The sequence below is a fragment of the Amblyomma americanum genome, chromosome 1 (assembly GCF_052857255.1).
Source record: "Amblyomma americanum isolate KBUSLIRL-KWMA chromosome 1, ASM5285725v1, whole genome shotgun sequence".
Lineage (NCBI taxonomy): Eukaryota > Metazoa > Arthropoda > Arachnida > Ixodida > Ixodidae > Amblyomma > Amblyomma americanum.
The window spans coordinates 376,447,884-376,518,625 of NC_135497.1; the positions used below are offsets into that span (position 1 = coordinate 376,447,884).

General features: G+C 46.6%; 4 protein-coding genes and 3 non-coding genes across 7 annotated transcripts; 3 read left to right on the top strand and 4 right to left on the bottom strand.

Annotated features, from left to right (window-relative positions):
• Positions 1-8,386: 8,386 nt before the first annotated feature.
• LOC144115677 (uncharacterized) lies at positions 8,387-25,052 on the bottom strand. The gene is made up of 4 exons (XM_077650143.1): positions 24,599-25,052; positions 21,320-21,610; positions 18,005-18,156; positions 8,387-8,613 (listed from the first exon to the last, which is right to left on the bottom strand). The coding sequence occupies exons 1-4, from the start codon at positions 24,958-24,960 to the stop codon at positions 8,468-8,470; spliced, it is 951 nt and encodes a 316-aa protein (XP_077506269.1). The 5' UTR covers positions 24,961-25,052; the 3' UTR covers positions 8,387-8,467.
• Positions 15,751-15,823, top strand: TRNAL-CAA (transfer RNA leucine (anticodon CAA)). Its single transcript has one exon. It is a non-coding gene; the product is annotated as a tRNA-Leu (tRNA).
• A 10,498-nt stretch (positions 25,053-35,550) lies between the features above and the next one.
• LOC144115682 (uncharacterized) lies at positions 35,551-39,025 on the top strand. The gene is made up of 3 exons (XM_077650150.1): positions 35,551-36,341; positions 37,094-37,223; positions 37,297-39,025. The coding sequence occupies exons 1-3, from the start codon at positions 35,914-35,916 to the stop codon at positions 37,447-37,449; spliced, it is 711 nt and encodes a 236-aa protein (XP_077506276.1). The 5' UTR covers positions 35,551-35,913; the 3' UTR covers positions 37,450-39,025.
• A 5-nt stretch (positions 39,026-39,030) lies between these two features.
• LOC144115681 (uncharacterized) lies at positions 39,031-41,018 on the bottom strand. Its single transcript, XM_077650149.1, has one exon. The coding sequence runs from the start codon at positions 40,803-40,805 to the stop codon at positions 39,729-39,731; it is 1,077 nt and encodes a 358-aa protein (XP_077506275.1). The 5' UTR covers positions 40,806-41,018; the 3' UTR covers positions 39,031-39,728.
• Positions 41,019-44,179: 3,161 nt separating this feature from the next.
• LOC144101318 (uncharacterized) lies at positions 44,180-48,618 on the bottom strand. Its single transcript, XM_077634424.1, has 4 exons — positions 48,014-48,618; positions 47,218-47,394; positions 46,848-47,037; positions 44,180-46,605 (listed from the first exon to the last, which is right to left on the bottom strand). The coding sequence occupies exons 3-4, from the start codon at positions 46,875-46,877 to the stop codon at positions 45,553-45,555; spliced, it is 1,083 nt and encodes a 360-aa protein (XP_077490550.1). The 5' UTR covers positions 46,878-47,037; positions 47,218-47,394; positions 48,014-48,618; the 3' UTR covers positions 44,180-45,552.
• Positions 48,619-56,726: 8,108 nt separating this feature from the next.
• TRNAA-UGC (transfer RNA alanine (anticodon UGC)) lies at positions 56,727-56,798 on the top strand. Its single transcript has one exon. It is a non-coding gene; the product is annotated as a tRNA-Ala (tRNA).
• Positions 56,799-65,543: 8,745 nt separating this feature from the next.
• Positions 65,544-65,615, bottom strand: TRNAA-UGC (transfer RNA alanine (anticodon UGC)). The gene has a single exon. It is a non-coding gene; the product is annotated as a tRNA-Ala (tRNA).
• Positions 65,616-70,742: the final 5,127 nt, after the last annotated feature.

The following is a 70,742-nucleotide window of genomic DNA, read 5'->3' on the forward strand; positions in this document are numbered from 1 at the left end:
GAGTCATCTAATCTACACCATACGTCATCCTCACAGTAAGAGAAAGAGACGACCTGGATGCTCTAATCAGACAATCCTACAAAATTGCGCTCAACCTCCCCCACCATACTCCAAATGGAAAACTACTACAGATAGGAATTCATAACACCTTAGCGGAAATGATGGAAGCGCACCTCACCTCACAATACAAAAGACTATCAATCACCGAAACGGGACGTTTCGTAATAAAAAGGCAGGAATACAATATGAGGGAATCCGTGCACACGCCTTGCCAATTCCAAGGCACGTGCACGAACAATTAATAGTCCATCCTCTGCCCTAGGCGCTTCTCCGCCGGTAGGTTACCGCCGCCTCCGAGCGTTGAGGAGAGGATGAAGCCAAGTGCGCGTCTCAACGCGTTAAGAGGGGAGACTTCTCAAAAATTCTCGAACAACGTATGCTGCATGCGGCGCGCGCGCGCGCGCTTCCTTCGCGCCGCACTGTCTCAACAAAAATGGGCGCCGATTTTCGTGACACACGAGCCTCCCAGTGCGTTTGAGTATTACGCAATGCTGCCGACTGGAGGGCACCAAATTTTGCCTTTTTTTCAGATTTTAAAAGTGTATAGCGTCGAACGCGGAGTGACCTCTAAAATGATTCGCCGTTTTAAGTACCCTAAATATGGGTATGATAGTGATAGTGTGTGACGATCTGGCATAGCTGATATTGCCTAACGTATGAAAGATGGCGCCTGGTGGTAGCTAGTTACGCTGGAGAAATGGATAGGGTGATTTCACGCAAGATCGAAGAAAGCGTGGCTGCTCGATCACTTAAATTTATTTCAATTTTTTATACATTGTTGCCTGATGACTGGAAAGAAGACATCTGCAATTGGTTTTACCCAAATTTCTTTCTAAGCACCCGAAATTAACAATGGCGAAGTTGTGTAGTGCCGCGCTCCCGTGCTCTGTTGTTTTAGCCAACTTTCGATTTTATTTATTTTTTCTGTACCCCCCGTCGTCGAAGCAATATTGGGGGGAACGGGCTTACATAAATCGTAAAAAACAAACAGCGCGAATTTTAGCGAAAAAACACAATACGATACAAAATTCACGAGCAGTGAACCAGCTCACACTACAAACATTAGCAAAGCTGATCAAAGCGCAATGGAAGTAGTGCACATTTTCGGCCAATAAACTAGGACAACATGAAAGCATCAGCAAAAGGTATCATGGCAAAAAAATAAGAATAAAAAGTTCTACTTTTGAAGAAAACTAAATCAAATCACGAGACAAAAATGCAGACAGTGACTGCCAAAAAAAAAACAAAAAACAAAATCGCTTATTTACACAGTGTCTACGGGAAGGTGGTTCTATAGTCATTTAACCTAGGTGGCATGATCGAATAAAAGGTGTGTTTGTGCGACAGTGAATTGCGTGAACTTTGTGTTCGTGTTCAAAAGTGACAAGAGATACGTTGGCGCTGATATAAAGTGGCTGGCGGGGCGAATTTGCTTAGTTTACTTTGCTGCGCGCTTTTTTTCGCTCCAGTGTACTTCGCCGTTCCTGTCGTGAAGCGTGCGGCTGCAAACAGCGACATCGCTCTCGGCGACTCGCAGTCGCCCGTGTGAATGCGCCAGTCCGTAGCAGAGGATATGCTGCTGCCTGTCCCCATCGCTCAGCCTATGGTGAGGGGGGGGCTTCAGTTGTCGCCTATGACCTCGGCGCTGTGGCCCCACAAATTTTGGCTATTTCGATTAGTAAAGTTAACTGGAGAGGTTGCTTTGCCTGCAAGCTTTATTTTGCGCGATATAGCCAGAATTTGTTTGGCAATAGCGCGGAGGTTAACCGTGTTTTCTAAATTATAAAGACTGATATGGATATTACTTGTGGTGGGCTTTACACCTCTCAATAATCAAAGCACCTAAGAGTAATAGTTAAAAAGTTAACTACTCAATATTAGTTCACCAGCCTGCTAGTTAACACAGCTGTGTTCTGATGTACTACACAGCTGACTATGCTATGCCGAAAAAGCGCTCTTCTAACTCAAAAAGCCTATCTTTAAAAATTGTGTAAAGTCTTAGGTGAAACACCCTGTATAGATATAAGGATTGGGGGCAACGGGCAGCAACCGCTGTAGTTCATTTGATAGAGGTCATTTGATAGAGGTCATGAGCTGGGATCTTTCAAACGGCATGGTGGTTGTCTTTAATGTTACTTTGTGCTATTAATCTTTCATTTTAAAAAATAATTACAATCAATAATATTCCAGTGTGTCAGTGATGAAAAAAAAGCATATCCTTAAGCCTTCCTTGGTTTCATACATGTATAATCTGCGCCAAACTCTCAATTTTCTGCGCCAAACGCCCTTTTGGCTGCTCCAACGTGACTTCGGCTAATCACGTTCAGAGTAGGGCCAGGGTAGGCGTGCATTCGCGTGCGACCGTGCATGCGTCACGTACTCACTCAACGTTTATAAGTACATATGCATCGCTCATCCATCCGTATAAAGCGCGCGCCCTGCGTGACAGGTACAGTGAAAGAAACGGCCGAGAACCAACCGGCGCGGTGCTCTGCACCTGTGTTTTTACCTCTTCATAGTGGAAAATTTTCTGTGTTCTCAATTTTCTGTCTTGTTCTCACCCCTTCCCTTTAATCATCGAGCTCTACGGTGCTGCGCGACTATGAAACGTGGCCTTGCCAGCTCTCCCTGCAAAAAAAAAAGAAACGTATTTGCATTCATTTGAGACTTGCAGCATAGCGCGGTCCGCTTCCGCGCGCCATCACCGCGTAAGCGCTGATAGGGCCCAACGCAATGGGCGTGCACGCATAAATGATTACTAGCCTCCCCTTTGTATTGGGGTTGCGACAGGTGTAACTTGGCGTGCTCAGTATCTACTGATTAACTGCCAGTTTTCTTCCCATTTCTAAACTACTCTCCTGACCTTCTCCACCAATCCTATCGTCGTCTCCTACATGCATATGTTTCTACTTTTTGAAAATTGAGCATGTCCTGGCTATTCTGAAACCCTAGTGCTTCGCGGATTCCTGTGGCGGCATCATGCGCTGAGGGTTGGAGGGCCTTGCACTGGATAAGAATATGTTCTATTGTTTCCCTGTCTTGCATGCAGCAACAGCAAACGTCATACGTGGTGTCAAATTTTTGCTGGTAACACTTCGTCCTCAAGTACTCAACCCTGGCCTCGAGAGGTAGATCCCTCCCTTTGTAATGGATAAAAAAAGTTTTCCCTTTTAATCAGCGGTTTCTTTTTGTCAGTGAGTATTTTCTGAGGATAGTACTTTATGTTTAAGGCTGTCTTACTATTGGTTTCTTCTGTTTGAACAATGTATTAGCAAGTATGATGCGGACCACCTCAATCGCGAGAGAAGCCTATGGGAGATGGTACAGGGTGGGTATGTCTCCACACCAGTGACATGTATCGGTGTATGCGGTTGGGTGGATTTTGTGACAAAGGAAATATTGGAGGAAGTGTTGCTCTGCGATTGCCTCCAGGAAACAGCCTGCTCCCTGTGAGGGACCTTATGTGGTGGTGGTTATCTTTGCATGTACCCCTGAGGTGGTCGAGTAGTGCTCCGAAGTTGCGTGGCTCCGTCGCCGTCCCGTCGACCGACGTGGATGCTCAGTGTGTGTAGCCTCGAGCTATTTGGCCGGTCTTCAGATTACTGGCGATGGCTGCGTGATCCGGGGCCCAGATGATGTAATGTAGTTACTCGCTGTGGCCACCTGTCTGCAGAATGTGGGCTGTGGCGTGGCCACAACTCTGCCGCTGGTGCTGGTGCAGCGGCGGCAGGCCTCTTGGGAGTGTGATGATTCTTAGATAGAGACCGGTTCTGTCTCTAGACTACGGCAGCTTCTTCAGCGTCCGTTACCGAGCAGCTCCGGAGCGATGCACTGGCGTGCTCCGGTAAGGTGGATTTAAAGCAGACAGCTGGGCTAGTTGGTGATCTTTAGATTCAATGCACATGGTAACTGCGCTAGACACGGACAAAGATAGAAGGACACCACGAACGCTAACATCAACTGGCTTTATTCCAGACAGGCACATGAATATATAGGCAAACGTGTACAACAGATCACACCCTAAAGCGCATGTGCAACGGCACCTTCTTGTTCAGGAAATGTATTTCTTTAGATGACAGTGATACCGATTGGTTGCTTACGCAAGGCTGTCGTTCTATGTGAATGAGGAATGCTTCCAGTATTTCGCGTTGTTTTTGATCTGAGCTTGCAAAAATGACCCTGGTCTGATTAAATATCTGAGAACATTTATCCTTACATCGTTCGCAATGTGCCGCCAAGTGTCCCGGACCTGATAATGCCTCGAGAGCCAGCTTGTGCTCCATAAGCCGAACATTGATACAACGGCCAGTTTGGCCGATGTAGCAATTCCCGCATGACAGGGGAATTCTGTATACCACATTAGTCCTGCAGGCCACAATTGGCCTTTGATGTTTTATCGGGCAACGGGGCTTCTTCAGAATTGAGGCAACATTAACAGCTTTACACAATTTTCCGAGTTTATCGGGTGCAGTCAGCACAACTCGGACCTTGCCTTTCTGCGCCACCTTCTTTAGGCGGTGTGTCAGCTGATGGATGTAGGGCAGTGCCACGTATCTAACCCGCTCATGAGCTTGTAGCTCAGTTGTCGTTGCCGGTTTCTGTTAATGTTGCCTCAATTGAAAGCTGTTAATGTTGCCTCAATTCTGAAGAAGCCCCGTGGCCCGATAAAACATCAAAAGCCATATGTGGCCTGCAGGACTAATGTGGTATACAGAATTCCCCTGTCATGCGGGAATTGCTACATCGGCCAAACAGGCCGCTGTATCAATGTTCGGCTTATGGAGCACAAGCTGGCTGTCGAGGCATTATCAGGTCCGGGACACTTGGCGGCACATTGCAAACGATGTAAGGATAAATGTTCTCCGATATTTAATCAGACCAGGGTCATTTTTGCAAGCTCAGATCAAAAACAACGCGAAATACTGGAAGCATTCCTCATTCACATAGAACGACAGCCTTGCGTAAGCAACCAATCGGTATCACTGTCATCTAAAGAAATACATTTCCTGAACAAGGTGCCGTTGCACATGCGCTTTAGGGTGTGATCTGTTGTACACGTTTGCCTATATATTCATGTGCCTGTCTGGAATAAAGCCAGTTGATGTTAGCGTTCGTGGCGTCCTTCTTTCTTTGTCCGTGTCTCTAGCGCAGTTACCATGTGCATTGAATCTAAAGGTAAGGTGGAATTGGCCATGGTGATGACCGCATCGCTCCTGTTTGTGCAGGTAGCGGCGCCTACGTATACGACGGTGTCTTCATGAGCATATGTATCTTGCTGATGGTATTTGCTCTGGCTCGGTGCGTCCTTGGTGAAGAGTGGGGTCCATACGCCGGGGGATTGCGCTACCATGAATGTCGTGCGGAGCTCGTCCGGTAAGGGGACCGTTCGGGAGAGCTCGCATAGACTGTTTTGGTAGCATAGACTGTTTGAGTAGGGCTCGCCCAGTGCAAGGTGGTCAGCTGGAGACTTAATTTTTGAGCTACTAGCTGGACCTCCTCAGCTAAGAGTATGTGTTCTGTTGGCCGAGTGCTATGAGCCTGGCTGTGGCCGTGCTTTGCGGAAGCCCCAGCGCTGCTTTGTAGGCTTTCTTGAGAAGAGAATCGGTTTGTGCCCTTTCTTGTTTGTTGAGTGAGTGATATGAGACTGGCTCGGCTGACCACAAGCGCTTGCACCAGTTTGAAAGTGTCTTCTTCTTGCATACTGTGACGCCTGTTGGTGATGCGGGTGCTCATGCGTGCCGCTTGGGGCTGTGGAAGTGGAGGATAGCGTTGAGAATAAAAGTGGAGGATAGCTGCCATATACGCGTGCGCTTCTGCTGCCGCAGCGACCACATCCACCCTGAACAGTTTTCGTCAAATAGAGTCTAGAGAATGACTATTTAAAGCCACACGGGGCAAGGAAAAGTGGATGAGGAAGCAAAAGCGTCAGAGCTAGCTCGCACAGCGCTTGCAACACTCGCTCTCTCCCGCGGCTTAGTTTTGTTTTCGCGCCATCAGTTGCGCGCGCTCCTCACTGCGACGCTGAAGCTGCACAAACAGCCGTAAGAAAATTCTCGTCATCCATGTGCACATGAAGCATCATTAGGCAAATTTCCTGAAAGTTTCTCAAACTGCAGCTTGCTTGCACTGTTGTGAAACCACCCTTGGAACTTCATCGGATATATGACTGCCACTTTTGTGAACCATTTAAAGCAGCGAGAAAATTTTATGCGGTGTTTCAGCGAAATGCCATAGCAAAGGTCTGAAATCAGACAAACGTTTTTCGTGTACTGAGAAGAAAAAATGTGGCCAGAGCAGTTATGATGATTATCTTACGGCTGTGACAGAATTTATGAGCCCATCGCAGAGATTATGTATACTTACAGCAGCGGCACCGATATGTGAGCGCTAAGCAGGCTAGGTTTCTTCGAGAATGTTGCATTTTGGGAGGTGTTCCACTGCTGTATAGTGTTTCTCCAGGCTCTTTGCGTTCTAGCCCGAGATGCTCTTCTTCGTCTGTATGGCCAGCCGTGTTGTTGCGTTTCGCCAGGTGTATACATGGTGATCAAAATTAAGCTTTACAGATCTCTTAAAATTAAGCGCTGAGAGCTGCGTGAAATGCAATTCTCTATATAAGTTATGTTGCCAGGGGGACACAACGTGAAATGGTAAAATGTCACTGTCTGGAACCTAATTAACTAGAGTACATGAATGAACTTTCTAGCTACTGCGGCTGGCGTGCATGCTTATATTGCACACAAAGAGATGGTGGCACTTGTAGACTACTCCGTTTTGTAGAATTCCTCTAGAGTCCGTGTATTCCAAAATATTTGCCCCCCCCCCCCCCCTCGAAAAAAAAAGCGTTTCCACTGATTTCGCGTTAATAACGCATGCAAGGCGGTGAAAGTCGACGCAAAACTCCTCTCTAGTGTGACGCAGATGTTCCGTTGGGTGTTTCAGATATTTAGATAGACGAAAGGGAAAGGTCTACGCTATTGGCAGCCGAAACGCTGTGTCACGAGGGGAGAAGTTTCGGTCCGATGGGCACCGCTTTGTATGCGCAATTACGCCGATCGAGTTGAAAATCTCGGAGCGAATATCTCGGAAAACACGCGTGCTAGGATAATTCTACCAAATGGAATTGTGGTAAAGCATGACTGCCTCTCTAAGTTTTCAGAAACTTGGAGGGACGCTTAAGTTTATCTCAAGAGTGTAACGCGGTATAGGTTTCATTGGTGGCGTAAAGGTAGCGTGCCCGGTTAGCGACACACCATGTCACAGTGGTTCGGTTTTGGCCCACTGACCACCTAGTTTTCCTTTTAGGCGAATTGCTCGGCTTTGTCGTCGCGACCCTCTCGCGGAATCAGGATATTCCTGTCACAGTTCCTGTCACAACGCCGACAAACGTTTGGTTTTCCGCCGAACGGGATCCTTAAAGCTACCCCGTAAATAAAAACATGCCCGCTTACTGCAGTCACTAAAAAGGTTAATTAATTGATTTTAGTTAATTAGATTCCTGACGGTGACAGTTATTATCCCACTTTGTTCCTCCCTGGCCGCATGACTTACGTACATGCGAAGCGGTATTACACGTGCCTATCAGCGCTTAATTTTAAGAAAAATGGAGAGCTTAATTTTCACCACATTGTGTACGCCACTTCGTGCCCCTCCGACAGCGCTGTTGAATGTGAATATGTCAGTTACATTGCTCGCATTTCTGAGCTGAAGCCATCGGAGACAGGCAGGAAATAATGCATGCTGCTATTAGCTTTAAGGATATTATCATTTTTGCACTGTGTGCGGTAGTAGTACTAGTAGTAGTAGTGGTAGTAGTAGTAGTAGCAGTTGTAGCAGTAGTAGTAGTAGTAGTAGTAGTAGTAAGAAACTATTCCCCAAAGAGAAGGGGGTGAGGGGAAGTATTATCGATGCTGGTTGGGTGGCTCCTCCAGTCCAAGGGTTCACTGGCTTTCGCTGGCTCGCGTACCGTCCGGGCTATCCGCAGCTGTGTGTGGGGATCTCCGCTGGTTAGTGCTGCCTCCCACTGCAAGTATGTGCGACGCCTTAGTGAGGTGATTTGGTTTGCTTGTACATTCCCAAGGGATGTGGAAGAGGGTATACGGAGAGCGCTACACCATGGGCATGACTCATTGTATTTTGTGTAGTTTGTTATACTCCTTTGCTTGTTCATGCTGAATAAATTTGCACATTTCCGGGCTTTCTTGAGAAAGTAACGGCGCTGTAAGGACCGAATTTGTGTTCATGGTTTTTACGTTTTTAGGGCAATTTCTTCGGCTACGAAAGCTGCTACAAGAAGCCTTTTTCGCCGCGAAGGAAAACGCAGTGCCGCTAATCGCAACACAGATTTATTCTTGCGAAGGCTCGGTTCACAAGGAAATGTCGTTGATTCGCCGCGCTGGCAGGGCGTCTGCTAGCGCGGGCAGCCGAGTTCGGCGTCCGTGAGGCTCTGCACGCTGCGTCCGCGCAGCTCGTCGGGCGAGTGGCACCGGGCCCGCAGTCGACGATCCGAGTGGCGTCGAAGGTGCGCCAGCGTACAGTCACAGTGAAGGCGGTTGTCTGCGTGGCGAGAGTTCCGCTTCTGCACAGCTTTCTCAACTGTCAACACAATTGGGCTGGGGCAAGTCGCGTGCCTGACGCAGCGCGGCCACGAGCTTAGAACAGTGCAGCAAATAATGCGAGAAGCTCGGCTGCTGACAGTGGTAACAAAATGCTATAGCGACTTCCATTTCTGCTCACTGCGCCCCACGAGTTTAACGAAACAGGAGACCGTAGGCCTCGCAACGCATGTGGCAACACAGTGGCGCTTGTGCACGTCACCAGCCAGGACCAAGTACGGTTCATCACCGCGTGCAGTTGGACCGCCGCGTGGACAAGAGAGGAATTGCGAGGGGAACGAAGACACTTGATGGGCTGAAACAGCAGAGCGTCGTTTTTGCCTGGCATGTCTTACTGAGCACACGCTGCCCCCTTCGCTTTTCAAAAAGACGTGGGAACGTGGAGTCACAAACCGTTCATAGAAGATTGGTATTTGCTACACGCTTTCTTTTTGAGGAACGGTATGCGATTGCCCTCTCTTAGCTGTATTTGCGAGTTTACACAATAAGGGCATACAAAATCGCCAAACGTATACGCTGAACGTGTATTCGTCTCCAACTGACGTGCTGCGTTCTATAGATTATGTGCTCAGCGAAGCGAAGAGCGCTAGCGCTGCTCACCGGAGCGTTCCGTGACTGCTGCGTTGGTCTGAAAGTGGAAGGGCTCCCTTACACAGGCAGTTGCCCGCAGAAAGAGCAAATTACGGCGAGGTACTTTCCGCAAAGGAGAGCGGCGTCGCAGCTGGCTTCCAAGCGCTCTTCTTTTCGAGGTGACTACGGGCTTTAGTCGCGTATCCTTCATTTCAGTCTTTGTTTATTTTTTTAATACAGCAGCACTTGTAAGCATCTTCAGGCACATTTCGTGCATATGTAAGTATGCCTGCGCACCGCAAGCAAAGAAAAATACAACCCCACCCAAGGACCGAGTCCATCTAGGCCTTCATGATTATGGTTCGGAGCCGAGCGTTGAACCAACTGTACCCGGCCCATATATATATATATATATTTTTTTTTTTCAGGAAGAAAGACTTCTTGGCACGGTCAGTTGTAGTGACTAAACAGAGACCAACGTGTAATATATATATATATATATATATATATATATATATATATATATATATATATATATGTGTGTGTGTGTGTGTGTGTGTGTGTGTGTGTGTGTGTGTGTGTTTGTCTCTGTTGGTCTCGGTTAAATCACTACACCTAACGTTTAAAACACACACACACACACACACACACACACACACACACACACACACACACACACACACACACACACACACACACACACACACACACATATATATATATATATATATATATATATATATATATATATATATATATATATATATATATATATATATATATATATATATATATATATATATATATATATATATATATATACTTATGAAGGGAGCCAACAGTCACCGAAACCAAGGTGCATAGGGGAACGTTATTCTTGTTTTTAATGTGTTGTGCTTATCAGTGGGACAATATTACTTAGATTAATAAATCGCTTAAAGAAAATTACTTATAAAGCACCAGCAGTTGTTTTTTCTGCTGCTTTATAAGTAATTTTCTTTAAGCGATTTATTAATTTAAGTAATATTATCCCACTGATAAGCACAACACATTAAAAAAAAATAACGTTCCCCTATGCACCTTGGTTTCGGTGACTGTTGGCTCCCTTCATAAGTTTGTCAAATGGGCCCCTCATTTACTTTAACTTGTCTGCTAATAGCTTAACGAGGGTCTCGGTTCTGACAGTCTTGATGTCAAAGGTTGCTTAAGAGGGCTCTCGCACAGTTTCCGCCCTCGCCGTTAGATGACGTTCCACGTCACACTCGCGGTATTACAGGACGTGCTACGTCCGCCGCTATGGTCGAGGGTGGCGCTGGTGAACACTCTCAAGGTTCGCTTACACCCAGTAAACATAAATACCCACGAGAGCAGCAGATTGAACAGCCGTCGCCGTAGCTCAGTTGGTAAGAGCACCGGACGCGATATTCGGAGGTCGTGAGTTCGGATCTCACCGGCGGCATGGTTGTTTTTTCTGCTGCTTTATAAGTAATTTTCTTTAAGCGATTTATTAATTTAAGTAATATTATCCCACTGATAAGCACAACACATTAAAAAAAGTAACGTTCCCCTGTGCACCTTGGTTTCGGTGACTGTTGGCTCCCTTCATAAAATTGTCAAATGGGCCCCTCATTTACTTTAACTTGTCTGCTAATAGCTTAACGAGGGTTTCGGTTCTGACAGTCTTGATGCCAAAGGTTGCTTAAGAGGGCTCTCGCACAGTTTCCGCCCTCGCCGTTAGATGACGTTCCACGTCACACTCGCGGTATTACAGGACGTGCTACGTCCGCCGCTATGGTCGAGGGTGGCGCTGGTGAACACTCTCAAGGTTCGCTTACACCCAGTAAACATAAATACCCACGAGAGCAGCAGATTGAACAGCCGTCGCCGTAGCTCAGTTGGTAAGAGCACCGGACGCGATATTCGGAGGTTGTGGGTTCGGATCTCACCGGCGGCATGGTTGTTTTTTCTGCTGCTTTATAAGTAATTTTCTTTAATCGATTTATTAATTTAAGTAATATTATCCCACTGATAAGCACAACACATTAAAAAAAATAACGTTCCCCTGTGCACCTTGGTTTCGGTGACTGTTGGCTCCCTTCATAAAATTGTCAAATGGGCCCCTCATTTACTTTAACTTGTCTGCTAATAGCTTAACGAGGGTCTCGGTTCTGACAATCTTGATGCCAAAGGTTGCTTAAGAGGGCTCTCGCACAGTTTCCGCCCTCGCCGTTAGATGACGTTCCACGTCACACTCGCGGTATTACAGGACGTGCTACGTCCGCCGCTATGGTCGAGGGTGGCGCTGGTGAACACTCTCAAGGTTCGCTTACACCCAGTAAACATAAATACCCACGAGAGCAGCAGATTGAACAGCCGTCGCCGTAGCTCAGTTGGTAAGAGCACCGGACGCGATATTCGGAGGTCGTGGGTTCGGATCTCACCGGCGGCATGGTTGTTTTTTCTGCTGCTTTATAAGTAATTTTCTTTAAGTGATTTCTTAATCTAAGTAATATTATCCCACTGATAAGCACAACCCATTAAAAAAAATAACGTTCCCCTATGCACCTTGGTTTCGGTGACTGTTGGCGCCCTTCATATGTTTGTCAAATGGGCCCCTCATTTACTTTACCTTGTCTGCTAATATATATATATATATATATATATATATATATATATATATATATATATATATATATATATATATATTATATATATATATAGATTTAAGAGAAGTGCCCACTTCTCTTAAATCTTTATTCTGCGGAGCCAACGCAACCTACGTTCGTAACATATATATATTTGAAATGAAAAGACGTTGGTGTTTCCGGTGCATGTAGCTTGTAAGAAGAGGGCACTGGCGAAAAGCACTTTATTACTAACGTTTCGGCGGGGTCCGGCTTTCGCCAGAGTGAACAATATCGTTGTTCACAATATCGTATGAACAATATCGAGGCTTTTAAGCCAGCAACTATCAAGAACTTATCAAGACTGGGAACAAAACACAGAAAGCGCCTGGCTTCGTGGATACAGCCAGGATGGACAATGAAAGATACAGGAAAAAAGCGACAATTTAGAACTTGGCACACACATGTGATAAGCAAAATTGTTAGCGGGGCAGACAAGATAGTACACCAGGACTTTCGTTTAAACCAGCAGAAACAGTATCAAATTTGCAAATGAGATGTGACTCCCCGGTTTCTCTGTCATGATGTGTCCTAAATCCTGATTGTAAAATGGTAACCATTATTTTGTCGAATGAGCGACCGGGAATTCTGACGTATTAGGTAGCGGAAGGTTGTGGAGAGAGGTGCAGTGAGCCCTGTGGTTATTGAAGCGTAAACGGAATGCAGTTTCGGTTTGCCCTCTGTACTGCTTGTTGCACACAGAGCACTCCAACAGTTAGACTACGTTTGAAGTGTCGCAGCAAAAAGTGCCCTTCATTCTTTTGTGATAGAAGCGGTGCTGGTATCTGTTACTGAGGCAGTCATATGTGCGCAGATTCTGCATCTTGGCTTATTACACGGGCGGGAGCCTTCCCAGACATGGTGTGAAATTCTTGAAGAAGTTAACAAGTCACGTAGATTTTTTTATCGCCTATAGACTGCTATGGGCGGGTCTAGGATTGAGGCGTTGGCATTGTCCGATGATTTTATTATGCTTGCTAAAAATGCCGGTGACGTAAGGAATAGAAGCTGAATGAGTCAGTATCAAGTTGGTTTGCTGAACTAAGTCAGGACGATGGGATGTGTCCAAGAGCGCTCTTCGGTCATGCTGGTCCGCACGTGCAAACGCGTCGTCGATTAGTGAAGCGGGGTACTTTTGTTGTGTAAATGCCTATTTCAGGGCCATGCAGTTACGGTTGAAATCAGACTGGTCAGGTCAGAGCAGATCCGTTTGTAGCGGAGTGCTTGGTCGTAGGAAATGTTAATCTTGCAGTGCTTTACGTGGCTACTATGGAAGTGAAGGTACCGGTGTCTGTCAGTGGGTTTCTTGTAGAGCGTCGTAACTAGTTTGCCATCACGTATACTGTCACGTCCATAAAGTTAATACGGTCAGTTTAGTAAGCGTGTAAAAATGATATCGAATTATGTACGTCATTAAAAGCAGCGATGAAAGAAAGTAGTTCAAGCTCGCCATGCTCCCAAATTAGGAATATGTCGTCTTTGCAGCGTTTATAATAAAAAGGCTTGAGTGAGCGACCGGACAAGAAGTTTTTTTCTAATACGTGCACCGATGAATGTATTCGCATAATTAGAACCGATTTTTGTACCCATCGACGTACCGCTGATTTGAACATAATGATCGTTATAAAATTCAAAATTGTTAAGCTCAAGGATTAATTTCAGCAAAGCATCAAAGGTTCAGCCATCGACACGAATGTTAATGCATAAAGTCTCATAGACTTGTTTTACGGATTGAATACCGTCATCGTGGGGTATGTTTGTGTGCAACGAACATACATCTAAGGTAACGAGAAGAGAGTAGCAAGAGATATGAAGGTCAGCAATGTCGTGTAAAAAGTGGTTGCTGTCTTTTATATAAGACGAAAATGTAGAGGGGATATGGCTTATCAGAGAATTAGCAAAACGAGAAAGATTTTCTGTTACAGTCTCTATGCCTGAAACAATTGGTCGTCCAGGGACGTCAGGCTTGTGTACCTTCGGCAACAGATAGAATCTGCCTGAAATCGGGCTTAGTGGATGAATGGAGCGCTTGTCGTTATCAGGGATTCTTTTTTCTTTGCACAGTTTTTCAATAGCTTCATTAATTATGGAACAGAACTGTTCAGTGGGATACATTTCCACTTTCATATGGAACATCGAATCAGCCATTTGCCCGTGAGCCTCCGCAACGTAGTCGTTCATGTTCATAATGACGATCGAATCGCCTTTGTCGGCGGGCTTGATGACTGTGTCGTTGTTGTTCGCCAATTTTTTAATCGCATTCCTTTCCTGAGCTGAATCATTGTATTTAAATCGACGCTGCCTGTTGTAGGCATCCAGTATGTCGTTTTGAACTGCCTTTATGTAAAGATCAAGGCATCTATCGCGCTGGCTGGGAGGTTTCCACCGTTTGTTTTAACCCGAGTGGCTAGTCGCGTTGTTTGAGGCGGGTCGATCGTCTTCTAGTCGCAGATTTCTAGCGAAATTATTTAAGTCTTTCAAAAGTTGAAATTCATCAGAACCAGCGGTGCTGGGGCAGAAATTCATTCCTCGTGACAAAACACTAACCTCTTCGCTGGATAAGATATAATTGGAAAGATTGATTATATTATGCAAATCTGCTGAGTTATTTCATGTCCTTACGGTTGTTTCATTGCTTGTCAGAGCTTGCGAGGACTCAGGCATGGGCACGTCATCACGACGGAGTTTTTTGCTTTTACCGCGCCGATTTCACCTTCTTTCTTTCGATTTCACCTTCTTTCGTTTAACAACGAGATATCTTGGTCCAACAATCTAGACTCAGAAAGAAGCTGGTTCTCAGTTTTTAGCAGTGACTTAGCATAATGCGTATAGTGGCACGCGACAATGCGGGTAAGTTCTAAGTAGGCTTTCTTCAGCGTTTGATCCCATTTAGCATGGTTGACAGAAGACAGATCTACGGCAGGCTTCTTCAAAATAGTGAGGCCTTTAGGATAGTTGCTGGCTTAAAAGGCTGCTACCAACAACGATATTGTTCACTCTGAAAAAGGCCGGACCCCCGGCCGAAACGCTAGTAATAAAGTGGTTTTCGCTAGTGCCCTCTTTTTACAAGCTACATACCCCGGAAACCAACGTCATTTCTTTTAGGATATATATATTACACTGAAGAAGACATATATATATATATATATATAAGGTAAATCAAATGAGGAAGCCAACAACAGTCACCGAAACCAAGCTGCATAGAGGAGTGTTTGTATTTTTTTTAATTTGTAGTGCCAATCAATTGGTTTAAAGAAATTACGTATAAAGCAGCAGAAAAAACAACCATGCCGCCGGCGGCGGCATGGTTACACGCAAAAAAAACCCCATAAATACCCACGAAAGCAGCAGATCGGAGGCGTCGCCATTGCTCAGTTGGTAGAGCACCGGGCGCGATATTCAGAGGTCGTGGGGTCAGATCCCACCGGCGGCATGATTGTTTTTCTACTGCTTTATAAGTAATTTTCATTAAACCAATTGATTCGCACCGCAAATTAAAAAGAGAGAAAAAACAAATTAGAAACATTCCCCTATGCACCTTGGTTTCGGTGGCTGTTGGCTTCTTTAATATGTATGTCAAACGAGCCCCTCAATTCATTTGCATTGTCCGCTAATAGCTTAACGAGGGTCTCGGTTCTGGCAGTTTTGATGTCATAGGTTACATAGATGACCTCGCCGTTAGATGACGTTCTACGTCACACTCGCGGTATTACAGGACGTGCTACGTCCACCGCTATGGACGAGGGTGACGCTGGTGAACACTCTCAAGGTTCGCGTACACCCAGTAAACATAAATACCCACGAAAGCAGAAGATTGGACAGTCGTCGCTGTAGCTCAGTTGGTAGAGCAACGGACGCAATATTCGGAGGTCGTGGGTTCGGATCCCACCGGCGGCATGGTTGTTTCTTCTGCTGCTTTATAAGTAATTTTCTTTAAACCAATTGATTGGCACTACACATTAAAGAGAGAGAGAAAAAACAACAAATTACAAACACTCCCCTATGCACCTTGGTTTCGGTGACTGTTGGCTTCATTAATATGTTTGTCAAACGAGCCCCTCAATTCATTTGCCTTATATATATATATATATATGCCTTATATATATATATATATATATATATATATATATATATATATATATATATATATATATATATATATATATATATATATATATATATATATATATATATATATATATATATATATATATATATGAAGGGAGCCAACAGTCACCGAAACCAAGGTGCATAGGGGAACGTTAATTTTTTAATTTTTTTAATGTGTTATGCTTATCAGTGGGATAATAATGCTTTTAGATTAATAAATCGCTTAAAGAAAATTACTTATAAAGCAGCAGAAAAAACAACCATGCCGCCGGTGGGATCCGAACCCACGACCTCCGAATATCGTGTCCGGTGCTCTTACCAACTGAGCTACGGCGACGGCTGTCCGATCTGCTGCTCTCGTGGGTATTTATGTTTACTGGGTGTAAGCGAGCCTTGAGAGTGTTCACCAGCGCCTCCCTCGACCATAGCGGTGGACGTAGCACGTCCGCCGCTATGGTCGGCCCCCTATGGCGCTATGGTCGGGCCCCTCATTTTCTTTAACTTGTCTGCTAATACCTTAACGAGGGTCTCGGTTCTGGCAGTCTTGATGCCATAGGTAGCATAAGAGGGCTCTCGCACAGTTTGCGCCCTCTCCGTTAGATGACGTTCTACGTCACGCTCGCGGTATTACAGGACATGCTATATATATATATATATATATATATATATATATATATATATATATATATATATATATATATATATATATATATATATATATATATATATATATATATATATATATATGCACGCCGCCTCAGTTGCAGTTATGGCGCTCTACTGACCATAGAGATGTGGGTTTGATCTCGGCCGCGGCGGTCGCAGTTAAAGAACCACAGGTGCCTGAAATTATCCGGAGCCCTTCACTACGGCGTCTCTCATGCATAGCCTGAGTTGCTTTGGACGCTAGACCCCGTAAAACCTAAACCCTAAAACTAAAGCCCATATATACACACAAACCAACTGATAAGTCGGCCATGCAGACTCACGCACATACCACGCTGTCAAGTCTGGTGGTTGTTTTTACATTACATATTCACTATGAGTACATGAGGTGCCGTTTCTCGCAAAAAAATGACACTGGCCGGCGCTTCTAATAAAAGGTCCGGTTTCAATCCCACCTGACGTTCAACACCATCATCTCGCACTAAAATGCTGCTTGTGTCCGTGAAACCTTCAGTAGCGTAGTAAGCGAGCAAGCTGTCTGGGCGAGCTGCGCACCACGCCGGCGGCGCTGTGCGGCTGTGGGCAGAACTTTTTTTTTGTATTCCAGTTCTCGCTTCTACTATGCAGCAATCCGGTATAGGTGGACGCTCCTCCAAAACGATTCATTTTCGTCTCTTTAATTTGAGCATTGCTTCGTCGTTATGTAAGAGACAGCGAGGACAAATAAAGTTGGCCTGCACTGAATATATGCTACCACGTTCTGATCACGAACACTACTCTAAACCTAAAACTGAGTTTTTATAAGCTAGAAAAGACAAAAAGAAACAAAGTACACCATATCGGCCATTTTAGCATGATAACTGTGATGACGCGTGCATAGCTAAGGCCGCCGTCTAAGGCCATCGCACGGCACATTCATTTTACCTTAAGCTGGACTGCGTTCATTTCAATACGATAGAATTAGAAGGCCCATCGAAAGAAAAAAAAAAAAGCGGCGTCCGTCTGTCACATAGTTCCCATAGGCTGGAGGGAAGTGACGTCACCAGACCGGACGAGACGTCACTTCCGGTAAAGGCATCAACAGCTTCTATCCTTTGCAAGTGCGCTGCTTTAAGCTCCACCATAATCTGAAACAGCAGCCATTATTGCAGTATACTTGTCAACTAGTAAACAGCCTCAGCTCTACGGTATATGGTGCGCGCCACGTCGACGCTTCGCATTGTGTTGTAACCTGCCCTGGAGACTTGCGTTGCCTGAGGCGTTTTCTCCCATAAAATACACTTAGAGGCACATGCAACTTACGTCCGAGCAGCACGACCGTGCCGGTGTTGTTGAGCACAGCGCCGAGCTCCTCCTCCGCAATAGTGGTAATCTTGTTGCCCTCCAGGTCCAGGAAAGCAAGCGCCGGAAAGCCCTCGCTAAACTTCGCAGGAATAGCGCTCAGGTCGTTGTAGCTGGACACGTGAAAAAGAAAGTGCTGCAAAATCAATCTAAGTCACCATCAACAGCTAGGCCAAGTGAACTTCATAACACGCCATGATAGCAGCCCGGCCCGCTCGTCCATTCTCGCACCTTCTCGTTCACCAAGAAGGCCAGAAAGTCTTTTAAATTTTACGCTTTGTTTTATTCCTACATGCATTCTCCCCATTAAAAGAGCTAATCGACTGCAAGCTCTCGGAGGGAATACTGTACTATGAGCTCTGCAAAGAGGAAAATGAACCTAGTGCCATAGGCGTGCACAATTCTTTTCGTAAAGGGGCTGGGCAGATTTCACCATAGCACCTACTCATGTCTTCTTGCTAGCAGGAAACAATATGGGCCAAATTTTCCCTCGCCCCTCCCTCGCTCTCTCCTTCGTGCCTACTAGAGGTGCATGAAGTGACATGGCGCCCTTGGCCGTCACTATCCTTCGTAGATTCATCTCCTATCCAACCTCTACTATCTATCTTATTCCCCTCCACTTCCATCCCCAGCGAAGCAGTTAAGGTGACCCTGCGCCACATACAGGAAATCGCATCTGTGAAACTGTTACTGCGTCTTTCAGCTTTACAATAAACTCTTCTACCTCTCGCTAGTCCAGTTGATTTTGCTCCTATCCGGCACAGTTCCTATAGTGGTAGGAAAATTGTTCAGGAGACAAGGGAATGGAAAGAGGTGCCTGTGATGACATACAAGACGGAAGCCAACAGTGTCTGGTCGTCTGCAAGGCGGGCCGCCAACCTAACTGATCCCATACGAGAAAAGAAAAAGAGAGAACGATTAGAAACGTGCACACAAAAACCGTATACTAAAAACAGAAGCGAAAAACAGTGCGCCCCATTAAACGTCATACTAGAAGGCTTGAAAGAGCGACTCAGCAGCACAGCGCGAGCATGTAATCATTTTAGTCACACATCTTCATTAAAAAAAGGAAAAGGAATCATCTACCACATCAGCATACATTCATTATAGTTTTGCATTTTTTCGCCGCTGTAACACCGCTATGCTGGCGCGTTCGCCTCATGTTGCGGTGTTTCGGTATAATAAGCGAATTTCTGAGAAGGAACAAGGAACCGGAGACCAAAAGAGAGGCTATTCGGAAGGATAAAAAAGTGAAATTATATCTGCATCTGCTTGAATTACGGAACGGGAATATACAGAATTAATGTGAGATTCGAAAGTGGAAGTCACCGATCAAAAGCTCCGGCGGTGTTATACAGGTTTTCCTGGCCTCGTGCTTTTTTAATCAGATCAGCAGGTGTCTTTATTAGGAACCGCCTGAATCGTATTCTGTCGCCTGCGCCGACTACTCCAGTTTCTGTTCAGTCAGCTTGTAATGTACAGCAGGATCCCCTTTACTCGGGCAAGAGCCGTGGCGTCTGCGCCGGCAACGAGCGTGAACAGAAGCAATCTTGCTTGTGGCAATCCACGCTGCGGCGAATTTATTGCGTGCTTTTCGGACTGAACTTATTTGCTTGTGGCCCCAGACAAAGCTACCGCGGGTCAACGCGAATTACGTGCTTTGCGCGCTCTCGGGAGTTTGAGCCGACCGGCAGGCAGCTAAGGCCGCTACTCCAGAGGGATAAGGGGGAGGGAAAGCGGCATGCCGAGACAGCAGCACTCATTCCAGGAAAGCCAGAAGGGTAGGTCCTCCTGCAGGCTCGGGCTCAACGGACATTACGGCGCAGCAGCAAAACCTAAGACCGGACTGCGGCGTCCGGTTGCCTGGACACGGGAAACCGAACACCAAGCGTCATTGCATGAACATTGCGGTGGTGCGCTCCAACTCTGCTTCGGAGCGGCACTGGTCGCAGTTAGTCGCGGCAACTGCAAAAAGTGTCGACCTCAAAATTTCGACCTCACTGAATAACGACCTCAATCAACCTCAAACTCACGCGTGAGTTGAGGTTTGATTTGCTGACCTCACTCACAAAATTTCGAGCTGTCGCCGACCTCAGCTCAACCTCACCTCATGATGTGAGGTTGAGGTCATTTTGAAATTGAGGTGGACCTCATCGGATTGCTCACCTCTGGTCTGAACCATATGGTAATGATATGAAAGGAAGATGAAAAAACCATGCATATATTAAAAGCGCAGGAATTTTGATATATTTTCCCGTATCATACACACTTCGTATTCCGATAATTTCATATGCACCGTTCATATGGAACGTCTCAGCAGGGCTGAAACTTTACAATTTTGTCGCAGGTGGCAGGTTGGGAGCCCCATTCACGGGACTGCATGCGCTGCCATGTTCCAGCGCTCGGTTTTTCGTCTGTATAGGCTGATAAATGAACGCTATATTCTTTCTGCGTGTTTTCCGCGAGCCAGGATCGCCTGATAACGTGTGACTGTTTCGTTGTCGCGCTTCTTCTCTCCCAGGGAAATGGTTTCGTAAACGCCGTTCCACCAGAGTGGCCCCAGCTCCAGCAGTCTCCTGCTTTTGTATTTCTTGGCACAGGCGTTCCTCTGGCTTAGCCTAACCTTAGCTGCGGGAACGTTTACAACGCCGTACAAAACTTCACGTAGGAATATCATAGGCTGCCGTTCCCTGTGTCTCTGCTTTTATTCAAGCCTTCGCCTCCTTTTTTATTTTAGTACCCGCTAGAGTGTTCGACTGTGCGCTTTCTCTCTTATTTTTTCACCCAATAACTTGCTGATTAAGAACCATTCAATCTTCGATGGGCGTGGGCGTGCACCTCTTGGCACGAGGGAAACAACAGCTGTGCTTGCTGTTGTGGAGCATGTGTGTGCAAATAGATCTTCGCGCCACTCAAAAAAAAAAATTGGGCTAACCAGCTCGGCGCTTCGCATAGTTATATTGAGTATACCGGAAGCTCCCGTATACGCTTGCGACACATAAACAACACGTGGGTAACCAGGAAACATAGTCACGGACGCAGCGCAACAGCTGCTTTATTGGAATTCACCTATTGTTAAGCGAATGGGCATTTCGCTCGCGAATTGGCTCTCTTCGATGATAGAACGTTTCCCACATCCCTCTTGTTCCTGTTGGTGTCTCTGTCTTGTCTGACCGCCACAAAGGCTCGAAGCGTATCAAATTGAGCTGGCCCATCTGCCTCCCTTGCTTCAGCGGTGATTAGCGTTTGACCCTCTGCCGCGGCGGACGCACTCACTCGAGGTCGATGCTCCTCAGCTTGAGGGCCGGCCGCGGCAGCATGTCCCTGGAGAAGGCGGCCAGCCGCGAGTCCCGTACGACCACGTACTCCAGGTCGGGGAGCTCGGCGAGCCAGCCACCCTCGACGCTGGCGACGCTCGAGTGGAGCACGCTGACACCCCGCACTGAGCGCGGCAGGCCGCCGAACTCAGGCCCCAGCCGCAGGCCGCTCATCTTGACCAGGCCCAGGGTCTTAAGTCGGGGCAGCTGACGCAGGGCCTCCCAGCTGGCCGGAAGCGTGCTGTCGTAGCTGCGCACGGGTATATATATGCCTTGACCTGTGAGAATGAGGCACATTTCACGCAGCGCCGAATTCCCCACCCCGTCCTGCGTTGCCGCGAGGTGCGTAGACTGCCTTTACCAAAAGTATGCAGCCCACCGGGCATATCTGTCGTCCCCACTTCTCCAGAACACTTCCAGGAGTGCCGCAAGAGCCCAACGACAAGGCTTAGAGGCCAAGCAGATCGGCTGTAAATTTTTTATAAAGGCTGTACATGAAGTACAGCGCAACCGATGCAGGACGAGAACGAAAGGTGTCGTCGTCATTTCGGTCTCGCCTTTTCTCAGTATCGCTGAACTCATCCTAAGACATTCACAGACCACGCCGCGTTATGCTTTGGTGCTTGATTCATTAATCTTGCGAACATTTGTCTTTATTTGAAATTTATCTTAAATCCCCAAGCCAAGGCGATTCTCCGCAGACATCGCCAACGACGCAGTAGAACGCTCGCCATGGAGCGCGGTTGATCTCAGAAATGTACACGCCCACGATAAGCACGTCCTTGTCCGCTGTGCTCGTTATCCAAGGAATACATAAATACAGGTTAGATCGCACTGACGTCTCATCGCCGAAGATTTACACGAGGAAAGGAAATTCACTTCAGGGTCATTCCATGCCACACGAACCAGAGTTTGCGCTGGACCCCCTCCGATCTTTTCCATAAAATTTGTGGCTCGTTATTGAACCGTCTATAGTAATTACCCTCAATAACTGTAGGAAAAAAAGTTTTCCTGGTCACGTGACGGCCCTTTGAATTTCTCAGATGAGTCCAAAGTTGGTCTCACTAAAAGATAAAGAAACGAATGTTTTACTTGTTTGATCGAAAAGTTTTTATAGGTAATGCATATGCATTTCGGTTTTTTTTATCGCAGAGCAAAAACATTTTCAGCACAGTTTTTTTGCATTGTTCCAATTCATTACTTTGCCCCAAGAAGCATCGTTCTTGCTAGCTTTGAAAAACTCTATCGCGACATTTGGGAGCAGTATCATATTTTGCGACGGCTCTGCATAATATGCACTATGCAATTAAACGCTTTAAACAACATTAAAACACAATATATTTCAGAAAAAAAATGTCGAACTTGAAAAAACGTGTGTTGTGCCGCGTTTTCAGCCATAAATTTCGTGCAGAGGCGTTCCTAGTAAATATATGAAATGTGGTTAGATTGATAGCTTGCTGCGTCGCCTGTGGCTTGGTGCAGCGTTCACCAACTATTACACCTTTTTAATCGGTATGACTGATAGCCCTGAATGGGTCATCTGCGGGTGTGACGAGACTACAGCCCGCATTCTTTGTGAATGCCCTGCATACAGTGCCAAAAGGCAGTATCTCTGCCGTGCTCTGGAACCTCTAGATCCTCGCCCACTGACGGAAACGATGATAATCGGCCACTGGCCGTGGTGATTGTCGGCGCTGAAAGCCTCCCGTGCTCTGCTCCGCTTTTTTAGAACTTCTGGCCTGCACGATAGGCTGTGACTTACCGAACGCTTGCTGACATTGCATATTGACTTCATTTTCCTGCTACTTTCTTTTTTCTTTCATCTTTATATCCCCTGATCCCTTTTCCCCCGTGCAGGGTACCAAAGGAGTTAATTCTTCTGGTTAACCCCCTGCCTTTCCCTCTCCTCCTCCTCCTTACGCAGCCATTTTTATCGCAGCCTTTTTGTTTTCAGAGAGAAAGAAATTTCTGAAGTTAAGCGCCGCACCTCGAGCCATGGTTGCCCCGTACTGCCAACGCACTGCTTGCCATGCTTTTGCCGGTTCCTCGCAGTTATACGCTGGCCGGGAAGCGCGCTGCAGCAAACATTAGAGAGTGCTCCAGGGGCTTTTTGTCAACATCGAAGGCTGTGTGTGGGCTGGCTGAAAAAACTAAAAGTGGTCCACAGCGCCTTGTCGTCGCGACGGCACTGGAGTAATATAAAAGCGCCGTGTATCAAGGGCAAGCCTTCAAAGGTCTTACGAAAGCCACATGTTACCCCATCAGCTGTTTACATGCTCAAAAACTAACATAATGGGTATAGACGTCCTTTGGGTACCAGAAAACGCTGTTGAGGTTTGCTGGGTTGGGCTATGCTTGTACAAGTTCATTACACCAATTCAAACCGTAATCCCTCACTGCTGTTCTCTCTTCAACCAAATGTTACTCAGCCAGAGAGGAATTTCCAGTAACAAAGCAAGTGTAACCGCCGAAGCTCTCTTCCCATCATTAAAGAAACCGACACCACCGGCTATGAGAACCGCGAAAGCACTGAGACAGTTGCTCTTCCGGCCTTGGTTCGGTTTAAATCATACTGTGGCACGAAGCACGGCAAAGAGCACCGGGGGGGAAAGAAAGCACGACGACATTCTTTACCTTTATTAGTTCTTGCAAAAGAAGAACGCTCAGAATAAATATTCTGGAAAATTTTATATCGACTCATGTGATTGGAAGCATTTCCTGCTCCATATTTACTGGGGCAACACTGGAATAAAACACCTGACTGGCTGCTTGCTCCGCTGATAAGTAAAAATGCATTCATTCTGTATTTGGAATAAGAGCCGTATTACGTCTTCTTTATTAGTGGAGCAACTGCCGTCACAAAATTTGGGAGCAAAGCAAATTGCGTCAGCTCCGGCTGAATGGTGACCGGGAGCTCTTTGTGCTGAAAATTCCTTGCAGTGCAGTAAAAACCACAATGCATTATCCGTAAAAACTTCTTGAACGCAAAAAAAAAACTTGATTTCTGGTACATTTTTTAGCGAGACCAACTTTGGCACTCGTCTGAGAAATACAGAGGGCTGTCTAAACATCGCTCGTTCTGTATGCCAACTTGGACAGGCGCATTCACCACGGAAGAAGTGGAAGGACGCACGCACAACGGCTGCTGCGGCCACAGTCATTGTGCTTCTCCTGCCTCCGTTTCGTGTCACACGTTCAGTCTACGAGCTGGGGCTGAGCGAAACGCAGTGTTGTATACCTGAACACGAGGCGCTCGACGGTGGCCGGCGGCTCCCCGCCCCCGGCGAGTCTAGCCAGCGCAGTCTCCGGGGACGAGAAGGTGACGTTCTGGAACTCGAGCAGCGTGGCGTTAACCCCCTGCAGCCAGCCGTCTGGGAAGTCGACGGGCCGCGAGTCGCGCAGGATGAAGCTCAGCCCTCGCGACGAGCGGGGCACGCGGCCGCGGTCCAGGTGGCGCTCGAAGTCGCGTGGCTCCACGAATCCCGAGCACGTGTAGCACGTCTCGTAGGTTCCGCTGGTGTCCTTGCAGCCGGCCTCGTCGGCCGCGCGGGCAGCCAGTGCGACGGCCAGCAGAACGACGACGACCACGGGATGGCGCATGGTGGAGAGCCGAGTCGCGAGTGCGGGCGGGCCTCTCCGGATCCGCGCTTGTTGAGCACTCGGGTGTGCGTCGCTTGATTCCCTTTTGCCGGTTTGTTTTTGTCCCAATGAAACCCGCTTCCGGGTCGCGTTGGAAGAACTAAACTCGAAAGGGTGAGGGGTTTCGGATGACGCTGAAGGAAGAGCGGGGTTCGCACTTTGCAGCGGGTTGGGGACAAGAGAGGGCACATTTTACAGCGGTCCTAGCTGCCTGGATGCGGTCTGATCTGACTAACCAATTTCTGTGGCTTGGTTAACGCGGCATTTGCCTTTAAAAGCATCTCTTCGGTTCACAAAACCATAACGAACTCTTCGTTTGCTTTTCATTCATTCATTCATTCATTCATTCATTCATTCATTCATTCATTCATTCATTCATTCATTCATTCATTCATTCATTTTAAAATTGCTGCTGGTTTCCCCTTGGCAGCGAAAGCAAAAGTGCTGTGTAACGCGAAAACGTACTTTGCTGTATGAATGTAGAAAAGGCCAAGTGTGGGCGTACGTCTGCGGAAATACATAAGTAAAGGCATCACTCGATAATGGCACCTCTCTCTTTGTGTTAGGAAAAATAAGAAAATTAAAATAAAGGGTATACATGTGTGCAGGCTATTCACCACAGCTTGACTAGGCTCTGACTGCCTTTCATCATCATGGCCAGCGTAACTGCGTCCACTTCAGGGTGGACGACTTCACATATCCTTTTATTAACACTGTTATATGCCAATTGCGGCTAATTTGCCTACGAAAACTTCTTAATCTGATCCGATCACCTCCGCCGCCCCTGCTGCGCTTCCGAATTCTTTTGGAATCCACTGCTTTACGCATAACAACTATCGGTTATCTTGCCTTCGCGTTATTACATACCCGGCCCATGCCCATTTCTTGTTATTTATTTCGGCAGAGCACTTGCGCATTACGTTCGCACAAAAAGAAAAGCAGGCAGCAGGCGTCGGTTATCGGGAGAAACACCAGCGCCGGTGCCTGACACTAAGGGGCAGCTCACTCGGTCACAAGAGATCTCAAACAAATTTTTTGCAACAGATGCACCAACTGCCAACAACACGGCAGAGGAGATCTCCATCTTATAAGCACTTCCCATCTTTCTCGCAAAAGAGACAAAAAATTAAGCACTTTTTTTTTCAAGGCAGAATGTTTTCAGCGTAACACATAAAAGGGACAAGACAAAAAGAATTCCGCATTGAAAACATGGACCAAATAGCCCCCCCCCCCCCCCCAAAAAAAAAAAAAACGCCGCTGAAAATTCAGTACACACCACATCACGAGATGGGCACCCTAGCAAACCAGATACGATAAAGCTCCTCAGCACGAAATGCCAACGCGGCATACGGTAGTGAGAGCAGCCTGCTTCGAGTAGTGTTAGAGAGGTTGACTTAATTACGACGCTCACCTCTGAAGGCCGTGAAAACGGCCGACTAGAAGTTGCCTGTGTACATACACCCCCATCCCTCCTGATTCCCCAAGAGCGGCCGAGAGCCAAAAAAAGCTACCACAGAAGAGAAGACGGCACGACACAAAGAATGCTGATTCATTCATTAATTTCGACCAGGATGTCATTAACTCGTGTTTCTCCAATGCTCTGCTCTCATCCTGTGTCTTAACGTTACGCTTATCATTTTCCTTTTCATAGCTGGCTGTGTTGTTCGCAGTTTAATTTTAAACCTTTTCGTTAGCCTCCACTTTCCTGCCGCTTAGTATCGGTAAGATACAGCTGTTGTATACTTTTCTCTTGAGGGATATTGGTAAAATGCCATTCATGATCTGAGAGAACCTGCCATATGCGCTCCACCCTATTCTTATTCCTCTAGTTATTGCACTAACGTGATCCGAATCTGCGACCACTGCCTGCCCTAAGTAGACGTATTTCTTCACCTCTTCCAGCGCCTCGCTTCCAATCGAAAACTGCTGTTCACTACCGAGACTCTTGAACATTATTTTTCAGCATATTAATTTTTTCATCCACCACCCTGCTCTGCCTTTCTAACTTAGTGATCATGCTTTGCAGTTCGTCCCTTGAGTTACTTAACAAGACAGCGTCATCAGCGAATCGCAGATTAATAAGGTATTGTCCATTAACTCTTATCGCAAACTGTTTCCTATATCCACGTTTCCGAATACCTGCTGTAAATTAGCGATAAGTAGCAGCGGAGAGATCGTGCCTCCCTGCTTAACACCCTTTCACCCTTCCTTAGATGAATTTTGTTACTTTATGGAGGACTGTCGTGGCTATGCAGCCGCTATGTACTATATCTTGCAGTATTTTGAAACATGGCTCTTCTACACGCTGGTTCCGCAGTGCCTGCATGGCTGCTGATGCTTCGACTAAGTCAAAAGATTTCTCGTAGTCTATGAAGGCTGTTATAGGGGTTGGTTATATTGTGCTCATTTCTCTATCACCTGATAGTGTGAATATGGTCAGTTGTCGAGTAGCCTTTACGAAAGCCTGCCTGGTCGCTTGTTTGATTGAAGTCTAAGGTTGTCGTGATTATATTATCGATTAACTTAGTAATTACCTTGCAGGCTGATCGGTCTGTAATTTTTCACGTCGTTGACGCCCCCTTTCTCAAGGGTTAAGGTAATGTTAGCGTTCTTCCAGGTTTGCGATAGTCTCGAGGTCATGAGGCATTGCGTGTACAGGGTGGCCAGCTTTTCTAGCACAATCTTGCAACCATACTTCAACAGATCTGTTTTTACTTAGTCCTCACCAGTTGCCTTCTCCCTTCGCATTGCTTCTAAGACTTTCTTTACTTCCTCCTTAGTTACCGCCTGAATGTTTTATTGCTCTGCACTTCTGCCCCACTCACTACCTTACTGGTTACTGCGGCTACTGTATAAATCTATGTAGAACTCCTCTGCTACATCATATCCATATTGCTAATTACATTGCCCTCCGCGTTTCTTCGCGCACATATCTGATTTTTGCCTATGCCTGTTTTTTTTTCGTGACCGATTTTAGGCTACCTCCGTTCTGTACAGCATGCTCGAGTATCTCCATACAATACTTCCTTATGTCGGTTATCTTAGGCTAATTGAGTCAATTTAATAGCTGTACCAGTTCTATTCTATATATGGGATTGGAAGCTTTTATGTTTTGGCGTTTTTAAGTTTAGGACCCTGAACCTGCTTACTGGTAATCTAACTATACCTGCCGCCTACTTCTACTGCGCACTCGTAATGATATCTGTGCGATTATCGTTCATTGCTTGGACACTGAGATAGTCGTCCTCGGTTAAAGCCTAATACCTGTTCTTTAGCGAGACCCTGAGTTTATTTACTTTCTCTCTTACCGCTAACTCGGTGATGGACTTCTTCCTTAATGGCCTACTCCATTCCCTCTTCAAGTCTTGGCTAATTCGAGACCTCACCACCCTATGGGCACTACGTCGCAATTTGTCGAGGACCTCCACATCTTGCACGATGCCAGGGTGAGCACGGAGTAAGCAGTCGATTTCATTTTTAGTCACGCCATTCGGGCTCTTCCACGTCCAAATCTTATTTTCCCGTTGGCGGACGAAGGTATTCATGACATGTAAATTATTTCATTCTTCTGCGAACTCTACTAATAACTACCTCCTGCTATTTCTGGAGCCTATGCCACAGTCGGTCACTGACCGGTCTCCAGCCTGCTTCTTGCATGTACCTTGGCATTGACGTCGCCCATCAGTACAGTGTACTGTGTTTTAAGGCGTAAGCCTTGCTTGTGCAATTGAGCGAAAGCCCGTATGTATGTGTGTGTGTGTGTTTCTTGACGCTCGATGGTGCCCTTAAAAGATGGCGTCCTCATGCAACCTTGCAGGCTGCGGTTAAATTGATGATTGGTCGCGCGAGGTTGCTTGGGAAGAGCAACCGGGATCGCAAAAGTCCCACCGGATGCAGCACTTGCCACCCAAGGGCAGTGGCGCACCGCTTACCAGCTGCACCACTGCGCCAGGAGTGGTATGAGGACTCCCAGGGCTCTATGAAGGTTAACTAGAAAGACCAATTGCGCATATAGGGGGCATTAACCCATCAGCTATCACGGCATGCCCTAAAAGCGAAGCGCGAACCGCAGTATGGTGGCGACTGTCTTCAAGAAGGTAGCGCGCAGATCAGAACGGGTGCCGCGGCTTCGCGGCGGCGGCTGCGTAGAGCCATGCAGAGGTCGAATTGAAAACTTGCGTGGCATCGGGTTAGCAGCGCGCCACGACTGCGTTCACAAAGTGAGCGGGCAGGCTTACACCTTCTCACACGCAATCAGTCTTCAAGTGTCTGCCGAATTTTACTTACTGCGCTCATTGACGATTCCACGTGTTTATAGAAACTTTCGACTATATGGTCCTCATGGTATGTAGGGGCGTAGGCCTGTACCACCTTCATACCTCATGTTGACCTTAATTACGGTAACTGCCATCCACTCGCTAATGGTATAGAATTCGTGTATATTGCCAGCTGTATAAACAAAAACAATGTGTTTAGGCGAATGTATGCAAAACTTACGCATGCAAACTGTATAGGGCGTCAGAATCACTTGCCGGCGCTCAGATACGCAGTGAAAAAATTAATGCGAAGATAGCATGCAGGGAAATCAGATTATTCGTGTACGCGTTGTACCGATTAAATCTGAAGTTACTTCATTTTAAATGTAGCTGATTTCATTGGTCAATTACAGCCTCCAAAAAGTAGAGTACACTAAGTAATGGCGTAACTCGATTACTATCACGTTATTTTTGTTCAAATTTTTATCATCAGAAGACAAACACAGAAGGACAAGGATGAGCCGGTGCAGCTTCTTTCTTCTGTTGACTGTTGCGATTCCTACGCTGTTAATTTTTACCGTCAGTTGTTTTCCTAAGCTTTTGTGGATATTTTTTCTGTTTCCCTGTGAAAACATCAGGAGCGACACTGAAGAGTCTCTGTGTACGCGCTGGAGGGAAGAGCGAAGTTGTAACGTATACGAAGACCTTGTGCACCAGCTCGTAGCTTAAGAAAGCGCCGCACTTCGTTGTGGTTAGCACTCTGAGGCGACAAAGCTCAAGCTCACTAAACGTGACATTCTGTTGTGCAGTCTTGAAGAAATGCGAACTGCGGAACGCGAGGCTAGTCATATGTAAGCCATTCGAGCTTGCATATCCGCACATCCTCGCGCGTGCGGCTTTTCTGCCGCCCGACCACTGTCTCTCTATCGCGAAGGAGTTTTCCACGCTAGCACTAGCGTTTGCCACCAAGTTCAGGTTTTCGAAGTTATACCGGTGGTTACAACTTGTTTTCCGAATAAATGGTAACTGATTACTAGGATTACTGAAAAAAAAATTGTTTTACTGAGGACATAACCCCTTGCAGGAAGTAATGAACGCATTAGAAAATTCGAAGAAAATGTAGTTTATTACAAGTAATCAGTTACTTGTAACGCGTTATGCGCACAACCCTGAATCACATGCAGGAAAGCACAGTCGCATAAACTGGTTGGAGGCGTTGCATTTACGATGGATTGTGTAGAAGAGAAGGCTTTGTATTTTGGAGTGGAAGGCAAGCTTGTTACGGCCATGTGTTCTTGTGGCCGAATATTGTAGCAAAAAAAAAAGAAAATTAGGATGCGTTTGTTCAGGTATTCGACATGATGGTATTATTGGCACGTCTACCTGGAGTCCGTGTAGAAGCATTTTATGGCATGTAGCTAGCAAATTTATTTTGTTTGGCATTGCGTTTTAGTCTGACTATTGACTGTAACGGACAGTATTTTGAAGCGGCGCAATTTTTTTTGCTTTCTCCAAGTTCTTCCAGTGCGTGGAGGTCCAAACGGGATATTAAGCTTTGTTTCCGAATGCCCTTTGACAATTCGGCAAGCGTCTCAGAATCAGCGCTGCAGCAGGCGCACCTGCTCCCGCCGTCCAATATGCAAGAAAACTGCGAGTCGGTGAAGAACAGCAAAAGGGAAAGAATGAAAACGCATTAACTGGAAAGACAAGCTCATTTTGACAAATTACTGTGCACGAAAAAAATGAAACACGAATGTTGCATGTCCAGGAATTTTTGTTTTTAAACATGAATTCTTCCGTTGCCAGGTGCAGTGACGTACTCGATCCCGAAACTAAGTGAAGCTTCCTGTCCCTGGCCGGGAACAAAAGCGTGAGCGGCAACGAAGTCTTGCGTGAAGCAAAGTGTGAACGTGATCGACTTCGAGGCCAGACCGAGCACCATCGTTAGATTCGCACTGAATTGTTAGTGTCGAGCCACAAGTTTAACCGTAGCAATTTTTTAAATACTTCGACCTACTTTGGAACAAATGCCCGCAGTTTCTTGCTTTTTTTAGTAACTCAGCAACGTAGAACTTTGTTTGGAACGGATCGCTGTTAATCTCCCTCCTTCACAGTACAAGCTCCACACACTCCTACTTTTGGTAGCTTACTGCTGCTTGATGAAAGTCTAAAGGAAATTAAGGAATAAGTGAGATCAGCGATGACTATAACTTTTTTTTTTACTTGTAGTGTATTTGTCAGTTTCCTTTTCAATTTGGCCGCTCGATCGTCGATTGCGGCGGCTGCTGGGAGCTGGAGCCTCTTTCACAGCGGTTTTTATGCTTATGTGCCCGACTAGTGTGAGACATGCTGTCGATGGCAACTTAAGGTGTTCGTTTTTTTACACTATAGATAATCTATACGAGTACTCGCTATTACATAACCGGTCGGAAACCAATTCCAATGGAAAGGATCCCTGCTTGGAACGAAATTCCTGTTTGTGGCGTTCAACGTAATGTCTAAAAGGCGTTCGACAAAGAAACATTGTACGAGTGCTGGTGCACAGACAGTCTTCAGCGTGCGTGGTCGTTGTCTGTGAAGCACGACGCCACCAAAGCTGTTTTGACGGCGCATTTCCCTTGGTGCTATGTCTGGGCGCTGAAGACACGGCCGCCCGAGAGAGCGTACCTAACCGTTGCTTCCTGCTTTCTTCGGGCCAACATGTCGGGCTCTAATTGGTGCATTACGAGACGCCTGCAACGTGAAGCGTGCCTTGCTCTGCTGACTGGAACAGTCAACGAACTAAGCGAAAAAAATAGAAAAAAAATGACACGCTTAAGGATTGTGTCGGAGCCAACAAGGCAGTCAGGGCGTTCTTCCAGAGTTTCGTCTGCGCGAGGCCCCTCGAGGTACAACAGCAGTTAGCGCTGACGCGGAGGACGTTGCCGCAGATTGGCGCCAATCTACGCGGAATTCGCTTCGAGTCAGGGGAAGGGATCAATGACCTGGCACGTCGTGATGCGTTGGCGTCGCTCGCGTTCCCTGCTTTCGGAACGCTCAGCGTTGGCGTATAGCTTCTTCGCTTCGTCTAAGTGGCAACGATGAACTGACACTCTGTCGGCGAGGCGCCCCGACGTCACTTTCGCCCCGGAAGGGCACAAGGAGGCGAGCGGACTCGGAGCCGCTCATCAGCGCATCTCTGCCGGTGTCAGCAGATGCAGCCTCAAGTGCCCCACCATTCGCAACACTGTTGACCGAGCAGTCTGGTGGACCGTCTTAATTGCTATACTGACGCAGCACTCTTCCGGTTTCCTGATCTGTCGATTAATGGCTTAATTAATTTTTAAGCACCAAAGCCACACTGCGAAAGATGAAGCCCGCTGCTCTCGATGGTTGTGGAATAGTTTCGACCACCTGGGGTTTTTTAACGACCACCAAAATCTTAGTACGAAGGTGTTTCTCCATTTTACCTCCATCGAAATGTGCCTGCCTCGGCTGGCTGCGAACTAGAGAGTCATAAAGGGGACTGCCTGTATATGGAACTCGTGCTATACACAGCCGCTAGGCCGCCGAATCTGTATTGAAACGCTGAACCCATTGAGCTAGGTCTCCTTGAAAAAAAGAGTGCCTAGCTCCCCTTGAGCACCACGTACGAGTGAGCTTACTAGCTAATCAAGTTCCTCAGGACTAAGGAGTTTCAATAGCCAGTGCGTCTCTTCCAGCCAGCCAGTTTGCATCAAACAGAGTCGAGGACCCACCCTATGCGTATGTTCATTTTTCTCCGAGCGGTGCGTACACGCATGTATGCTCACTTACAGGTAATATGCTCAGTTAAGAATAAAAGATTTTCACAAAGTAAAGTAAAAAGATAAAACAATTTTCTACTTCATTTATCTCTTGAACGGGTGAAAATATCCTCTATAATTTCTGTACCCCTTCAACTGTCGCCTTTTGCCACGGTGTAATTAAAGAGGCGAGGGTAGTGAAAAGGGATAGTGAAAACTTGCGGTCCTACAGTGTTCTTTCCTTCGTGAGGGCACGAGATATTGCGACTATCGTCTGCGTAGGTTCCGGGCACACAGATTTAATTTGCGTGTGCAATGGCAGTTGGTTTGAGCTTTTTATCGTCACGCCACTTCAGGCATCATTTGATACAGTTTGTTTTGTTTGGCAGTGAAGGAATCCGTGACAGTTACGACAGTGAACGCAAGTACTTGGGGGCCCAGTTTGGCAGCTGTGTCGCTGAGATGTATTGGAAATTTCCTCGGGTTAGACATTGTTACGTTCGATATCAAGCACGCTACCAGAAGAAAAAAAATCTGCTTGGTAGAATTGTACGTTAAAAAAACTACCTTGAAAGCTTAAAAATATTATAGATACAGGCTTAGTTTCATATCTATATATTGGCCCCTTTCCCATGCCTGAAGAAAGAAAGTGTTCCTTGTTATTAATGCCGCATAAATTTTTAAAGAAAAGGCGCCAAAAAGGGAACTGCAGACAGAGGAGAGACTCGCAAAACACAGATGTTGGCGCTGTGTGTATTTACTCCCTGGTGCCGTTCCTTTTTTGGTGCCTTTTCATGAAACAATGTTTAACCAAATCGCCTAATAGCATGTGTTAAGCATAGAATGAGAGGTAGAGGCTATACCGCATAGCCACGCGCTTTCCGCTGCTTCTGAGCGCGGATATGATACCTTTGACTCAATATCTCCAGTTTTTATATGCTTGTAGCGCGGACCAGCCCTCCAAAATGTGTGGCGTTTCGGAGAATAAAGAAAGGAAATTTGAAAGGGCACGCTTAGAACGTCCGCTCTGGTGAGTCATCTGCACACTGTTTCAGAATTTGTTGGCACTGGGGTGGAAGTTATAACCGGCGCCGGAAAATTAGGGACCTAGCTCCGAAATCTGTTTTCGGCTTACAGCGGTCCGTCTCCGTGATGCACAGCTATAGTACTGCAAGGCAGAGATGGAGCTTTCAGTTCAGGCTTTGGCATAAAAGTGTAGACGCATGTTACTGTACCACCGGCTCTTTGTTGGATGTTCTACCTGATTTCGCTTTGCTGCTTGCTTTTCTCCGTTTTTTTTGTAACCCAGCGCGTTGCGCGGACGGGTGCATCCCCAAACGCCCTAGTTCTACAGCGTTAGCTGTTACTATAGCTCTTTTTACCGGTCTTGCGGCGTCGTTGGCGTCCGCACTATGAACAGCCAGGGTGAACAGCACTCGCTGCCGTTACGTATGACGGCTGTAGAAAGTGCCATGGCAACGGGAAGAAGAAAAAGAAGAAATAATTCTTCCATTCTCTTCGCGCTTTATATGTCATCAGGATTGATGGCATGCAGTTTCCGAAGTGGAGACGAGGCATTTGGAAGTCGCTGTAGGATTTGTATCGCCATTTATCTCAAGAACTGGAAGCAGCTAGCGCGCTCTCTCACGGTTCCTTGGTCTAGTAAAATGTTCCCTCTGAAGATGTCATCTTCTTTAAAGTCGCGCTGCGCACGCCTGTAGGCTCCCTAGATACCCTAGCTACGCGTAGGGGCGTGTCGATGCGCACCATCCTCGGTGACACAGATGGTTCAGTTAAAAAAATTGGCTAGCAGATGCTGAAAATAGAAGATCAGAGTAGCCAGAAAGTATAGCCAGGAAGCCAACCCGAATTTTCATCGTCAGAAGGGGTCGTGAATTAGCCATTTAGGCGCAAAGTAGCCACCAACGGCAGCCCTGGAGTGGGGCTTAGATTTCGTACTTGCCTCTTGCATCGTTTAAAACTTAAGCGACCTCAAGTGAAAAATGTCGTCTCATTTCGCGGCATCTTCACTAACGTATACTGGTATACTCTCGTTCACAGCTCACCCTCTGGAGTCTGACGCTTAATTTCTGCCAAATAACCTCGGACGCGTACTTCTCATGACGCTGGCAACAATGTGTTCTTGGCGGTCACGCGCCGCTCAAGGGCTGCATGCCCAGCCAACGCCTACAAGACATACCGACCGGTCAGAGCAGCCGCCTCACATTCGGGAGCTGCTGGGAAGTGCGCGAGGTGCTGGGAACAATAACCAGTGGGTGCCCGAAAATGCAGTTTTACCCATGGGTGCCCGGCGGCGGGCTTGTCCACGCCTTACCCTAACGGCGCAAAACTGAGGAACGAGCTAAGGATAGGTGACGGTGCAGCCACTGGGGCCTAGTGGTCGAAGTATTTTCCTCGTACTGCACTCGTGGTGCGCACGAAAGGCTGTGCCGACGGCACCGACGACAATGGCGCAAAAGCGAGGAAAGAGTTAAAAAGAGCGAACGCTCTGAAATTTGTTCACCCAGTTTCCTTAGTTTTTTTAGCGGGCGCTCTTTTCCCCCCACTTGAGAAGGCACGATGGCGATTGGAGAAGACGACAGTAGGGGAGGGCTTGATTTTCAGAAACTGGCTCACTGTAAGGCCGCCCCTCTTTTCCAGCTGCATACCTTTGCAGAAAGCAGGACGCCGGCACACGCGGAAACCGCTCCCCAGTATACGCCTTTTCACTGTTTACAAACACGCGCCTCTGGCGCTCATTGACTGCTCCCACTAAACTTCCGGCGAAGAACTTCCGGCAGTGTTTTTCAGGCGGCGCGATACGGAGACCCCGACTATCCGTGCGTGTTTTGAGGCTGTGCTTACGTTCATTGTGCGTCGCTTGTACAAAAATAATGTCAAGTGATTATTTTAAGAAGCTGGACACCGAGGCGCAAGTGCGGTACCGCGCGAAACTTTCGTTCAGAGGTGAGGAGCTGCCTGACGCTCTCGACGACGACGTTGTCCGGTTCGCCTTTACATCGGGCCCACGAAATCTGCCGCCTGTGACAGTAGCAGATATTTATTTGTATCTTGTGGAAGGCGTGTGTTTTTACACGAACGAACAGTTTAAGTCTTACAAACTTGAAGATGCGTACAACGCATTCATATGCGCGAAGGTGAAGCAAGTGAAATCTTTCAAGGCGGGAGCGCACGGAGACGGCGTTGTTGTTATTGCGGCGACTGTGGAAGCCAGCCAAACGCTTTCGAAGTCTTACAAGGCGTGGTGCATCGTGAAGGAGGATGGAACCATCGAAAGTGCGCATTGCACTTGCATGGCCGGGTAAGTAGGCGAATCATAATAAGAGCTACAATGCCATGAGCCTTTACCTTGCCTTATTTTTCATTTTTATGAATCAAACCACAAAGAATGAAGACTTTCCCGTTTTCGAAAATTCTGTACTAGTTCCGTTACAGCGCAGAAAAGCGCTACTGTTCGCCTAACTATGCGCGTGTAATGAAATGTTTGCCATACTGCCGTAATTCGTCATTGTAAACTTTGTTTCCTGTGCTAACAGCCGCCCGAGCGCGGCTTTATCGCTTTGCTCGCCGCATGCAGATTTGTCCAGAATTATCTCGTTTTGTTTGTGACACGCTGCCGCATCTGGGCTGTTCTAGATTGTACTTGTCATTTGTAACATGTTATCTGTAACTTTCCATACTGTCTATTTCGAGGATCGACGAGAGCGCTTGTGATCACCGGCGCATATTATTCATTCGTGGGGCGCAACTCAGCCCAATAATCCGTTTGTTCAGGCAGCTGTTATTGGTCTCCATGCAAGTCTGCTTTATTAAAGCCACTACTTTGCGACAATATTCATGTCATAGTTAGCCAGATCATTTGTCGATGCTTGACTGCATGATGTTGCATTCATCCTAATCGAGTTGCCTTGTGGATGACAAAAGTCGTCAAATCTCACCCTCCAGCATTCTTTTGTACAAGGCATTTAAACTTTTTCAAGGGCCACAGTTCTCACCAATAATTACAGTTGTTTGTGAACTTTTTATTTCTCATGTTTCCTACTTATTTTTCAGCCTTGGGGAATGCTGCACACACGTGGCTGCACTCTTGTTTAGAGTTGAGGCAACTGCGCAGTATGGCCTGAATGACCCGTCCCCAACTGATGTTGCATGTAAATGGATTGAGGCATCAAAGGGAAGCACAGTAAGTCTTTGTTTTCATTCTGTCATGAACAGAGTTGTGAGCAAAATTGTAATTGACACTGAACTTTCCACAGGCAGCACCAGTCTCGGAGATTGAATTTTTTAAGCCCAAAATAGGCCGTGCACCACCCCAAGTCAGCGAGGCACCAGACTACTCAGTACCAGTGCTCACGGATGAGCAAGTGTCAAGGTTTCTTCATCAAGTGAAGGTAAGGACTTCTCATTAAATAAATTTTGATACATACGTAGAGAAAGGACACACACAAAAAATGCTCACTGTTTGTGCAACTGTAAAGAACCAGATCCACTGACATTGCAAATAGGGCACTAATTCCAATACTGTTTTTTCAGGAAATTGCACAAAACACTTTGATCCTGACTTCAATCTCTGACAGCGAGGACACAGATTCTGCCCCTGAGACAGCTGCCCTGGAACCTGTACGAGTGGGCAGATGCAAGCAACTCTCTGCGAAACCGCCCCTTGCTGAAATATACCAAGACCTCGACATAGACGAGGGAAAAAAAGTGGAACTGACACCTGCATGCTGTAGTGAAATTGAGGAAGCTACTCGAGGCCAAGCAAGGTCACCAAGATGGTTACAAGAACGTCGAGGGAGGATCACTGCCTCTGTAATGCACCGTGTCGCAGCATGCAGAACAGGTGCAGCAGACCTTGTTGCGGAGATTATGGGATACGTGAAGACGCCTCAAGTTTCCAACCTGCGGTGGGGCTCCGAAACAGAGAAGAAAGCTGTGCAGGCATTTATAGAAACGGAGTCTCAAAAACATGTGGACTTCAGTCTTCGAGACTGTGGTCTTTTTATTGCAAGGAGCATGCCTTTTATTGGAGCATCTCCAGATGCACTAGTGTCTTGTTCATGCTGTCCAAAATCAGTACTAGAAGTGAAATGCCCTGCAACTATGAAAGATGCTTCACTGACGAAGGGCTTAACTAAACTGGCATATCTGAATGAAGACTTGCAGCTCAAGCATAACCATGCCTATTACACACAAATTCAGGCTCAAATGGCTCTAACTGGGCTGTGTCAGGCATATTTTGTGGTATTTACAGGTTCCTCTCTAACAAAAGAAATCATAAGCTTTGACGAGACATTTTGGGCAGCTACTAAACTCAAGGCAGCAAACTTTTTTTTCACCTACATATTCCCGGAACTACAGTCAATGCACATCTTCAGTCAAATCGAACGTGCAAAGAAGACATGTCACTGCCGAGGCACCAAGTTGGGCCACATTGTGGAATGCTCACTCTGTGAGGCAACGTTTCACCTCAAGTGTGTAAAACTTAGACGCACACCTCGACAATGGATTTGCACTGCATGTCAACATAATGGGCAGACTGCTGATGAGTAAGGACAAGGCCAGAGGAGCTAGTGCTGCTGCTTTTCACATTCCCTCTTTGAAGTGTACAGGGTCTGTTCGCTTTACCGAAGTCGTGTCCTCCACAACAGCTGAAAGCGTTGCCATTCAGGCAGCTCTCAAGAAGCTAGGGTCTTGTACGGCTCAACCTGTTGTTATCCTGTCGGATGAATAAAAATCTGCCCTTCAAAGGTTACAGTGTGGGTTCCCTACTGATGCTTTGTTTCTTAGCGGTCTATGTTTGTTGCATAATCTGAGCAGCAGAGGCTTCTCTATACGCTTCCAATGTTCAATGGGTGGCCTCGCATACAGGTCGCGCTCGCGCTAGATTATGTAATTTAGTTACTGTAGGTGCCGCTACGGTGGAGCAATTGTAGGCAGAAACCTCAAGGCTAACCCTGTAGCTTACAGCATCTCAACTTAAGCACAAGCTTTTTTTTTTTTGCTGAACACTCCAAGTGTTATATTTTATCACATTCGAAAGGCAGATAAACACTGCTTGTTTGACAAAATATTTTCACTTCAAGGACTAATGTCGGATGCATTTGTCGGATGTGCAAACTCAAATATAATAGATTTTAAATACAGTACGCCTTCACGTCCCAAGCAGGGAACATATAAAAAAAACTGATACAGAAGCAAACAGCAAGTAAAAATTTGAACACCTGCTCTGAGGACAGAATAACTATACAAGCAGAAAACAAAAGCCCAATTCTCAACATGTGAAAACAAGCAACAGGAAATACTTAAAAACTGAGTCAAACAATATGCAGTAATTGACTGCAGAGAGTGCAAGAAGATAGAATAAACAAATGTGAAAAGATCAATGTGGGCAACATCAACAACATGAATTACTGTGTACACACAGTGCAGACACATTGGATGTAGTAGAAAAGATAAATACATGCAATGAAAAGCATGGTCACACACACATGAGCACTTGCTGTTCTATCACAGTGTGTGTACACGTAGTGCAGACACACTGGAAGTAGTCGAAAACATAAGTACACACTATGAAACTATATGCAATGATTGTCAGTATGGTCACACACACATGAGCATTTGCTGTTCCATCACAGCATGTCTGTATTCATGTTTCCTCACAGCACCGCACTTTCGTGGAAGAGAGTTATGAAGCACTTCTGCGCTGAGAATTCTTAATGATAGGGGTTTGCAGATTAACTAAAGCAGAGCACACCACCACCACTTTATCTATGGATGCGAGGTTCTTGTCGCCAGTCCTCTTCACGAAATTCAAAGGCAGCACAGTCTGGAAAATTCTGAAAACTTTCAATCTTTGTATGGCCCTTTCAACATGGATGCGCACGCTAGAGACTTTCCTAGACGTTGTGACCTCAGCACCAGGTAGCTGGGCACGATTCTTAGTCAGTGATGGCATGAGAAGTGTTGCACCTCGTGCAGCAAACATCTCACCGCATCTAAATCCTCGGTCAACAAGAAAAACATCCCCTTCCTTGACCTTGTCTAGGAGACCACTGCGTAGAGTAATCTCCTTGTCAGGCGTCCTGCCTCCCCATGCTTTTGATACGAAAGTTATTGCTCCTGAAGGTGATATTACAACTAGTATTTTTACTGTATTATGGTGTTTGTAATGAGAATATGTCTGGCTCCTTGCTGTCATTAATATCGGCCTTTGTATGAATACTTCAGTACAATCAATGATGCCAGTTACACCATCAAAAAAAGGGTCCTGAAACGCCGCTGGCCGATTAGCTTGAAGTGTCTGTCGGGAAGGCCAGATTATCAACTTTGTCATGTTTGCAGCAAGAACATCAAGCCATGCATGAAAAAATGAACTGACAGTGGCATTTGAGATGCCAAATCTGCATGACAAATCTTGGGTAAGGAGACCCAAACGAAGTCTCATGAGTACCATGATGAGTTGTGTTTCTGCATCAAGCCATGTGGCACATGACGGCTTCCATGCTGACAGCACAAACTGCAGGAAAGCAGTGAACATGGCTGTAGATACAAACCCTGTGTAAAACTTTACTGTTTTGGCTGACTGCATTACCACTTCTTTGGTTATAATAGCATGGTTTGTATGCTTGTTTTCAAGTTCACCAGCCTTTTGCTTAGCTGCTGAACACTCTTCCTCCAGAGAGGCCAAACGCTGCTTAAGCCTGCCATTCTCTTCAATAAGATGGGATATATTCTGCATGCTGAGATCAGTTTCTGTTTCCATGTGGCAATTCTCTACCACGGAAACAGTTGCAGTCGCAGATAGTGCAGTATCATCCGCGTCTTGTCCTGCGCCAGTCGTGTTGAGCCCACAGTCAAGCACACTTGGCCCAGGATTACATGCAGCAGGTCTGGATGCTTTCTTCAATCCATCCTTTCGAGCAGCGCGTTGGAACCTAGAAATTTTCTGGGCCACATTTCCCGAGGCACGATAAGGAAATATGGAGGGTACATAGTCGGGATGCGTGGGGTCAGATGATGGTTTACCTAAAGAAAGAAAAGAATGTTTGAAAATTAGTAGCCACATGTGCACTCCCAAATGCAAAAAAAAACAAAAAAAAATTGGCTGAAATGCACCAAAGCAATATTGCCCAGGACTTCTCTAGGAAAAGGAAGAAACACTAAGGGTTCCTTGGTATGATTACATACTTTACGTTCTGCATTTGTAAGTAAGAAACTGCACAAAAATATTGAATCAAGCAAGTTGGAAGCATTTCACTCTTTTTACCAGCACTTGCAGGCGATCGAATTAATTTCTCCAGCCGCTGAGAATAGTAGAACAAAAAGTGCATCGAATGATACTCCAGCGTTTTTGGATTTCGTCCCTGTAGAAAAGTTGATGCAGCGAACGGGATCGAACACACGACCAGAAGGTTAGCAACAGACGCCTGAGCAATCGCGCCAGATATGCGCATAAAAGAACACCAACCGAGTTAGGCATTACAACAATAAGATGCTTGGGCCCGCATCGCAGCAAAAACTGCCGCTCATAAACTAAGCATCAACTAAGCGCTCGATTACTAAGCCGGGATACCTGGGTTCGATCCCGGCCATAGCGGCAGAGTTTTGATTGACGCGACACGCGTCTAGAAAGCGACCGTGTGCTGTGCAAATTCAGTACACATTCAAAACCCTCAGGTGGTCTAAATTATTCTGGAGCACTCAACTACGCCGTTTATCATAAGCTGAGTTACTTCGGGACTTTATATGCCCGTAAATCACACACACTCGCATTGCTGCATGATCGAAACTGCACTGCAAGCGTCACAAGCTGGCTAATTTCCCTGGAAATGGCTAAGCGACGCCTTGCACGCACAACTAACCGCAAAACAGTGTTTCCTTACTTCACGGTGAAATTTTTACTGCTAGAGATGCAGCCGCTGATTAGGCGAATGCGGTCGCGACGATTGCCAACCCGCAACGTTCAATCCAGTCAACGTTCAATCTCAAAGCGCACATAAGACGTGCAGGAATTAGCTGCGGCACAAGCAGACATCATAAATCTGTTCTCACCTTGAACGAAATGAGCAGAACAAACATGGGAGCTTTTCGTAGGCATCCATCGGTCCCGCCGAACTGCTGCTATCCAAGCGTTTCTACGCTCGGCGTCTGCCGGAAACCTGAAAGTGCGCACCTGCGACAGGAGGTTGGTTCCAGGTCGCAAGCTGCAACCTGGCACACAACAGCACGGTCCACGTCGTGATGGGGTCACGGAAGATGTTTTTCCACCCGAAAACATAATGCAACAGGGCGACCGCGCCGTACTTTGGCCGTGCTACAAACACAAAACAAAAACTCGCCTCGACCCTGCGGCTCGCTCGCTCGCTTCGCGGGGAGACCGGAAGTTTCCTGGGTGTCCATCCGGTTTGCGGCGCTGCTGGCGCCACCATACCAGCGCACGGAGCCCATAAGCGAGAGCCCCCGAGTACATACGGGGAACGAAAATTGTCGCTTGACGCACGAACCCCCCCCCCCCCCCCCCCTTACGACGTGGGCTATCGCCGGGAAGGCACCCACAGCTTCCCGCCGTGCCTCGTGAACAAAAGCGCATTCCCAGGAAGGCCGTGACGGACACCTGTCATGGCGGACAGGCGGTACTCGCCAAGAATGTGGGAAGACAGGCGCTAGTGAACAAAAGCGCATTCCCAGGAGGGCCGTGATGGACACCTGTCATGGCGGACAGCAAGACTCGCCAAGAATGTGGGAAAACAGGGTCGACCCTTAATCTGGTTTCCCGGAGCGACAGACGAACCCCTTCATGCTTATTAGCTGTGTCCCGCCGTCGGTAACGCGGCAGCATCGTGGGCCCTTTCGCCCCCTCCTCTGTTGCTGACGGGCGACGCGGACCAATGGTGGGTGGCGGTATGCATGCCTGAGGCAAGGATTAGCTCCGAAGGGAGAGCCTGTGGATACTCTCACTTGAGAGAGAGTGGTGGCGTTTTTGTTGTTTATTTAGTTTGTATTGTTAACAAGACTCTGGGTTCGAGGCTAAGCCCAACCCAAGGGGTTGTCCCCATCTCGCATGCTATTTTTGATTGGAGAATTGATGATTAGGGCGGGCCACTGAAAATGACCGCCCTTAGTCCTTTGTTAATCAAGTGCTTAAAAGCGCATATAAACGGATGCAAGCCAGTCTGAGCTGGGGTTCCATGCTTAGCATGTAACGTGATGCTACTTAGGCTCTAACCTGCGCGGTCGATGAGTAAAGTAGCGCAAAGCTTGTTCTTTTGTAAATTCAGTTCTGCTTTTTCCAGTTTAGCTCTCTGTATATAAATGCTGTAAATATATGCTCTGCTGTCATCATCTACAAGCTCGCCTCCTGTCCATCTTCCAAGCCGAACGACACTAGAGGAAGGGTTTGTGAACCATCCTCGAAGAAACGAACGACCTTTTGAAATTCTACTGGCGCAGCACGACAGGCTTCGGCACGTCTCATCTCAAGGCCAGGCATCGCAGTGACAACCACAGGCCATCCGACACGGAGCAGCGAGGAGCTGTCAAGGGGCGACTCCACCTCGGCTGCTGCCAACGCTGGTGGAACGGACGCATCATCCGGGCTCTGGGCGGCAGACAACAGAAGATCTGCGCCGGGTGAGTTTGATTTCTTGCGTTTTGTTGAGGCAGGTATGGTGGTTAGTTTGTGAGACCCATGGTCGATACGAGGAGAAGATAGCGAATCTAATCCTGAGAATGAAATGAGGTCGAATCCTCGCCAGGAGCAGCAATCGCTAGAGGGCGGTGTAGAAACGGGGATGGATCAGAACGAGGGAACGACTATGGAGGATGATTTCAGCCCGTGTGGACGATAAAGCGTCGATTGAAGAACTTTTTGGTGGTAAGCATTGCATTTCACTGCTGAAGTAATGGAAGTTAAATGTACCTATTTTTATTACGTATTGCCCAACATTTCGGCATTAGTTAAGAAACTCATTGCTTGTTACGCAGTGGTAGAAGACAATAATGCTTGTGCTTTTCAGTCTGTTTTCACAAACCATGCCCCAGCTTTATTTCAGCTAATGCACCTGCATATTTTCTTTCAGCTAACAAGCATCCACATGTTGGTGGTGGAGAGCCTCCCAAACCGTTGGACCCAAGCTTTCTGATAAGGCACTTCCCTGAAATTCAATGTCCAATGTCTAGAATTTTGAAAGCACAAAATGAAAATGATGAAAGTGCATGCAAGAAAGTCTTGCAAGATATCATAGATAAAGTAGTACTTGAAGAAGAAATAGAAAAACTCAGGAGTCTTTTGCAAGAACCAAAAAAGGCTCTGCACTCTTTAATGGTAACAGCAAAGTTTCCAAAAATATTAATTAAAAAAAGGAGTACGAAGAAGAAATGCCAGCAGAAGTGGCAGCGTACTACGCCAAGAACATAAAATGCTTAAGTGCTCTGCACCTATGTGCACTGACAAAGGGGCGGGCTAATAATCACAGGTAGGTGCTTCACCTCCTTGTTCATGTCACCTTGGAGAGTTGCAATGTAACGTATCTCCTAATTATCCTGTTAAAATTTATAACAGGTGGCACAGAGAAAGAAGATTAAGAATAACTTGTTCGCAAGCACACATGATACTGAGAACAAGGAAGCCTCCTCAAGACGTCTTGAAGACAATTCTGCATCGTCGAGGGTTTTGCTCTGAGGCCACATCATATGGTACGTTTTCCAATATCACAACATCGCACGTTGGGCTGACTGAAAGTTACTTTTCAGGCATGAAAATGGAGTCAGGGGCACGCAAGAACTTTGAGGAGAAAGTTTGTGCAGATGTGTTAGAGGTAAGCTACATGTGTACAACCTGCTTGACTTAAAAATTTGTGATTTCACATTTGGTAGCCTCATTGCTTTCATATTTGCACATGACCATTGCACTTTTATGTCTGCGTTTGCATTATTTGTATTAATTGTGTACTTGTGGGACATACGCTTCAGAACAGTACTTTTTCTATTTTCATTTGCTTCAGAAAAATATTATTTCTTTTTCCAGACTGGACTTGTGGTCCATACAGCCCAGCCGTGGCTTTGTGGAAGCCCTGACGGGCTCTTTGAAACGGCAAAGGGTGTTTGCCTTTTAGAGATAAAGTGCCCGTTTTCAAGACGGAACAGTGACATCATTGATGTAGAGCAGGAGGTTACATTTGTGCCGTACATTAAGTACAAGAATGGCAAATTGACGCTCCTTGCAAGTCACCGATATTACACACAGGTGCAACTGTTAATGTATATGTGTAATCTCAATGAATGTTTTTTATTTATTCAGAACAACAAAACATCACCATCATTGTAGAGAAAGACGATGACTTCCTATGTTCAGCTGTGCGAGCACTGGAGGACGTTTACTTTACGTGGCTGCTCCCCGTCCTTGTCAAGTCCACGAGAGTGTAATTAACCTTTCGTTTGAATAAAAATATGTGTGGAAATGAGAATATAGCGTAGGTCTGCTGATTGTAGATGGTGCAGCACTTCAAACCTCACTGTTCGGAGCTTATAACAGGCGGCTGGAGATTTGCCAAGACGCAGCAGACATGAAATACGTCGCTCATCACTGCAATCAGCTCTGTGGGTATGCGTGTGTTGAGGATGTTGAACATCTTTATGCGCTGGATAATTCTTTCCACGTGAATTCGCTCCTGTGCAATTTGGTACGTCTCATGCACCTCACTTTCAGAAAATTGGTCCAGACCTTGCAAAAATGGGGGCATCACTAATACAGCCCGTACCTCTTCAAGGCCTGCCTTTATACTCGGAAACCCCTTATCGGCCATCACAACATCGCCTGATTGCACTAGGTCTAGAAACCCAGAATCCAATGTAATAAAGGAATCTGAACACCTGCCTCCGTATGCCTTTGAGCAGAAGCAGACTGCACCACATGGCGTGATTCCAACAAGGAATTTCAGAGTACATCCTCCTTTGTAATGTGAATACAGCACACGCTGTTGCTGTACAGTGTACGGTTGTTCTGTACGGACTTCTGTACAATAAATTATCATCGAGCAGTCCTGGTAGTGAACTTTAAAGCAATTTGGCATTGTCTGCCTAATGACATGATCAGGAGGGCGATATATCCACTTCTGCGTGGCAATGCTAAGTGTTTTAAGAACACTCTTAACATGACGAGAGACTGTGTTCCTGGACACGCAGAAAAGCACTGCAAGAGATGAATAAGTGATCCCAAGCTTAAGCTTCATCAAAAACGGCACAAGCCGATCGGTTATTGGCACATCACAAGTTCGCTCAGCAGAACGGGGCATTATGCTAAGCAGGAGGGCATATATGTTGGGGGGCACGCCGCACAGATCCTTCATGGCAGCTGCACATGCTTGGACACTGTCGTATCCTGTGAAGCAAGATGTCCTGCTGTCTCTACCAGACTGGCGGGAAACCACTGCAGGCTTGCACTGTACTTCCGCGTCGCAAACAATTTTGTGGTTGACTTGAGTGCACGCCTCATTGCCTCGTGCCGAACACAGGAACACCGAAAATGTGCCGGAACATCTTGCAATGTCGTCGGTTTGGCAAGACTGCGTAGAAAAGAAAAAAACAGGTATCAGTCATAAAACTGGACAGCTATGTCACCTGCACTGCAGTGAGATGCATATACATAAATTAGAGGTTAAACACTTTAATTCACAGTAACGAGAGCAGGCAGTAAACTGCTGAAATTTCACACTTAAACTCTGCATGTAACATGCACACCGAGACGGCTTTGCATCAAAATAAAGAATGGCAGCGTCATTGTTCCATGCCCATACCGGTTGCTTACCTTGTCTTTTTGTGCAGCGTCAACAGCCATGCAAAGTACCTCCAGGTTGGATGGCTCTTGATTCACGGGATCCGTTTCAGAGGTGTCTTCTTCAATGCTTGATGCCGTGTCTTTTTAGCTAACAGTGGCAGATGCCTGCTTTGGCATTACTGAGGCAGACGATGCCCTAGCCCTCCTCCTTTTATGCAACCTGAAGCATATGAAACATTCGAAAATTCATATTCTCCTTGTGGTCCTTCTTCTGAACTTACATAATGAAAATTACCAGCTGCATTCAAATTCTGCAGACTATTTGAACTTAGAATTGCACACAGTAGTTCAAATATTGAATTCGTATAGGTGGTTCACACTGCTAAAAGACATTTCATACCTTTCATATCGTGCAAGCTGCTTAGTTGCATCGACGTGGCTGACCCTGTATGCATCCGGGAATATGGTTGGGTAGTACCCTGGATGCGATGCGATCGTACTCTTCTCTCCGTTGACGAAATGCTTAGAGCATATTCTTGTCCTCTCATTCGGCACCCACTCGGAACCGTCGGCAAGGCTGAAAAAGACGACACAGCATAGTTTACACCACAAAATCTTCAACCCACAGAGGGCGGAGGCAGACAACACATGCATAATGTTTCCCTAATTGACCTGCAATTTTACAGAACACAAGTTGTTTACACTACGGAGAAGTGGTCTGCGCACACCGCATAAAAGTTCTACCGGCACGCTCTATCATGTTTGCCACATTTTTCGCCATTTGCAGGGCCCAAAATAGCTTTGACACATGAGCCAACCGCACTCCTAGCGAATGTGCATGCACGATAACTTCTTCCGTACCCAACCCGGTGCGCCGTACGAACGTTCCTAGGCAAGTGCAGTATGTACATACATGTGAGGAATTTTGTACGTAGGCGCGACTAAAGAAGTACAATCGAAGAAATGCAGCGCGGACAAACGCCTTAGAAAGTTAAGTGCGGCGATATATCCGCGATGAGAATGACACGTATGCGTAGGTACATATGCACGAGGTTCGAACAAAATTTCCGCAAACTTCACCGACCGGAGCGCGGCGAGGCGTTCACATTTAAAATTACCACTCGCGGTATGAAACTGCTAATCATACTATGTTGAAAAGACGCTAAGACTGGTGTTAAATGCGACAAAGAACTTACTTGATTCTCCGCACTGCCGTGATCCACTTCTTTCGTCGATCTCTTTCGTACGGCCTACCTGGAAATCTGTACAGCTTAATGCCAAACTGCCCTTCGTGGCTATGGCAATCCTTCACGCAGCAATACCGACAACTGCTTTTTCTTTTCGCATTTTTTTTTTTTGCCGAGGCCACCGCCACTACTACTGCTTGCCATCGTTGTAACGCGACTGAAAGCGTGCAGCCGGTGCAGCTGAGCGCGGCGGCGGTGCTTCCATTCAGCCGGCCCACAGACTCACTGGAGCGGCGCTAGGTGGCGCAAGGATCGTGACCAAACGATTGTACGGAGCCTATTGGCTCTTCGGCGCCGTGGTCAATGTCGTCTCTGGCCACAACCCCCTGTCATACTTGACGACGTGCACTCCACACGGGGAAAAATTGGCTAGATGGGCGCTGCCACTTCAGCGTTATAACATAATAGTGAAAAATAGGAAATGCACCAAGAATAGAAACACAGATGCGCTATCCAGGCTCCCCAACTTGACATGGGAGTCAGGTACCACCATGCCAGCCTCGAGAAGGCGTGAATGTTCCCACTCAACCGACGCTCGATGAGCAGGGTGCCGTGTGTTGAAGTCGGGCACTTACGAAGAGACTTCTGCCTGGCGTCTGCACAGAACGGTGCACAGAATGTAGTCTTGCTATGTTATATAGCACTGATTCAGACGTAGAGTGGGTAATTACAAAATCAGAAAATGGTTCCTTAAAACTGAGAATATATATGTTGTTTTGGAATTGAGCAGCACGTTGAAACGAAGCGGTCTAGCAAACGTGGAGAATGCTTTTCTTTTAAAAAAAAAAAGCTGCACAGATCGAAGCACTTTCTTCAATAACATAAAAACACGTACGATGCAAATGATACTGTATTCAGAAATAACGTAAACGCGCGTGCAGTGTCGATGCTGACGCTTTAAGATATATCTTTCTTAACTCTCTAGAATTATTATATGGCACACGAACAATTAAGGAATTAGACGCGCACACAATCTTAAAGTCTTAATCATCGTACATATCTTTGTTCATCCTCTTCAAATGAGAAGGAGTAATCTTGAACTTGTAACAGCAGCTGTCCATCAAGGCTTCTTTTGCTTTTGCGTGCAACAAACCGCACAACGCTTGTGTTGACAATCTGTTTCTCTGCTTTGTTTTCACCAAGTTGACTTGCGAAAACACGCGTTCGATAGCGGCGCTGGAGTGTGGCAGGCACGGCACAAAAGGTTCTTCATAAAACTTGACAGCAGGGGGTACTCTTGTGAACCGTCTCCTTTTTTCATTTGAGACACTTTGTGCCAGAACTGGCTCGCAGTTAAGTCAGCGTAGTCGCTAAGCTCCATGTTGCGGAGAAGTCGCCATTCCCTGTCCAGTTCATTCACTTATTCGTTTTCTTTCACTATCAGAGGAAAGGAGACCGCAAGCGACGCGATTGATGGCACTGTCTTTCCCAGGACCACTTTCGGGTCTATGACTCGAAGGTTTTTCATCTGTTCACTTTTTAAGGGGAACCGCAGGTAGATCTGATGAGCTGCTTCAATAAAAAAACTCTAAACACCGCCGCCGAAAGATGTGAACCTGATTATCGTTTAAGCCGTGCGTGTTACCGGCTAGTGCGGCAGTTGCCTTTGCTCCAAGGTAAATTTCTTCCAATGGCAGGAACTTGGCTGGGTCTTTGTACCGCACATCGGACAACGCTGTGGCCTCCAAGTAGTCCTGCTTGATGTAGCATTCAAGTATGCATTTCTGCATGGCCGAAACTTTTTCATGGGGCAAGTGGATTCTGGTTTCTTCCGACTGCGTTTCTTTATTTAGGTTAGCGAAAAAAGGCAGGACATACTCAAGGAACTCGAGGTAGAGTTTCGTTGACGGGTCAATTAGTTTTTCCAGAATGGCTTCTGCAGCAAGCAGGTGGTCGTCAGTGGCGGCTTTTTTGAAAAACAAAATCAGGGCAGGCATCTGCTCAAGTAAGCGTGTCACAACAACTTGTAGAGATAGCCACCTTGTTTGGCTTGGGTGCAACAGCTTGTGTGGTTTCACCTCTGCAAGCTTCTGGAATTCTTGGAAGGCAGATGTCTGCTTCGGCGACAAAAAGTAGTTGACAACATCGCGTGCCAGATCCTCAACTCCTCTCGGAAGTGTTATACATGCATACGAGGCGCACAGATGGAACGAATGACAAACGCACTTCATAATGAAGAGGCCTGGAATTTCTGCCTGTAGCAGCGACGCGACGGAATGATGCGCACCCATCATCACGTTCGCTCCGTCGGCCGCAAAACCAATCAAATTTTTGTCGTACGGAATTTCCGCAGCACTGAACACTGCCTTCAGGCTAGTGTAGAGCAGTGATGCCAACCCTAGGGATTTATCCCTAGATTTAGAGATTTTTTTTCTTTGCTTTAGAGATTTAGCGTCTTTTTGTGAAATCTAGGGATTTTTAGGCCTTATAATTCGTATCTGATTATATACTGCCTTTCGAACAGAAAAAACTATGAAAAATCCTAGTTACTGCTCCTCTATTTTGGCGTTGTGCCAAGCCGATAGATGGCGACAGCAGTTCTGCAACGCGAAATAATCGGCTGCTGCACAGAGAGGAGAAACGAAACCATATGACTTTCAAACTGTTTAATCGTGCGTGTCATCACTGGGTCTACGAGTGACTGCTGCTCTACGAAAGAAAAAAGTTGAGTTTGACTTGTATTGTTTGGATCAACGCGCTACGTTTACACTCACCGCGTACCTTGTCCGTTCAAACGTGCTGCATGTCAGATGGCAACTTCTGGACCAGGAGACTTTGAGGAAGATGAGCCAAGGAAAAAGAAAGCGAAAGCATACGACCGAAAATATTTGACAAAATGGGAGGCGGATCCAAAGTACAGAGGCTGGTTGTCAGCCAGTAAAAAAGGGCCCTTGTTCTTTTCCTGCAAAGCATGCAGATCCGATTACAAAGAGGGAAAATCCGAAATCGACCGCCACCTTGCGAGCTCCAAACACAAAAAAAGCGCTGCGAGCTTGCAATTTACCCGCGCGCGGACATCCATGCCTTCAATAAGTGGGCAAACTCAAGTAGACAAATCTGTCAAAGAGGCTGAAATAAGACTTGCGGCGTTTATCACGGAACACAATCTACCCTTTAATGCCATGGGACATTTCGTTGATGTCAAAGCGTCGTGTGACGACTCGCAGATTGCAAAGAGCTTAAGTGGCCGCCGGACAAAGTGCGCTGCCATCATAAATAATGTGCTTGGAGAGGAGAGTCGCGAAGAGCTCTGTGAGCTTTTGCGCAAACAGAAGTTCTCCCTTCTAGTCGACGAATCCACTGACAAGGCAATGGTGAAGCATCTGTTCCTCGTCGCCCGAGTAATGAACGTCGACGGCGGCATAATAGATGCGTTTTTGGACTTAGTACCACTCAGTGATGCGACTGCCAGCTCTCTCTACACCAGCGATGCCAACTCAGGACAACGTTTTTTCCCTAAAATGAACCCCCAAAAATCCCTAGATTGAAGAAAAATCCCTAGCTTTTAGTTCTTTACTTGTTAATGGGGCGATTACAGCTTTAACAAAGTCTCAACGCAGTTCACGCTTTATTCCATGTCCTGTACATTTTATCAGAGATAAATAAATGTGTGTTAGCCGCAACTGTAACTTTTTTCTTAATTTTTTGTAGAGTTACCATGCATAGAAGGTCCACAGAAGGCACCACCAGTTAAAGGGGGAGTCAGCAACGACGCTCTCCTGACTCCCCCTAGCTCTATCTGAAGTAAAATTCGAGCAAACGACTCGTGTTTCACCGCACCGCCTTTTGAGCTGCTCCTTCAGCAGGCTCATCCTTACGCGCAAAGAACCGTTGCAGCCCTTTGTAAATAGAATGGAGTTGAATTAACTTAAGTTGAAGGAGCTTCCATTGCTTGCTAAGCCCCCTTAACGCTCAAAGTATTTTGTTCAGACAACATTAACAGTCTTTTTAAGATGCGGACAGAAAGACGAACACGTTTGACTTCGTGAAAGTCCCCTTCTCGCCTCAAACAGAACACTCAGAAGAGGTGAAATGCGTACCTCACCGCCAAGTACTTTATTTATCAAAGTTTCAATCAAAGATCGTCAAATAGTAGTTCGAGCGACTAAGAAATGACATCACGAGAACTTGACATCCTCAAAAATGTAGTCTTGCTATGTTATATAGCACTGATTCAGACGTAGAGTGGGTAATTACAAAATAAAAAAATGGTTCCTTAAAACTGAGAATATATATGTTGTTTTATAATTGAGCAGCACGTTGAAACGAAGCGGTTTAGCAAACGTGGAGAATGCTTTTCTTTAAAAAAAAAAGCTGCACAGATCGAAGCACTTTCTTCAATAACATAAAAACACGTACGATGCAAATGATACTGTATTCAGAAATAATCTAAACGCGCGTGCAGTGTCGATGCTGACGCTTTAAGATATATCTTTCTTAACTCTCTAGAATTATTATATGGCACACGGACAATTAAGGAATTAGACGCGCACACAATCTTAAAGTCTTAATCATCGTACATATCATTGTTCATCCTCTTCAAATGAGAAGGAGTGATGTTGAACTTGTAACAGCAGCTGTCCATCAAGGCTTCTTTTGCTTTTGCGTGCAACAAACCGCACAACGCTTGTGTTGACAATCTGTTTCTCTGCTTTGTTTTCACCAAGTTGACTTGCGAAAACACGCGTTCGACAGCGGCGCTGGAGTGTGGCAGGCACGGCACAAAAGGTTCTTCATAAAACATGACAGCAGGGGGTACTCTTGTGAACCGTCTCCTTTTTTCATTTGAGACACTTTGTGCCAGAACTGGCTCGCAGTTACGTCAGCGTAGTCGCTAAGCTCCATGTTGCGGAGAAGTCGCCATTCCCTGTCCAGTTCATTCACTTATTCGTTTTCTTTCACTATCAGAGGAATGGAGACCGCAAGCGACGCGATTGATGGCACTGTCTTTCCCAGGACCACTTTCGGGTCTATGACTCGAAGGTTTTTCATCTGTTCACTTTTTAAGGGGAACCGCAGGTAGATCTGATGATCTGCTTCAATAAAAAAACTCTAAACACCGCCGCCGAAAGATGTGAACCTGATTATCGTTTAAGCCGTGCGTGTTACCGTCTAGTGCGACAGTTGCCTTTGCTCCAAGGTAAATTTCTTCCAATGGCAGGAACTTGGCTGGGTCTTTGTACCGCACATCGGACAACGCTGTGGCCTCCAAGTAGTCCTGCTTGATGTAGCATTCAAGTATGCATTTCTGCATGGCCGAAACTTTTTCATGGGGCAAGTGGATTCTGGTTTCTTCCGACTGCGTTTCTTTATTTAGGTTAGCGAAAAAAGGCAGGACATACTCAAGGAACTCGAGGTAGAGTTTCGTTGACGGGTCAATTAGTTTTTCCAGAATGGCTTCTGCAGCAAGCAGGTGGTCGTCAGTGGCGGCTTTTTTGAAAAACAAAATCAGGGCAGGCATCTGCTCAAGTAAGCGTGTCACAACAACTTGTAGAGATAGCCACCTTGTTTGGCTTGGGTGCAACAGCTTGTGTGGTTTCACCTCTGCAAGCTTCTGGAATTCTTGGAAGGCAGATGTCTGCTTCGGCGACAAAAAGTAGTTGACAACATCGCGTGCCAGATCCTCAACTCCTATCGGAAGTGTTATACATGCATACGAGGCGCACAGATGGAACGAATGACAAACGCACTTCATAATGAAGAGGCCTGGAATTTCTGCCTGTAGCAGCGACGCGACGGAATGATGCGCACCCATCATCACGTTCGCTCCGTCGGCCGCAAAACCAATCAAATTTTTGTCGTACGGAATTTCCGCAGCACTGAACACTGCCTTCAGGCTAGTGTAGAGAGAGCTGGCAGTCGCATCACTGAGTGGTACTAAGTCCAAAAACGCATCTATTATGCCGCCGTCGACGTTCATTACTCGGGCGACGAGGAACAGATGCTTCACCGTTGCCTTGTCAGTGGATTCGTCGACTAGAAGGGAGAACTTCTGTTTGCGCAAAAGCTCACAGAGCTCTTCGCGACTCTCCTCTCCAAGCACATTATTTATGATGGCAGCGCACTTTGTCCGGCGGCCACTTAAGCTCTTTGCAATCTGCGAGTCGTCACACGACGCTTTGACATCAACGAAATGTCCCATGGCATTAAAGGGTAGATTGTGTTCCGTGATAAACGCCGCAAGTCTTATTTCAGCCTCTTTGACAGATTTGTCTACTTGAGTTTGCCCACTTATTGAAGGCATGGATGTCCGCGCGCGGGTAAATTGCAAGCTCGCAGCGCTTTTTTTGTGTTTGGAGCTCGCAAGGTGGCGGTCGATTTCGGATTTTCCCTCTTTGTAATCGGATCTGCATGCTTTGCAGGAAAAGAACAAGGGCCCTTTTTTACTGGCTGACAACCAGCCTCTGTACTTTGGATCCGCCTCCCATTTTGTCAAATATTTTCGGTCGTATGCTTTCGCTTTCTTTTTGCTTGGCTCATCTTCCTCAAAGTCTCCTGGTCCAGAAGTTGCCATCTGACATGCAGCACGTTTGAACGGACAAGGTACGCGGTGAGTGTAAACGTAGCGCGTTGATCCAAACAATACAAGTCAAACTCAACTTTTTTCTTTCGTAGAGCAGCAGTCACTCGTAGAGCCAGTGATGACACGCATGATTAAACAGCTTGAAAGTCATATGGTTTCGTTTCTCCTCTCTGTGCAGCAGCCGATTATTTCGCGTTGCAGAACTGCTGTCGCCATCTATCGGCTTGGCACAACGCCAAAATAGAGGAGCAGTAACTAGGATTTTTCATAGTTTTTTCTGTTCGAAAGGCAGTATATAATCAGATACGAATTATAAGGCCTGAAAATCCCTAGATTTCAGAAAAAGACGCTAAATCCCTAAAGCAAAGAAAAAATCTCTAAATCTAGGGATAAATCCCTAGGGTTGGCATCACTGCTTCCACGGCCAAAGCGTAGGCAAAGTGTAGGCAAAGTGTAGGCCAAAGCAGGGGGCGATAAGTGGATAAGAAAAGCGCCCAGGTTTTCGCCGCGCTTCTGATCCCAAGCATGGCGTTCACTGCGACGGCGGTGCAAACTGTGTACACGTCTGTGCACTTCCAAAACCTTTGACATGGTAATTTTCATCGATTGGCAACAACTCCTGCCGAGTATAAAGACCTGAATTTTGAACAAAAGCATTCATGCGTTAGTATACGATATATCGGAAGAGCTTCAAATACAAGAAGCTTCATTACAGACTATACTGCATTACAGTGACTCCTGCAATTATGACATTCCAGGAAACCGAGGCACACAGTTGGCATGGCGTGCACTGAAACGCTGATAACACGCTGAAAACCACAGCCTAGAGCTGCCACGACACAAAGAGCAGCGAGCTACTGTAGCGAGCAGCCGGAGGTCTGGGTTGGATTGAGCTGTCTGGTCACAAACTGGTTATTTGATTCGTGCAAACGCCGCGAGTCGTGTTTGACTGGACTCGACCCTTCCACTCCGCCCACAGGGTGCGTTGACAAGCAGACCCCTCCGAAAATACACATAATCATTCACGCTTAGGTTTTCGAAAACATTTTTTTTGCAGGTGAGGACCGAAGCGGGCGCCGGTTGACAACGCGTGTAGTCGCACCTCGCAGGGCGCGCCAGAGAGTCGACCCACTCGTATCGAGCGCATGTAAACGGAGAGTCGTAAGTTTGGCCGGCCTTGCTCAACTCTATGCCCTGAATGAACCCCCCGCTATCGAGTTCATGTAAACGAAAGACCCCAGGGAGGCCGGAGAAGCGTAACCAAAACCGAAACTGGTCCCAGGTCAATGATCGATCTAGGATAACGTGCTGTTCTTTGCCGAGTGAAATTCCGTGTGCAAATATATGCCACACTTTTTTTTTCTTTCTAACTTTCATATGGATCTATTACGAAACTGAAAGATATATCTAAGTTTCTAAGCGTGTTAAGATGACGTAGTTGTGTAGTGTTTATGTCACCCGACGGCGTTGCATGGTCGTTTTACGACCGCAAAAAGGCAACGATTTCCAACGGGCTTTATTAAATTTAGACTCAATATTGCGCTGAAATATTTCGGAATCGGCATGTCTAATATTTATTGAATCAAAGAAAATTACAACCGGGCGGCTTCATTTTCTTTTCACAACCCCTTCAATAGAGATGATTCGTTTGACAGCGTCAGCCCGAGTCGGGCTGTCAGTAGCGTATACTGACGGCACACGCGTACTTTTGTTTCTGTTCACGTTTTTGCTATCGTCAAAGCGTTCCCCGTTGATTTTCTACGGTAGTCTTTACTTTTCGTGTACACTTCAGCTGTAACTAATTAATAATCGTTTTGTTTCTTCTAGTGCGTGCATATCTATCATAATCTGCGTGCGTGCTTGTGTGTTCAACCCTCGAAGGGCTTTAACTTGACAGCGTCAGTCCACATTGGGCTAACAGCTGCTACTTTATTGTCTAAGTTTCGTGGGCATTATAATCTCGTATGTGTGCTCGTGCGAGGCAGGTAGAGAGATAGAGAGAGAGAGAGGCGGGCCTGGGCTCCTTTCCGACTTTCCAGCTTCCGATCTGGTGTTGCACAGTAGACGTAATGCTTGCAAACGAACGGCCTACTGCGGTACCTGCGAAGTTGTACACTTAATCGCCGATGGAAGAAGAGCGGGGGTGTAGCTCAGTGGTAGAGCGTTCGCTTTGCATGTGAAAGGCCCCGGGTTCGATCCCCGGCACCTCCACGAGACCGCCGCTTTTTTTTTCTCGTCATACCATGAGCCACGAGTAAACAGAATGGATACACACTCCGCTCAACCCGTTTAAGTTTAGTGTCCGGGGTGGCTGCGGCCAAAGGAGGAAAAGTACCCTGAGTCTTGCATTCTCCTCGCTCGCCTTCCCCTAATATCCTCACACTCATCCTCGTTTTATTATTTTACTGTTCTTTCTCGCTCCCAATTTCCTGCTCTCGCCGACGCCATGGAGGAAGGATCCATGTTAAACCCACTCTAACCCTAAAACACGGCCGCCCGCTATCGTCATCACCCCACTTAGAGGAGCTTGACGCAAGTTTTCTTTTCTCATGGTATATATGTCTACTTTACTCAGTAATAAATGTATGATAGAAGTCCTAAACGGGAGATTTATAGTTTGATAAAAGCTTGCATAAAGGGGGGGGGGGGGGCGCCATCCCGTGCCGACCATTTACGGTGAAAACAAAATTTTGCCAAGAGCTATAGTTAAATTTTTAAACTGGTGGTTGTGTAGTCCACTGCTTTCCAACAGGCCGATGATGACAATTATGACATTCCAGGAAACCGAGTAGTTCATAGCACACTACGACAATGTTATATGCCGGGTGTTTCAGCGAACACTTTCAAAACTTTTCAGAAATAGGCTTTCTTTGGTAAAATATCGCTTTTTCGGCGTAGTATTGCCAGTGTTGGCGGACACCAGAAAGCCGGTGTATCGTCTTAAGTAGTAAGCTAGTTAACTCATTTTTAATAATTAACTCTTAACTAGTAGAATTAGCCGCCTAGCTGGAATTGGAGATTTGTAGCTGGTTGTTACTAATAGACATATCAGTTTATAGACTTTCGAAAATGCGGTTACCCTTGGCAATGTGGCTCGGCAAAATTTGGCTTTTTCGACTAGTTACGCGCACTGGAGGGGTTGCTTGGCCTGCATGCTTTCGAAAGCGCATGCAGTTTCGCACGAAGCAGCCAGATTTTGTCGAGCCACAGCGGCGGGGTTATCGCGTTTTCGAAATTCTAAAAACTGATATGGCTATTGGTAACGACCGGCTACAAATCTCTAATTCCAACCAGTTGCCTATCTGTGTTAGTTAAAATGTTAGTTATCAGAAATTAGTCAACCAGCTTGCTACTTTGGGCAGTTCACCGGGTTTCCGTGTGTGCGTGCGTGCGTGCGTGTGTGTGTGTGTGTGTGTGTGTGCGTGTGTGTGTGTGTGTGTGTGTGTGTGTGTGTGTGTGTGTGTGTGTTATGCCTCTTTGACAAGGTGATGCATGTCACGCTTCGCTATGGGCTCCGTGTGCTGCAGTTTGGCGCGCGCGAGTGGCGCCACCTGGTTAACAGCGGTGGCTAAAGGCGGACGCAGCCAACGCAGCTCTCTGGTTCAGCTTGCAGTGAGCGAGGCGAGCGGTGAGGTGTTTCGTCCGAAGGCGAAAACAAACTTGGATAATTGTGGGTGCTCTACCTACTGCTGTGTTTACTCAATGTCATAACAGCTATAAAAACACTGCAGTCAAGGTACCGAATATATTTAAACGCTTTTCTTGGACATCGTGCATGCTCGCTCATGCACAGAGGGTATGCTGGAAATGAGTGCACTGTGGAATTAAATTCATGAGAGTGAACTGGGAAAGGTTTACATTAACTGGGGTGTTTCGAACGTGACATCATTGGTAGGAGCTGCTTTATGTCTTTATGTAGAGCGAAGGAATGCGTTCAGTCAGTCACAGGAAATGGTCTACGGGGAAGTTCTTGGAGCTAGCATCTGAAGTTTAAGCCTTCGTTTGCCATGCTCATCTGTGGTTCAGCGTGTCAATTTTGTTTCTAGTTTTTTTTTCGTGCGTGTGTGTATGCAGTGGGAGCGACGTCGTACTTCTGAGAGTGCTTATGTCGTATTTCACATTGTTTAACCTAAGCTTTTGTGTATTCATTTGCATCATTTTATTTCCTTCAGTGGTTTAAAGTTTTGTGTCTTTATTTGTTGCATTTATGAGATCTCAAATCCTGTTTTAGACGAATAAAAAGAAAAATAGAGAGTGGTTCAAATTTCTCTCTATATATATTTCTTAGATTTCACATCACTAAACCTTTAATTTCGGGAATTAATCTTTTGATTTTAACTAGGTTTACCGTCCCAACGCAACGAAGACTATAAGGGGCGCCATAGTAGGAGGTTCCAGATAATTGCAACCACTTGGAGTTCTTTAACGTGCACTGACATCGCGCAGTACGCGGTCCTCTAGAATTTTGCCTTCACCGAAATGCGACCGCCGCAACCAGGATCGAACACGAGTCATTTGGGTCAGCAGCTGAGCACCATAACCACGGAGCCACCGCGGCGGCCTTTCTATAGTTCAGTATTTACCAAAAGAGAAATACGACCAAAATAATTCATGTAATTGGTGTCTTCATGAAATTCCTGAAATGAAAGTCCTGTGGAAGATACCTAGCAAGAAACCCATCGTCTTCTTGAATGCTTAGAGCTATGCTTCTCTGATAGTTATACACAAAGTAAAGAAGTGTCGATCCTGCAGGATGTAGAGCACTATCATCTGATATATATGTGTAGTAAGTTTGCGTTTTTCGCATTTCTAGCCGACCATTCACATAGTTGATGCCACAGTGGATGTAAATTACATAGCTGATATCATAATTTGGGTCAGAGCCTTTTTTCTCAAACTGTAAAGGTACTTAATTAATCTCAATAAGCTCAACTGCGCTGCCAGATATTGCAGTGCCGTCGAGACTGCAACGCAATCATGGTTGCTCGGAATAGGTGATCAGCCCAACCTGAAAGCAATTGAAACGAAATGCAGCAGTGGTGGCGTCAAGGCTTTCAATGCGTTGAAATCCGCAGAGAAGAAGGCGTTGAGTTAGAATGGCATCGCGGTCAGTGCGCGTCTGCTATGCGACGCAGGGCCACCACGGCCAGTCTCGAGAGGGGCGCGCGCGCTCTCCCTTCGAGAGACCGGCCGTGACTGAGCGTCCGGTTAACGCAGCGAGTGCCACGAGGCGGCGCTGGCGATGTGGTCGCTGCTGGCGCCACCATACCAGCGTACGGAGCCCATAAGCGAGAGCCCCCGAGTACATACGGGGAACGAAAATTGTCGCTTGACGCACGGACCCCCCCCCCCCCCCCCCCTTACGACGTGAGCTATCGCCGGGAAGGCACCCACAGCTTCGCTTCCCGCCGTGCCTCGTGAACAAAAGCGCATTCCCAGGAAGGCCGTGACGGACACCTGTCATGGCGGACAGGCGGTACTCGCCAAGAATGTGGGAAGACAGGCGCTAGTGAACAAAAGCGCATTCCCAGGAGGGTCGTGACGGACACCTGTCATGGCGGACAGGCAAGACTCGCCAAGAATGTGGGAAGACAGGGGCGACCCTTAATCTGGTTTCCCGGAGCGACAGACGAACCCCTTCATGCTTATTAGCTGTTTCCCGCCGTCGGTAGCGCGGCAGCATCGTGGGCCCTTTCGCCCCCTCCTCTGTTGCTGACGGGCGACGCGGACCGATGGTGGGTGGCGGTATGCATGCCTGAGGCAAGGATTAGCTCCGAAGGGAGAGCCTGTGGATACTCTCACTTGAGAGAGAGTGGTGGCGTTTTTGTTGTTTATTTAGTTTGTATTGTTAACAAGACTCTGGGTTCGAGGCTAAGCCCAACCCAAGGGGTTGTCCCCATCTCGCATGTTATTTTTGATTGGAGAATTGATGCTTAGGGCGGGCCACTGAAAATGACCGCCCTTAGTCCTTTGTTAATCAAGTGCTTAAAAGCGCATATAAACGGATGCAAGCCAGTCTGAGCTGGGGTTCCATGCTTAGCATGTAACGTGATGCTACTTAGGCTCTAACCTGCGCGGTCGATGAGTAAAGTAGCGCAAAGCTTGTTCTTTTGTAAATTCAGTTCTGCTTTTTCCAGTTTAGCTCTCTGTATATAAATGCTGTAAATATATGCTCTGCTGTCATCATCTACAAGCTCGCCTCCTGTCCATCTTCCAAGCCGAACGACACTAGAGGAAGGGTTTGTGAACCATCCTCGAAGAAACGAACGACCTTTTGAAATTCTACTCTGACCTAGCAGGCATGGAAATCCAGGAGGCCTTGACTGAGCGTAGCGAGCCTCCGGCGACACCAAAGGTCTTTACGTTCGAGTTCGCCGTATGTTCCATGGTACTCCACTTATACGGCTCGAAGTCTGGCTTTTGACTCAAGGGGATAGCTTCACGCATGGTAGTATATCATGTTCATTGCAGTGTCTCGCTAATGCTCCTTCCAGCTTCACCTTGGAAGTTTTTCGTGCATTCGGAAATACGCGAAAGTGGCGTATAGGTCTCGGACTACTTGATCGGTTTCACTTCTGCCGTGACACCTTCCCTCTGGCACGGGAAAATTAGCCGCAAACACATTGGCGGCTAGCGAATATCCATTCAAGCTGTGTGGGTTATTTCCATCATTTCGTGCATGGCGCTTAGCACTCCTAAAGAAAACGCCAAATATGTCTTGTGCAGCAGTTTCTCTGCAACTGTTTACAAAAAATTATTTGCCAAATTTGATACCAACTCCCACTTAGAAGCGTTTTCTTTACTAAGTTTCAGTAGCTGAGAAATGAGCCCAGGATTCACGGAGGTCAAAACCACACTAGAAAATATCCCGGTTTTGTACGGAAGATCATGAAGATCGCAAGGGGTTGAAAAGCTTGGTGGAGTGGTTATTTAGCGCTGCTTTTAATTCATATCGCTTTGGCCCCCGCACGTCGCTGTCCGAGCCACGGTCATTGTAGAGCCTCATTAACCATATGATTTTTCTTCGTGCAAGAGCACATAAATTTTAACCAATTCACAAGCGTTCACGAGCCACGGCAGCCGACCGCAGTTCAGTAATGACATGTGGCAAGGAAGTTGTTGGCAAGTTACAAACTGCTACAGCTTGAGCGCATTGCCGTGAAAACTCGCATCACCTGATTAATAATGTCTTGTTTAGATGTATCTGCAGGAGATATCAGAATACTAGGCCGGAATAGACGGTTCTTTCTGCGGTTATGTGACAAGTAATTGCGTTTTAATAATGGTAAAGCGAACACGAAACGAAAAGAAATGACATTGGGACACGGCACTAAGCAGAGATTCTGAAGAAACATCAGCCCCAGTGAATTATTTGCTCTCACACATACACACAGCCGCGGTTTTCGCCCACTCAACACAAAACACGCGATAACAGTGCTGCACTTTGTTCAAGGCGCGAATAATCAAGCACGTGGCAGTCGAAAGTCTCGAAAACAAACTCCACAACCAAGTGCCAAAAAGTTACGTGAGTGTTCAGTTAAACAGTCTACACTTAATGCACAAAGCTGTAAACACATTTTATTTTGAATTTCATGCGCAATATTTTAAACCTTGCACATAATGTGACTCTTGTTATAGGCGCAAACACCGTTGTGGTGTATTATGCCAGCAACACTGATCGTCGTCGCCATTTCGCAAGGGAGACTTGATATTGGCAACAAAGTGACTCTTTCGAAGCATCAACAAATCACAGACTGCTCGCCTTCGCAAAGCAGGACTTGGGCATGGACCCATCGTTTTCACCACATAAAGCGTCATTTTGTCCTGGATACATGACACATCTCTGAGTTTTCGCCGCAGTGCTGCATGAAATTCGGCATTGCAAAGGTAGGGGCTCCCTGTTTTCCTCTGACTCCGCAGCAACAAGCCACAAAAACTCACTACCACTGCACCACATGCACTGTGTACAGTGCATGAGATGCGTCTGTATACAGTGTGTAAAAAGTTCGGCTTCAAGGATTAAGAAGAAATACCAAGAGCAGTACTCAAAATTCAATATTGTGGACGGGTTATGCGGCTAGGCGGACGCAGACAGTGAGAAAAATTGCCATCGTTACGTAAGTATTTAGCTATAGTTGATTAATTAACTTTTCATTCACTAGAGTTAACGTGCATGTTTAAAATAAAAACTTACGAGGCAGTCGCATTTATTTTGTACAATTTTAGTAACGCGCCTATGTCCCCAGATATGCATGTCTAAATTTTCACTCCAAACCGTGTAATTACGCATGCGAGACCACGGCACGCCGCGTGAGGCTTCCTCCCTGATGAGACAGAACTGTTGCGTATGTCGCTCCGCCTGACGAGAATGTGGAGCTGCAGGTGATGGTGATAACTTTTCGTTCTTGGCCAGCGAAGCCGAAGAGTCACTCTGCCGTGGGGCGAGCGCTGTTTGTTTGAGCGATTGCTTCCTAAGCGGGGGATAACACGCGGTGCCCCGCGTAGGCTGCGCCTACGATCAAGCGCAGCAATTCCACACTGATGGCCAAGAGCGAAAATTTGTAACCGCCGCCTGCAACTCCACGTTCAATGTCAGTCCAAGCGCCACACGCAACAGTTGCGTCACTTCAGGGAGGAGCTTCTTGCCGAGCGCCGCGATCCTGAATGCCTAATCAGACGGAGAGGGCTGAAAATTTAGACGTGCGTATTTCAAGACACAGACGTGTTACTAAAATTGAACAAGATGGAAAAGTCCTTGAACACCACTGCCTTGAAATTTTCAGTAACGCCCTAACTACAGTAAATAAGAAGTAAATTTTAGCTAATTACTCAGGTTACGATGGCAGATTTCTAACTGTGTGTGTCCGCTTGGTCGCATAACCAATTTACAATAATTTACAATTCACATTTTACAATAATAAAAAAATATTAAAGCCTAATTTTCAACACCATGTATAAAATAGTGTCGGCAAACTTACAGCTGTAGAACTGTGTTCCAGTATCCATTAGAAAAACAACACGCTAATTTCGACCCTACCGGAGAACTGCAGCCGAAGTAAAAAAAAATAATAAAAAGATTGTATAGATTATACCAAGAGTAGGTGTAAGCGCGAAATGCATTACAGAAAAGCAGTAGCTCATTGACGGTCGGAGCCGCACACCTGTATAGTCCGGCGCCTTCGGCTGCTGAACGAACGAATGACAGATGAGGATGACGACGCTTTATACCGCGTAGCGCGAGAGGCGATGGCCGCGTTATCCAAGGGATTGGAAAATGTTGGTGCTCTGTTTGCATTGGCGCTGGTTCGACTCCAGCTCGGAGCTTAAGTTTTCTTCTGCGGGATACTATTTTAAACTTTCGAAATGTTTCCGATAAGTTCCGTCGCATGTTCCGTCCCTGGTTCCCCGCGGTTCCCAACCGACGTTCGCCCAGGTTTGTGGCTGAGAAAAGGAGCTTAAAGCATTTCGTCACCGCCATTTGCAAACCAGGCTTCTTGCGTTACAGAGGCGGACACGCTATAGCGAAGCGTGACATGCATCACTTTGTCAAAGAGGCATAACACACACACACACACACACACACACACACACACACACACACACACACACACACACACACACACACACACACACACACACACACACACACACACACACACACACACACACACACACACACACACACACACACACACACACACACACACACACACACACACACACACACACACACACACACACACACACACACGCACACGCACACACACGCACGCACGCACTCACAAACGGAAACCCGGCGAACTGCCCAAAGTAGCAAGCTGGTTGACTAATTTCTGATAACTAACATTTTAACTGACACAGATAGCCAACAGGTTGGAATTAGAGATTTGTAGCCGGTCGTTACCAATAGCCATATCAGTTTTTAGAATTTCGAAAACGCGATCACCCCGCCGCTGTGGCTCGACAAAATCTGGCATGCATCGTGCGAAACTGCATGCGCTTTCGAAAGCATGCAGGCAAAGCAACCCCTCCAGTGCGCGTAACTAGTCGAAAAAGCCATTTTGCCGAGCCACATTGCCAAGGGTAACCGCATTTTCGAAAGTCTATAAACTGATATGTCTATTAGTAACAACCGGCTACAAATCTCCAATTCCAGCTAGGCGGCTAATTCTACTAGTTAAAAGTTAATTATTAAGAATGAGTTAACTAGCTTACTACATAAGACGATACACCGGCTTTCTGGTGTCCGCCAACACTGGCAATACTACGCCGAAAAAGCGATATTTTACCAAAGAAAGCCTATTTCTGAAAAGTTTTGAAAGTGTTCGCTGAAACACCCGGCATATAACATTGTCGTAGTGTGCTATGAACTACTCGGTTTCCTGGAATGTCATAATTGTCATCATCAGCCTGTTGGAAAGCAGTGGTCTACACAACCACCAGTTTAAAAAGTTAACTATAGCTCTTGGCAAAATTTTGTTTTCACCGTAAATGGTCGGCAAGGAATGGCCCCCCCCCCCCCCGCCCCCTTTATGCAAGCTTTTATCAAACTATAAATCGCCCGTTTAGGACTTCTATCATACATTTATTACTCAGTAAAGTAGACATATATCGCATGAGAAAAGAAAACTTGCGTCAAGCTCCTCTAAGTGGGGTGATGACGATAGCGGGCGGCCGTGTTTTAGGGTTAGAGTGGGTTTAACATGGATCCTTCCTCCATGGCGTCGGCGAGAGCAGGAAATTGGGAGCGAGAAAGAACAGTAAAATAATAAAACGAGGATGAGTGTGAGGATATTAGGGGAAGGCGAGCGAGGAGAATGCAAGACTCAGGGTACTTTTCCTCCTTTGGCCGCAGCCACCCCGGACACTAAACTTAAACGGGTTGAGCGGAGTGTGTATCCATTCTGTTTACTCGTGGCTCATGGTATGACGAGAAAAAAAAAAGCGGCGGTCTCGTGGAGGTGCCGGGGATCGAACCCGGGGCCTTTCACATGCAAAGCGAACGCTCTACCACTGAGCTACACCCCCGCTCTTCTTCCATCGGCGATTAAGTGTACAACTTCGCAGGTACCGCAGTAGGCCGTTCGTTTGCAAGCATTACGTCTACTGTGCAACACCAGATCGGAAGCTGGAAAGTCGGAAAGGAGCCCAGGCCCGCCTCTCTCTCTCTCTATCTCTCTACCTGCCTCGCACGAGCACACATACGAGATTATAATGCCCACGAAACTTAGACAATAAAGTAGCAGCTGTTAGCCCAATGTGGAATGACGCTGTCAAGTTAAAGCCCTTCGAGGGTTGAACACACAAGCACGCACGCAGTTTATGATAGATATGCACGCACTAGAAGAAACAAAACGATTATTAATTAGTTACAGCTGAAGTGTACACGAAAAGTAAAGACTACCGTAGAAAATCAACGGGGAACGCTTTGACGATAGCAAAAACGTGAACAGAAACAAAAGTACGCGTGTGCCGTCAGTATACGCTACTGACAGCCCGACTCGGGCTGACGCTGTCAAACGAATCATCTCTATTAAAGGGGTTGTGAAAAGAAAATGAAGCCGCCCGGTTGTAATTTTCTTTTATTCAATAAATATTAGACATGCCGATTCCGAAATATTTCAGCGCAATATTGAGTCTGAATTTAATAAAGCCCGTTGGAAATCGTTGCCTTTTTGCGGTCGTAAAACGACCATGCAACGCCGTCGGGTGACATAAACACTACCCAACTACGTCATCTTAACACGCTTAGAAACTTTGATATATCTTTCAGTTTCGTAATAGATCCATATGAAAGTTAGAAAGCAAAAAAAAAAGTGTGGCATATATTTGCACACGGAATTTCCCTCGGCAAAGAACAGCACGTTATCCTAGATCGATCATTGACCTGGGACCAGTTTCGGTTTTGGTTACGCTTCTCCGGCCTCCCTGGGGTGTTTCGTTTACATGAACTCGATAGCGGGGGGTTCATTCAGGGCATAGAGTTGAGCAAGGCCGGCCAAACTTACGACTCTCCGTTTACATGCGCTCGATACGAGTGGGTCGACTCTCTGGCGCGCCCTGCGAGGTGCGACTACACGCGTTGTCAACCGGCGCCCGCTTCGGTCCTCACCTGCAAAAAAAAATGTTTTCGAAAACCTAAGCGTGAATGATTATGTGTATTTTCGGAGGGGTCTGCTTGTCAACGCACCCTGTGGGCGGAGTGGAAGGGTCGAGTCCAGTCAAACACGACTCGCGGCGTTTGCACGAACCAAATAACCAGTTTGTGACCAGACAGCTCAATCCGACCCATACCTCCGGCTGCTCGCTACAGTAGCTCGCTGCTCTTTGTGTCGTGGCAGCTCTAGGCTGTGGTTTTCAGCGTGTTATCAGTGTTTCAGTCCACGCCATGCCAACTGTGTGCCTCGGTTTCCTGGAATGTCATAATTGCAGGACTCACTGGAATGAAGTATAGTCTGTAATGAAGCTTCTTGTATTTGAAGCTCTTCCGATATATCGTATACTAACGCATGAATGCTTTTGTTCAAAATTCAGGTCTTTATACTCGGCAGGAGTTGTTGCCAATCGATGAAAATTACCATGTCAAAGGTTTTGGAAGTGCACAGACGTGTACACAGTTTGCACCGCCGTCGCAGTGACCGCCATGCTTGGGATCAGAAGCGCGGCGAAAACCTGGGCGCTTTTCTTATCCACTTATCGCCCCCTGCTTTGGCCTACACTGAGGAAGCGAAGATGTGCGCTCAAAGATGGCGCCCATGACGTCACACGCAAGCCATCTATTGTCAACCGGAAATTGTCACGTTAAGTTCTGCGCTCAATGGCGGCGTTGCTTGCGAGAGCTTTAATGTGCCATGCTTCTTCAAATACGCCATAAAAAGTGGATTCGGCACTCTCACCCTGATTAGAGGCATCATAGTATATCTGAATAATATTCCGGATTGTCAAGCAGATGGAAACACACTAAACTGTTTTGACTCAAGTACTGAGATGTCATCTTTAAAACATGGTCGATGTGCTGAGGACGGATCTTTGGGAAAATAATGTAACGAGAAAGTAAGGAGAAAATGCACGACTCACTGGCCAGTACTCATTACTTGGAAGATGTGCCTTGCATCGGTAAACAGCAAAAATACGTGCATCATTTCCATCATTCAAATCTTCATGGATTCATAACTGGTGAACAAAGAAAACTAGGCAGCTTTTTCTAGGCACTCATGACTGGCTCTCTAAGCAGTACAAAGGGGCTACCGTGGTTCGAGGTGCTGTCTCGAATGCTACAGCAGTTGGCTTTGTTCCCCCGCAATGGGTGCGTCTAAGGGGCCAGTGTCGTACATGACGCTAAGGTGGTGACGTGCCAGGCACCATGGGTACGGGAGAGTTTCGTGTAGAAGTACATTGGTTCTGAAAAGTCACTGAGTTTGCTTTATGTGGTGAATTAATTGCTGTAATTGTAATATACGTAAACAGTCAAGACTGCTCAAGGCTAATTCGCAGCACTCGAATAAATTTTATCACGTGATCTGCTGACTGAACTTTAATAAATATTAGAGACTTTTAGCAGAGCGGGCCAGCGGCCAGCGGAGTGGAGCGGACGAGAGAGGGCGCCAGTGCGCATGCGCAGAACGCTCAGGCGGCCAGCGGGTTTGCGGCACTACCCGCTCGCCCGGCCTTCCCAGCGGAAAGTGCCCAGCGAGTGAGCGTCATCGAGGACTAACATGGCGGCCTGCAGTGCGAACGTTGGCGCGTCGGCTTCATCGAGCACGGACGCGGCGCAAGCACGCCTGCAAGCAAAGAAGCAGCGCTAACGTTTTAGCACGCAAGAAGATATTTACCTTCTGCGGGATGTGGCCGCGAAAAGGCCATTCGGGGACGAGCTCAAGTGGCCGAGTTGCGGCGTGAGGCTTCGGCTTGACTTGACCATCACAGTGCCAAAGGAGGGAAGGGGGAGGGGAGCGCTGCGCGGTAACTGCCTCCTTGTTCAGGGGCACACCGAAACTGAGCTGCGCAGGGAATGGAAGAAAAGAGAGACAGAGGACAAGATGGAGAGAGCGGGGAAAGAGAGAGAGGAGCGGAAGGGGGTCTGCTTTGGAGAGAGGGGCAGGGAAGGAGGCAAGGGAGAAGGCAGTCGGGCACACATCGATCTGTATCTGCGATGCGGGAGCCCGTTTGGGCGCGCATCCACCATGCGAGTCTCCCCACGGCCGGTCTCGAGTAGGCGCGCGCGCTCTTTCATACGGCCTTCGCATTCGCCGCAGAAGCAATTCGAGTTTTTCTCCGAGAGTTACACCGCCCGCCGCTGCTAGAGGCGCGACGGCCCTACCGCTGGCTCCACGCCTGCAGCTGCGGCGGCGAATGGCTTTTGCCTGGTTTCGCGCTGTAGCCCGTTGGTTCATAATGAGCGCAGCACCGAAATCAAAGAAAGCAAAATGCTGATGCTTAAACTGCGTATCTTCAACACAATCCACTTGTGCACAGGTTCTTCGTCACAAACTTTGCTCGATGAAAACATTTAAAATAAGGAATCACTCTCACATTTCTCAGAACTATGTAGAGCATTTGTGGTTTTAAATACAGAAGGAAATACTCTGATCACTTCCTCGCGCATGTCTCATGGTCTGTGATTAAATGACAAGTTAATGCTAAGAGGAAAAGAATGAAATCTTGGAGAACGAAAGTGTCGCACTCGTCCCATAAAAAATGTACTATATCGAGGAAAATATTCTCTACGACGCGTGAGCCGTAAATCCGAGAGCGCCGTAGCTGGTGGCCTGAGACGATACTTGTAAAGTTGAAAGTCAGACTCATGTACACCAACGTTGAACTGCCAAATAAACTGATTGCTGGGAGATGTATATAGTACTCGATTTCGCCTATATCGCTTTTCGCACGTCCTGAATGTACTTATTTTCACTCTCATATAGATCACAACTTCCTTGAATTAGAGGCCTGTATCGATAGCTCAAAAGAATGCTAATTACTAATGTGCGCGCAACTGTCAAGAAGAACTGTAATGCATTGTTCCGTGCTCGAAGACAATCGCACGCGGCATTTCTGCTTTTATTGTAAAACGAGAGGCCACCAGATTTCTCTGGAATGACTGTAGTCGCGAACAAGTCTCTCTTCATGTTCAAAATTGTTGTAAGCGTATTAGGCGTCTAATGTTTCAAGTGCCTTGTCACCTTTAAATTTTGATTTGTCGCTGCGCCGCCTGTTTGAGGACACGAGTTCGCCCAATAAACAATTTTCGACTTGGACGCAAGCTTCCTTGTCGTCATTCTGGCCTGACTAACGCTAACAGAACGTAACAGAAGCAACCAGTACAAGCTGCGTATGCTGCCACAGATATTGACGCGTACTGAGTATTGCAATTTCAGAGAGTATGTATGTCCAGTGATTGACTTCAGCTACCATAAAGAGCGCCATTTTTTGTTGTCCACGTATATTCAACCTGCGGCGTGTCCTGAAGCTGCCTAAAAAAAAATTGGTTTAGATATCTTTGCGAAAGATCTCAGATTATGCAGTTGAATGCCCAGTGCCCTTTATTCTCTTAAATTCGGTGACTTTTATTAAGATGTAAGCATCGCAAATGTTAATTTTTATTCCCTTGCATTGTAATCTAAGCCAGCTGGTATAACGCGCATTGCTGTGAGTTTTAGTGGAGCTCCGTTAGGTTGCTTAAAACTTCTTTTTGGGGTGCTACTTTGTTTCCTGAGTGACGTGATGAAAGTTCGTGCCCTCAGGAGTTTTATCGAAAGCGATGACGAGGCTACAGAAATGCAGGAGAATATGCAAAGCTTTTATATTCATCGCCTCTCAGATAAGTCTATTCGCTCGTAAAGGCCGATTTTATTGACAGAACGCAGTTCCGAACTAATTTTGCTTTGCTGGCAGTTAGTTCATGTTTGCAGTTACTGTCAACTACTGACTGAATTTTTTCGCCAAACTTCAAAATTCTGTTCCAAGAGAAGATCTTGGACATCGCGTGAGGGCAACGTGCTCTGCTCCTGCGGCCCAGGGTTGGGCTCCGTCTATACCCTTTCGTTTCGTGAATGACATGATGTTTTCCTGGGGAGCACCATGACTTCTTGCTAACGCCGCTGTTGTGCAAAATTAAAGCAGCTCCGCTTGAAGTTTCACGAGCTATATTTACGCTGT

Excerpts from the sequence above, each read along its gene's own strand:
- LOC144115677 (XM_077650143.1), bottom strand. The coding sequence starts at position 24,960 with ATGCGCCATCCCGTGGTCGTCGTCGTTCTGCTGGCCGTCGCACTGGCT. Across the intron at positions 21,611-24,598 it reads GTCGAGCGCCTCGTGTTCAG|CTACGACAGCACGCTTCCGG; the intron begins GTATACAACACT and ends ACCCGTGCGCAG. Across the intron at positions 18,157-21,319 it reads CTGAGGAGCATCGACCTCGA|CTACAACGACCTGAGCGCTA; the intron begins GTGAGTGCGTCC and ends TCACGTGTCCAG.
- LOC144101318 (XM_077634424.1), bottom strand. The coding sequence starts at position 46,877 with ATGGCTGTTGACGCTGCACAAAAAGACAAG. Across the intron at positions 46,606-46,847 it reads ACGCTGCACAAAAAGACAAG|TCTTGCCAAACCGACGACAT; the intron begins GTAAGCAACCGG and ends TTTTCTACGCAG.
- LOC144115682 (XM_077650150.1), top strand. The coding sequence starts at position 35,914 with ATGTCAAGTGATTATTTTAAGAAGCTGGACACCGAGGCGCAAGTGCGG. Across the intron at positions 36,342-37,093 it reads CATTGCACTTGCATGGCCGG|CCTTGGGGAATGCTGCACAC; the intron begins GTAAGTAGGCGA and ends CTTATTTTTCAG. Across the intron at positions 37,224-37,296 it reads AGGCATCAAAGGGAAGCACA|GCAGCACCAGTCTCGGAGAT; the intron begins GTAAGTCTTTGT and ends AACTTTCCACAG.
- LOC144115681 (XM_077650149.1), bottom strand. The coding sequence starts at position 40,805 with ATGGAAACAGAAACTGATCTCAGCATGCAGAATATATCCCATCTTATT.